This window comes from Bos mutus, chromosome 10 (assembly GCF_027580195.1).
Source record: "Bos mutus isolate GX-2022 chromosome 10, NWIPB_WYAK_1.1, whole genome shotgun sequence".
Classification (NCBI taxonomy): Eukaryota; Metazoa; Chordata; class Mammalia; order Artiodactyla; family Bovidae; genus Bos; species Bos mutus.
The window spans coordinates 72401011-72471133 of record NC_091626.1 but is presented as its reverse complement, the minus strand read 5'-3'; the positions used below and the strand labels follow the sequence as shown (position 1 = coordinate 72471133).

Sequence of the window (70123 nt, the reverse complement as noted above, 5' to 3'; positions counted from 1 at the left end):
GATGTGAGTGAGGTCCTAAGTGAGGTGATGGGAGCCCTCCTGAGTCTGTGAGAGGTGGTCAGGTCTGGTGGTAGCATCTGACAGAAGGCGTGGGGGCATCTGAGAGAGAGGTGACCAGAGGGAGATGGCCAAACATCCCCAGAAGTGTTCTAGAAGTCTGGGTCCCCAGAGTGAGAGGAGACCCTCCTGATCACCATGCCCTGGGCTGAATCCAACCACACACCTGGAGCTGCCATTTCCTTTATTCTTTGTCAGTCAGTCAACAAGTATTCACTGTGTGTCTTCTTGGGAGACTCAAGCCTCCAGAGACTTCTGCCCGACTGTGTCCCCAGGAGGTAGTCCTGGGTTTAGTGTCCTGGAAAGACAGCTGAGAGCACTGGACTGGGAGTCAGGGGACCTGGGTTTGTCGTTGGTCCCTTTCTTTGTGTGGGACCTTGAGCAAGGTACCTATCTATAGTTTCCTCTGTGTAGTACATACCTCAAAATGTTGTTTTCAGGTTTCAATGAGATAATCCACTTGAGAGCTCACAGTAAGTGTCCAACAGATGTATTTATTAATAATTTGTTTTGTCATCATTACGTTAAGGACTTAGACTAAATTGCTGAAGTCACTTTCATTGCCAAACGTACGAGCTAATGCTTCTCTCCCCCAGCCCCACCTGAGAGCCCTAGGGAAGTTTCCAGAGGCCATGAGTGCCTGTGGTTAGCATTGGCCTTCCCCCTTGCACGTGGCAAGGTAAGGGAAGTAGGCGCTGCCACCAGGGCCCCCCTCCAGGCAAGAGTGTCAGGGGCCGTAGTGGCCCTCCCTGGGCCCTGCCTGCAGTGCTCCTTGGGGCCGGTAGGGGACGCCCCAACCTCACTGGACAGGTGCGGCCACAGGCAACCCTAACCTTCCCAGATCTTGTCGCATGACCTTAGAACATAAGAAAATCCAAGAGCGTTCCCATTGTTTTTCAAAATAATGAAAACTCAGCCTTCTGCTGAGGCTAGGAGTTTCTCTGTAATGGATATCATTCATTCAATCATTGAATGTGAACTGAACAAGCATCCACTCAGGCCAGCACCATTCTAGGTGCTGGGGTCATGGGAAGTGGACCAAATTCTCCGTGAGAGGAGGAACTCCTTTTTTCTCACACCATACCTGGCTCGTATTTATTAAGAAATTATTAGTGCCAGGCTCATTGCTGGTTGCTTCAAATATTGCATATGTACTCAGTCACTCAGTGTGTCCAACTCCTTATGACCTCATGGACTGTAGCCCATGAAGCTCCTCTGTCCATGCAATTTTTCAGGCAAGAGTATTAGAGTGGGTTGCCATGCCCTCCTCCAGGGGATCTTCCCAACCCAGGGATCGAACCTGGGTCTCCTGCATCTCCTGCATTGCAGGCAGATTCTTTACCACTTTGTCCAACCCAATGTATTATCTCTTGAACTCTCATAGTAGCCTTGTGAGGTGAGTGTTGTTTGACATCCAGCTTCTGGAGGACACTGAGGCACTGGCAAGTAGAAAGATGTGACTTGGTCACACCGTTAGTAAGAGGTGGAGTGGAGGTTTGAACCTGGGCTCACTGACTTCAGAGCCAGCCACCTCGCTGCCCTGCCCCTGACAGGGTGAAGAACAGGTGAATGGTACAGCCTGAGGGCAGCCCAGACCAGAGACAGTGGTGGGAAAGGGGTAGGAGATGGTGAGAAGGGAGGGAAGTCAGCAAAGTGGCCAGCACTGGGCACAGTAGTAAAACCCAGGACTCTGCTCTCCATCTCTCGTCTCTCCCCACCGCCCTCCCATGCTCCATCCCCTTTCCCACCCTGCTCCCACCCCCAACACAGACAAAATCATGCCTCCTGGGTTCTCAATTTTTGGACTCGAGGCCCAACTCAGCACTTTCTGGCTGTGTTTCTGAAGAAAAGTCACTTCTTTCATCTATATGAGCCTCCGTTTCCTCAATTGTAAAATGGGAATATTCTGCTTACACTGCTTTGGTGGAGTAGGACATGAGAAAGCCCGCAGGAAGGCCAGGTTTCAGATATTCTCCCCTCCTGCTCAAGCAGTACCCCAGTACAAGCCCTCAGTCCTCTGAAACACCTTCCCCACCACTCACCAAAACCCCAGTCTCTGACTAACCTCAGCTAGTGGTGCACAGGCCACCCATCTGGCAGCTAAATCATGCTAACGTGTTCACGACAGATGGTTAGATACATCACACACACACACACACACACTCTCCATTTTTGGAGGCAGTTTGGGCAATGTTAGACAAAGAAAAGACTCTAATGGTAGGATTTCAGGTGCTGTGGCTTTGGGGAGATTCAAAGCGATTCCCAGTACCCCACAGATGACACCCCATGGGCATCTTGCCACATGCTCCTGGAAGGTCAGAAGTATGCAGAATTGGGTAATGTCACTCATGAAATACATGTGCGCTTTAACAGAGTTATCCCCTCTTGTTGATGCTTTCCTTCCTTGCTGAACCTTAGGAAGGGGAGGCCACCACACCCCAGGTTGTATGAGGGGAAACTGAGACCCAGAAAAGCGGGTGTGGTTATAGTTCAAATCATCCCAGGCAGGCTGGAGGTCTGGGGTATGGAGAACCCTGTGTTCTTCCTGCCTTCCTCCTCCCCTACTTTTAAGAGTTTAGTGAGTGGGACAAGGAGCCCCTTCATTCATGACGATTAGGGATCCTAAATTTTTAAATTTCCTGCCGGGAAGTGAAGGACAGGAAATTATGTAGCCAGAGTTTCTGCAAATTACCCAGGTGTCCTAACTCCCCAGAGTAGCAGATGCTCTTCATCTCTTGTCTTCCATCATCATTCATCCTTGATTGTCCAGGGAAGCCGACTCCAGCGCTCTGAGAGACCAGCAGATGCAGATTTATTGGCAAAACCTAGACAGGCACAACGAACTGACCCCTTGCCAGATCAGAGCCAGGTCCTGGTAATAACATCACTAAACCACCAACTTAGTGAGTCACAACATGAAGCTGTTAAGAGGCCTCCAAGATCGTTCTAGTCCAACGCTTACCCTTCTGGTTGCTCAAAGATAAGAAACCTGAGTGAGGCCCAGATAGGGAAAGTGACTTGCCCAAGATCATGAAGCTCATCATGGCAGAGGAGAGGCTGGAGACCCGGAGCCCCAGCCCCATGCACTTTCCACTGCCTTCCACACCCCTCTGAATGTCCCATATAGGTGGTAGGGAGGCATGGGCCCTCTTGCTTAGCCAAGGGCAGATCAGGCTGTCTCCTAGCAGGTGGGCTCAATGTCAAGCTCAGCCCTCCCTTGGGGACAGAAGAGCCTGGGGCCCACCCTTACATCCCAAGCGCCAGGCACTGGGTTAAAGGCTATAGGAGATGGCTTCCTGCTTGGCCCTCATCCAAGGCCATTTCACAATGTGGGGAAGAGCGCTGGGCTGAGAGTCTGGGCTTAGTGCTCCCTCCACCTCCACCCCAGCCCCTCTCAGAACCCCTGGGTACAATGAGCCAGGCCCTACCTGAGACTGGGGATGAAGTAGGATAAAGCAGAGAGCTCACCCTGGCAGTGTTCTGAGTGGTGCCCTGAGGTGAGCAGTGGCTGCCTTGCAGGCACCAACCATTCTCCCTTTTCCCTGGCTGTCCACCTGCCAGCGTTCACACTGGGAGAACCCTGTGTAGACCGGAGATGGTCCACTCGGTCAGCCCCGTAGTACTCTCATTATGAGTCAGAGGGGAATCTGGAAGCAAGCTTGGAGAGGGGCAAGGCCGTGGGCAGCTTCCTGTAATGAGGCATGGTGACGATCAAACAGAAAATTCCGGGCAGGGAAGCTGAAATCATGGTCCTCTCCCCTCACACACACACACACACACACACACCCCAGGCTGGGGTGACTGCAGTTCACATGGGAACCAGGGCAAAGACATTGGGACATTCAATGAGAATTCATCATGTCCCTCCAATTGGGTCAGCATGAGCTCAGCTCTGTGAGGGATCTTGTCTGAAGTAGGAGGCAGTGGTCAGGAACCCATATTCTCCTGTCTTTGAGTCTTAAAGAGGAGACAAAACAAACCCGGGGGAAAAAAACCACAAAACGAGGCAGTGTGAGGTTGGGGCCCACACACTCATAGTGCATACTGGACAGTCCAGTACGGCCAGTGAGGGGTGAGGGGGACAGGGGAGTCACTGTGGGCCAGGCCCAGGGGACCCCGCTGGGGAGAATTTGGCTCAGCAGGAATGATGAAAAAGGTCTTCTACTGGGGAAGGGGAGACAAGGCAGGAGGGAGCATGCGTATTCTCAGGACAGATTCTCTTTGCACAGAATGAGACTGGAAGTGTGCCTGGCCCCAGGCCTCTTCCTTCCTCTGAGCTCTCACTCCTTGAACTTGGTCTTCCTCTGAATCCATGGGATGTCAGTGGCCTAGGGAGGGAGGTAGCCACGTGGAGAGCTAGGCAGGGGCGAGGGGGTGCCAGGGAGTTCACCCCCTCAGCCGGGGAGCATCTGACAACAGGAAGCAGCTGCAGCAGCTCCAGGGCTGTGTGCTGGTGTCTGTCGCTCTCCCTCTCCCCCGGCAGCAGCCCCCACAGAACAAACTGTTCTTCGAGAAGCTCTGGGGACAGAGGGCCCACACCTGCTCCCCAGGTCGGTTTGGACAAGTCAGCAGAGGCGTGCCATGGCCCAGCAGCCCCCTCACCCCCTCTCTTGCATGATGCAATGTAACACAAAACAAGAGCTTTGGGGAGGGAAACGAGCACTGTCTCTTCACAAGGCCTCACCCTTGAATTTCTAAGGATGTCTCTAAAAATAGGACCTAAGCTCCAGGTCCCAAACTCCAAACTGAGTGGAGATGCTGAGTGGCGTGGCTTTTCAGAAAGAGCACAAAATCAAAATGCAGGATTCTTCTATCTTAATCCTGCCAGGGAAAAGCTGTGTGACCCTGGACAAGTCACTTCCCCTAGGCAGACTTCAGTCTCCTTCTTTGTAACACGAAGAGTTGGGATGGGTGAGGTCTGGGTGACTTCCAGTTTAAAATGTGAGAGACCCATGCTCAGAGGACACTTTGGGGCTGCTGTGAAAACTAGGGCTTGAGTAACAGAGAGAAATTAGGATGAGACTCTGATTGAGGGCTAGATAAAATAGAATGGAACTCGGGATTTCTCTGGAGGTCCAGTGGTTGAGATCAATGCAAAGAAGGTGGGTTTGATCCCTGGTCTGGGAACTAAGATCCCACATGCTAGACGGCATGGCCAAGAAAATTAATTTCAAAAAGAAAAGGAATGGGATTTAATTTAGGACCTGAGATGGTAGAGTTTTGTTTCCCCCAGATCCCCACGATAAAGAGAAGTGGATCTGTTGGACTGAGAACACCTCAAGAGAAGCTCATTTCATAGAAGGCTCCCAACACTTGGTGAAGAGCTAGACTCCTTCTGGATAGTTTAAGGTCGTCCATCAGTTACAGCTGCCCACCCCCAATTTACAATGAGCTGGGAGGAGGAACACACCTGAGAGCAGAGCAAGGGGTGCAGTAACACAAAGAAGGAAAAAGCCCAGCCTTCCTAATGCTCTTCTTCATGGAAGCTGCTCCTTAAAATTCCTTCAACTGGGGATCGAGCCTTTCAGACCACAGTCAAGCTAAAAATAAATGGCTAACATTCTGCCTTTCTAGGACCCAAGGTATCCTTGGAGAGACTTTCAGCAGAGTGGGGGCTGGAAAAGGGAGAGAACCGGGCAGTCCAGATATCACAGGAGACCTGCTTTTTCTGAAGCCAGACCAAAGTCTGGTAGCTCAGTCCTGTTCCCTGTGGGCAGTGATGAGGCAGAAGGCCTTGGGGTTCTGGGTCACTTTCTGAAACCCTCCCTGTTTGCTTCCCAGGCCTCAGCAACCCCTAAGAGAAGAGTCCAGTTTAGCTCTTATCCATCGACTACCTGTTCATTACCCAGGGTGGGGGCCAGGAGACTGAATGACACCGCTCTCCAGCCTCCCACCAGATCACCCACGTGGCTTCGACACTGTCTGAGCTGTTTTGGAGCCACAACCCTAGGCTCTTGGAGGCAGCTTCAGCCCAGGGTGGAGAGTGTAGGATAGGAGGAAGTCTAGAGGGTTGGGGGGAGGGGAGCATGCTGATGTCCACTGGCCTTTAGCCTGTGGGGCCATGCTCTGCCAAGACCAATGTTGGCAAAAAAGCCAAGGGGGAGAGGAACAGGGCCAGACCAAGCTGACATGTGGCGCTTCCCAGCTGTAGCCCAGAGCAGTGCAGACACGGGCTTGGCATGCTCCTCTGTGTGTCTATGTTTGTGTGTGTGTATGCACACACACCCTAGTGAACATGCACGAGAAGGTGTGTGTTTGTTGACCTGGGTGAGTGCTGCCCATCACTATAGCATGTGTGTGCTAAGTCACTTTAGCCATGTCCAACTCTGTGTGATCCTATGGACTGTAGCACACCAGGCTCCTCTGTCCATGGGATTCTCCAGTCAAGAATACAGGGGTGGGTAGCCATTCCCTTCTCCAGGGGATCTTCCCCAGCCAGGGATCGAACCTGCGTCTCTTACATCTCCTGCATCAGCAGGCAGTTTCTTTTCCACTAGCGCCACCATGGAGAAGGTGACAAAACTCTGTATTTACCATCAGGCCTAGTGGTGCTGGGGATGCAGAGCCAGAATTCCCAGCCCCTGCCTACCCCAAGACACTGCTTCTCCCAGAATCAGAGGAAGGTGGACAGGGCTGCATAGAGGCTGCATCTTCAAGGAGAGCTCAGCTAGGCCAGCACCGCACCTCACTCTGACTCAGCCCTCTCCTTCTATTTGACCAGGAGCATTTAAAGAGCAGCTTCTTGGGCTTCCCTTGTGACTCAGCTGGTAAAAAATCCACCTGCAATTCAAGAGACCTGGATATGATCCCTCCTGGGTTGGGAAGATCCCTTGCAGAAGGGAAAGGCTACCCACTCCAGTATTCTAGCTTGGAGAATTCCATAGACTGTATAGCCCATGGGATCGCAAAGAGCTGGACACGACTGAGCGACTTTCACTCACTCCTTGACCTGAAGTACTCCGCAGCACCAGATCCCTCTCCCTAGACCTGCCAGGAGGGTCAGACTTCTGCCTACAAGGAAGGCTTCAGGACAGCACCTCTACTGCCAAAAAGTTGTGAAGGAGATGGGCTTTGAAGGATGGGAACGATTTGGAAAAAAACTGAGGCTAGTGGACTAGTGAACATGGGGGCCAAGAGAGACATTTCAGAGAGGAGGATGGGTTAGGAATGCATGTGACTTAGAGGGAGGGCTATAAGCAGGCCTCTTCAGTTGTACATTCTGACACCAACCGGGAATCCTGCAATTGAATTCAGGATCAATTCTGACACTTACTACTCAGGCTTAGCTTCAGATCCCATAAGTTAAAGGGCAGAGGCCCCAAGAAGACTGCCCTTACTTCCTTTGACAGATGCAAATGGGGTACCCAGGCCACCCACACTTCTGTCTGATTTGGCTATAAGAGTTCCTACTACCTCCCTTCAGCTTCAACAATTTGCTAGAATCACTCATAGAACTTACTAAGTGTACTAAACTTACAGTTTTATTATAAAGTACAATTAAGTCTAGAAGAGCCAGACTGAAGCAACATACAGGGAAGGTCTGGGGGCAAAGTCTCTGTGTCCTGTCTTCACGGGTCAGGTGCCACCTCACCTGGTGAACATCCATGTGTTCACTAAGCAGGAAGGTCCTCCAAATTTCAGTCTCCAGGGTTTTTAGGTGGGGTTTCATGTCACAGGCATGGTTAATTAAACCATTGACCACATGACTGAACTCCATCTCCAGTTGCCCTCTTCTCTCCAGAGGTTGGGAGTGGGGTGGGGATGAAATTTCCCACCTTCTTTCTGGCAGGGCCAGTCCCCCCAACTTCAGACTATCTAAGGACCCACCACCAATCACCTCATTAGCAAAAACTCAGTTGTGACCAAAAGGACAGGTTGTCAACTCCAAAAATAATTCCCATTACTGAGGAAATAGCATGCTTTTATTTAAAGTTCTGTTCCAGGTAAGATCAAGACCAAATACATTTTTGTATTATATTGCAATTGTAACGGATGTTCCCTGTCAGGCAAAGAGGAGGAAGCTGAGGTTAGAAAGGTAGGATGGGGCAAATTGATAAAGTCAGAAATTGATGGCAATCACCCCCTCCCTCCCAAGGAGGTGACGGTAGAGGATAAGTAGTGGAGACAACATTTTGTATAACAGTTGTGAGCTCTCTGCAGACATCTGTTGTCACCATCAGCCTCTCCTCTGATCCTCCTCTGACCTTGAAGAATGGGGTGCCTTCCCTTGAAGAATCTTCTCTCTCTGAATAGAGTGTGAACATCTATCCTGCCAGACTGTGAGCTCTTGCAAAGCAAAGACGTATCTCTATACTCCAAGATTTAGCACAGCCTGCCAAGCAGTGGGCGTTCAGACAGGTGTGTAGAATGAACTTGGTTCCTTCTAGAAAATGTCACCTTTCTCACATTTAGGAATGATCAAGAGAGTAGGGGGATGAGTGATGACTTAACACTGGGGAGAATGAGAAGGGGAGTGGCGCTTAAACAAGAGCAAGACTGTCTTTTCCCACAGGGTCCTGCACCTCCTGGGCCCCCTGCAGGAAGACTGCCCTTGATGGGTGCTCCAAGACAGGCAGTTGGACGGGCAGGATGAGAAGTCAGACTGACGTGGGCAGGCAGGCAGACAGATGGGCAGCTTTAAGCACCATATGAAGCTCTGGGGGCAGATCCAGCAGAAAGGAGCCCTTCTGGGGACTGTGTGAAAGCTTTCCCCTTGACTGGCTTCCAGCCCCTGGAAACCCCAACCAGCGTCCAAGCCACAGTTTACTCAATAGTAAGAGTTGCCACCCCAAGACCTGGGCTGGGTGTGAGCAGACCTGCTTGGCCATCCATCCCTCCTCTGAGACTAGGCCCTTTGCCCCCTTAGGTAGCCCCCTGAGGGGTCCTCAGTGGGCAGGCTGGTGTGGGGGGGGGGGGGCGGACAGTGAGTGCCATCCCTGAGGAGGAAGCTCCAGTCCAGCCCCCCAGGCAGTGTCCCATGACATGGAATTGCTCCAAGGAAACAGACAGGAAAAGGGACATGACACCAAGGCTTCTCAGTGGCCCCCAAAGCTAGCTGAGAGTCAGTGACAGTCCCCTGGCCTTGCTCTGCAGGGTTCTGGATGTCTCGGGTGGGGGCTTGTCTCTTGCATCCCTGCATCAGAGGTCTTTTGATTTTTCTTTGGCCGTGGACCCACCTTACACCACCGAGCATGGTACCTGGCATCTTAGGGAAGCCACAGTTTGGGAATGGAAGGAATGGAGAAGGCCTGCTTCCAAGAAATAGTTAATGAATCCTCTCCCCTTCCCCCAGGCCCCTTGCACCTGCAGGCTGCGGTGTGTGGTTTCCCACAGCTGCAGCTGGCTCTGCGGCAGCCCCCTCCCTCCCTCTGAGGGAACCTGAGAGGCCCCAGGCCTGAGGCCCCTGGGAGGGGTGCCTCAGCCTTGGTCCAGCTGCTGGGGGTGGCAGAGCGGAGTCTGGCAGCCCTTTGACCTGGACCCGCCACAGGGAGCACTCTGGCTGAGTGACCAAACCTGGGAGGGGTCTGCCGGGCTTCCCTAAAGCCAAAGGCAGAGACTCCCGTTTCAGAGACAACCGCAGACCCTCTCCACAGGGCCTCTCAACTCTTCCCTGGCTCCAGACCACTGACTTCTGGAAGAAGCTGGTGGCCTCTTTAGTGCTGGCTTGGCATCCTCTGGGTGGGGAGGGGAGGAGGGGAGGGATGGGGGCTCCTGAAGCTGAGGGTGAGTTGAGTGTGAGAGGTGAGTGGGATGGACAGGAAGGAAGAGGAGGAAGTGAGATTTGGCAGGGCCAGGCCTCTGCTGGTCAAGGCAGCCTTGAACCCACAATGCTAGACTCTGGCAGGCACTGCTCTCTGTCTCGCCTAGAAAAGGGCAGGTTGCCCCAGTTGCCTTCTGGGGCAGACCAGTGTGCTCAAGGGACCTCAGAGCACTACTCACTCTGAGGCAATGAAGCAAAAAATGTGGAAGCTTCCCTGCAGAGACACTCCTGCCCCCCACTTTCCCGGGATGAGTGAATGAGGTCCAGAGGCTCAGCCCATGCTAATAGCCTGCCCGCTGCCCTGCCCTCGGCTGCTGGGCACACACCCACATCCCAGGGGGACATGCGGCTGGTGCCACATGAGGTGCTCCGCCCAGGTCCCAGTGGAGCAACGTTCGCTTGGGTCCAGAGGCTTGGGAGATAGAGCGATGGGGAGGCTGGGGTCTGACAGGCACAGGTGGTGACAAGGCCCAGGGCTCTGGCTTATCTCAAGTCCAGCTCCAGGAAAATTGCTTCAGCTCAACACTTTGCCTCTGAGGCCTTATGGCCTTGGGCTCAGGGCTATGGTGGCCTCCAGTCTGCAGAAAAAGCCCAGCTCCCCCTCAGAAACAGCTCCCTCACCCAGGATAATAAGCAGCGGGGCAGGCGATTTGGCAAAGAAGGCCTGAGAGAAAGCAGATCTACCCATCTGCAGAAACTCCTGAGTCATAAGTGGGGAGGAGGAAGACAGAGGGCCCAGCACCAGCCGCAAGTTCGGTCCTCACTCCTTTGCCTCAGGAAGGGGCCAGCTGCAGGGAGGCGGCCAGGCCGGAGGAGGTAAGGGTGTGTGCTGGGCAGGTACTGGGCAAGCTTCAGTTTTGGCTCTTGTGTAAACTGACACCCCTAAGTGGGTAGGGCTGATGCCAACCACCCAGGCCAGTGCCAAGAGTCCACTGTGAGCTCCAGACTTGTGCTTGGCTGGTTTGCAGCAGTGCCACGTGGCCACAAGCACGGAGCTCTGGCTGGGAGTCACCACTGAGCCGGGTTTGCCCTCAGGGGTATGGAGGCAAAGCCCCGTGAAAAGCACTTTGAGCTCCTGAGATGAGGGACCTTGATGAGGAGGCCCTCGAGGAGGTGGTCCTGCCTCACTGGGCCACTGATTTATGTGTTTTTGCTTTATTGCTCTTATTACACTAGCATGGGCATTTACTCACTGTGGTTGTCCAGACCCCATATGTCAAGAAAATTCCAGTAAATCCGTGGCTGGGAGAGCTGCAACCCATGTCTGAATGCCACCTTCTGATTTCTGACTTAAATAGCATTGCCCTTTTCCTTCTTGCTCAGATTCACCCATTTTGACAATTTTTTATCAGTATGGACAGTTTACCAAGACTGAAATTCTCCATTATTGAGTTAAGAATCTTTCTATTCATGCTTTTATCTGTATTTCAGTCAATAAATATTTAGTGAGAGCCTGCTCTGTATGATTCCCTGTGCTGGTGTTGGGAACATGTGATGAATAAAACAAGGCCTTTCCTTGATGAGCTGACAGGCTGCACCCCAGATGTCACAGCCAGCATCACAGGGGAGTTCTCTCTGTACCCAGCCATGACTGCTGAACACTTTCAATTTCTCGAAAGAAAAATCTTAGAGTCCTTAGAAGACAAGAACACCCCAAATAAGATTGTGATCTTTCAATATATTTTGTCACTTTATCTTTAAACATGTAATTACAGTCACATGGTTCAAATACAAAAACAACATTAAAAATCTCAGTAGGAAGTCTTCCTTCTAATTTTTTCTAACAGTTCTCATCCCCTGATATAAAAAAAATGCTTCTCCTTCTGGTATTTCTTTATGTAAATATATTTCCTTGGTTTTCCTCATTATTATTCAAGAGGTAGTTTATTACAATCACAGTTTTTCTTGACACTACATGTTAGGGATTGTTCCATATCCACACATGGAAGGTTCTCCGTTTTCTCTCACACTTAGCAAAGTGTTCTTTGTTCTAAGCCAGTCCTCCATTATGGAGAAGGCAATGGCACCCCACTCCAGTACTCTTGCCTGGAAAATCCCATGGACGGAAGAGCCTGGTAGGCTGCAGTCCGTGGGGTCGCTAAGAGTCGGACACGACTGAGCGACTTCACTTTCAGTTTTCACTTTCATGCATTGGAGAAGGAGATGGCAGCCCACTCCAGGGTTCTTGCCTGGAGAATCCCAGGGACGGGGGAGCTTGGTGGGCTGCCATCTATGGGGTCGCACAGAGTCGGACACGACTGAAGCGACTTAGCAGCAGCAGCAGCAGCAGTCCTCCATTGACAGCACTAGATAGTCAGTCTCTAATCTCTTTCTGTCAGATAGTGCAGTATCTGTCCTTTCCCATATGCACAGGTACACAGGGTCCAAGGGTTGGGACATTTGTAATTTAGAGAGACTTGCAAACTGTCCTCTAAAGATTGTGCCACATTCATTCCCACCAGCAATAAGTGAAAAGGCCTATTTTCCCACCAGGCTGAGATTTTGAAAGAGAAAAGAAGGAGGCAATGTCTAGGCTCTGAAGAAGCAAGGGAAGAAGAAGGCCAAGTCCGGAGCACAAGCCCAGAGCACTCAGCTTGGCAGATGAGGTGCACAGATAGCAGAGGACTGTGTGGTCCAGGCCATGGTGTTTCATTTGTGCTTAAGCCTCAGGACTGATAATTGGAGTGCTGTTCCCTAGGAGAGCAAGGGACTCCAGGAAGAGAATCTGTGAAGGGAGCCCAAGGGAAGAGAGCTCAGCTGGTATATGGAGTGCATGGTACATGAACAAGGATCACGAGACCCAGCAGAAAAAGAAAACGAATGACAACTCTATTATTGTGGGTTTTCATTTTCTAGTAGTCATATATGGATGTGAGAGTTGGACTATAAAGAAAGCTGAGCACCGAAGAATTGATGCTTTTAAACTGTGGTGTTGGAGAAGACTCTTGAGAGTCCCTTGGACTGCAAGGAGATCCAACTAGTCTATCCTAAAGGAAATCAGTCCTGAATATGCATTGGAAGGACTGATGCTGAGCTGAAACTCCAAAACTTTGGCCACCTGATGCGAAGAACCGATTCATTGGAAAAGACCGTGATGCTGGGAAAGATTGAAGGCAGGAGGAGAAGGGGATGACAGAGGATGAGAAGGTTGGATGGAATCACCAACGCAATGGACATGAGTTTAAGTAAGCTCCAGGAGTTGGTGATGGACAGGGAGGCCTGAAGTGCTGCAGTCCATGGGGTCGAAAAGAGTAGGACACGACTGAGCGACTGAACTGAACTGAGGGAAGAACTTGTAACTTTGAAGGTGTCTCATCCTGTTTAAGGAGGTGGAAGGAATTGTGGAAATTCCTCAGTGGGATTTCCCAGAAGCACCACCCAATCATTCGTGCAGCAAATGTCAAGCCCTAACTTGGCACCCAGAACCACCCTGTGTGCTGAAGATACAAATGTTAATCAGACAAAAATCTCCGCTCTAGGGGACTACCCAGGTGGTCCAGTGGTTAAGATCCCATGCTTCCACTGCAGGGGTGCGGGTTTGACCCTAATCAGGGAAGTAAGATCCCACATGCTGCACAGCGTGTCCAAAAAAAACTCAGAGTTGGACAATTCAATAAAGGATGAAATTAAAAACAAAAAACAGCTCTGTGCTACAGAGGTCTACAGGGACTAAAGAGGTAAACAAATAAATACTTCAGATTGTAAGGGGAAGGGCTAGAGATTGCAGATGAGATGGAAAAGAGGGAAATCCACTCTGAGGAAGTGACATTAGGACAGACAAGTCCAGAGAAGTGGCCCATTCACAGGTCAGAGAAAGCAAGTCCAGGACGGGTGAAGGGGAGAGCAAGGTGGGGGTCCTGAGCGTGAAGGCGTGAGACTGCTCACAGCACCGAGGCATCGAGTGAGGCTGGAGGAGGCAGCCAACGAGACAGGCGGCAAGCTGGGGAGCCTCCGGTGGGTGCTGGACCATGGCAAGAAGTTCGGGTCTTATTTTAAGAATAACAGGAAACAGAAACTGGTCACAAAGACATATAGACATGGCTCTCTTTATGGGAAATATCTAAAATAGGCAAATCCATAGACAGAAAAAGTAGATTAGTCTCTAAAGTAGATTCACCCAGGGCTGGGAGAGTTGGGAGGAAATGGGTCAGTGACTACTAATGGATACAATGCAGGGGGTGGGGGCAGTTGATGAAAATGTTCTAATACTGATTACAGCTGTGGTCATTCACACGATCCTGTGAATATACTAAAAAAAACCCCACTAAATTGTATACTTTAAATGGGTGAATTACATAGTATACGGATTATATCTCAATAAAGCTGTTATACAATAAAGCTGTTATAAAAAATGATAATGGGAAGTTATTGGAGGCCTGCATTAATCAGGGAATAACATCATGCAGTGAGCTGCGGGAGGATAAACTGTAAGGGAGCACAAGCAGAAGTGGAGATAGCTGGGAGGCTACTGCCCTGGTGGAGAAGGTAATGTACTCTTGCCTGGAAAATCCCATGGATAGAGGAGCCTGGTAGGCTGCAGTCCATGGGGTTGCGAAGAGTCAGGCACAACTGAGCGACTTTCCTTTCACTTTTCACTTTCATGCATTGGAGAAGGACATGGCAACCCACTCCAGTGTTCTTGCCTGGAGAATCCCAGGGATGGAGGAGCCTGGTTGGTTGCTGTCTATGGGGTCGCACAGAGTCAGACACAACTGAAGCGACTTAGCAGCAGCAGCAGCAGCAGCAGCTACTGCCCTGGGCCAGGCTCAGGGGTGAGGGATACGTGGGGGAATGGTGACTTGGCCTGGGCTGGTTGCTTTGTGATAGAAATTAATGAAGAAGTCAGACTAGGGTATTTAGAAACTAGAATTTGATAATGGATTGGATGCAAAGGGAGGGGAAGAGAGATGAATCCAGGCTCTTAAACTACAATGGGGAAGACTGGAGGAAGAGTTGGGTTGGGGGAGGGACAGGCCTCAGAGCTCAGTTTTGAACATGACAGGCCTCTGAGATGTCCACTAGGTAAGGGAGATGTCAGAATCAGAGTCACCACCATGCCAACTGTCACAAGCTGAGGGTTAGCAGTCCAATGAGGACAGCTCTACAATTACCCCATCTGTACTGGACACAAGGGCTTCCTAGGTGGCTCAGTGGTAAAGAATCCACCTGTCAATGCAGGAGACACTGGAGATGTCGGTTTGATCCCTGGGTCAGGAAGATTCCCTGGAGGAGGAAATGGCAACCCATTCCAATATTCTTGCTGGGATAATCCCAAGGACAGAAGAGTCTGGTGGGCTGCAGTCCAGGGGTTGCAAAGAGCTGGACATGACTAAGCAACTGAGCACACACTGAGCACGTGCCAGCACACTGTGTGCACTGCTTCAGATTCCCTCGGCCTCCCTGCGGAAGAGTTGATCCCACTGTGGTAATCAGCTTTGCACAGGCCTTGACCAGCATCAAGGCACAAAAGCACCAACAGCATCCTTCTGCTTTCGTCTTAAAGCCTCCTGACACCCATGGAGGAGGGGGACACCCATGGAATCCATTTGGTGTTGACCCATGAGCCACCCAGCAGGGCAGGTAGTTAATATCCCTAGGGTAACTTCATAGGAGCCGATGTACAAGTGATACCCCCCCACCCCGCCTTTCTTCTGGGAGGTTCTGAAGTACATTTCATAAAGCTTCTCAGAAGATCCTGCAGGATGGAGCAGCAATCACACATAGAGACAGCCAACTACTTTCATGTCTAGACCAGCAACTCTCTATATGTGTTTCTCGCTTCCTCTCCCTCACTCCTGTTCCCTGGGTCATGTTCCCAAATACACTGAAGCCTCTGTCTCAGACTCTGTTTGGGGGAGATCCCATTTAAGATACCATCTACCGAGACACAGAAGATTAAGGTCACACAGTTCATCGGGGTGGAACAGGACTCATATCTAGACAGGGGGTCCTGAGCTGGAGCTGCTGTTTCATCCTCTACTCTGTTCCTCATTGCTTCTTCTTCTTCTTTTTTTTTTTTTTTTAAGTATTATTGATTTATTTCTTTGGCTGCGCCTGGTCTTAGTTGCAGCACATGGGATTTTCGATCTTTGTTGTAGCATGTAAGATGGAGTTTCCCAACCAGGGCCCCCCGCACTGGGAGAACAGAGTCTTAGCCACTGGACCACCAGGCAAGTCCTTCCCCTTGTCATTGCTTCTTAAAGACTCCAACTTCTAGATGGCATTGAAAGTCACAAGCCAAGATGGGATCTAAGCAGGAGAGACTATAAGTAGGAGAGAAGTCCCCACACCATGCTAACAATTAAAGGTCAAGAAGAGTAAGAGCCAGTGAAGACGCTCAGGAAAGAGCTGCTATGCAGGTAGGAGGAAAACAGAGCCATTTGTCTACTAAGCAAATGCAGTTGAGAGGTGGGATAAAATGACAGGAAACTGATCTTTGGCTATGCCAAAAAGGAAATCATTGGTGACTTGAACAAGTGCAGCTTCAGTGGAGTGGTAGAAATAAATCTTGGCTGGAGTGGGCCAAGAGGGCATAGGGGTGAGAATGCGGGGTGGGAGGAGACAGGGCAGAGCTGGAGAGAACATAGGGTCAAGCGGGGGTTTGCTTTTAGGATGAGAGTGATGACAGCACATTTATCTGCTGAAGAGAAGATCTGGTGGAGAAAGTGCAGAGAAGAGAAGGATGATGTGGGGCGAAGTCCTGGAGGGAGCGAAGGGATTGGAATCTGGTGAACAAGAAGAGGGGCTGGCTGGGAATTAGAGAGGAGGCCATTCATTGGAAGAAAAGAAGGCAGTGACTAGAATATAGTTGCAGGCACCTTGGGAGAGCTGATGGTGAGAAGAGAAATACTTTTCATATGACTGCATCTATTTTCTTAGCAAAATAAGGAGCAAGGCTGTTAGCTAACAAGGCTGTTGTTTGTTAGGAACAAACAGGAGGTGTTGAGGACTGGAGAAGAAAGGAGATGTGAAACACTCATCTGGAAAGTGGGGCAGTGAATCTAAAAGAGAAACACAATAGGATTACTGGGCAAGCTGAGTGCCCACTTGAGGTTTGTGGTCAGAGACGTAGAGTGTAGCTAGTTGGCATGGCTGTGAATTCTTCCCCACGATGTTCAGCTACTCAGCACAGGTGCAGAGTAGGTAGGGTGTTGGGGTTAAGTAGGGTCAAGGTGTGTCAGGAGATTCCAACTGAAGGGAGAGGGCCAAGAGAGTGGAGGGCTTATGCAAAAAGGTGATTACTGTCAGACCACAGACTCAAGCTGGAGAAGGAGGCTAATGGGAGATCAAGGGACTAACGGACAGCAAAAGAGGGTGAGTTCAGTGGAATGGTGGTCCCAAAGGGGACAAAGAATAGAACAGAGGTGATGGAGTAGATGAGCTAAAAACACAGGAAGTGGTGATCAGGGAGTGGGGCCTTCAGAAGTGTAGAGTTCAGGCTATGGGCATGGGAGTGTGTGGCAGAGGTGGGAAGAAGACGTCAACGACCATCAAGGCTAGGTGTTGGGTCGGTTATCTATGTAGAAGTCCTCCCCTGCCCATTGCGTCTAAGACAACTCCTCATCACCTGCATTAACCCTCTACCTGCCTTTTCCCCCTTCATCGTACCTCTGCCTAACATTATTTTGCGTGCTCAGCCGCTCAGTCACATCCAGCTCTTTGCAACCCCATGGACTGCAGCCCACCAGGCTCCTCTGTCAATGGGACTTTCCTGATAAGAATATTGGAGTGGGTTGCCATTTTCTCCTCCAAGAGATCTTCCCAACCCAGGGAGTGACGGCTCCTGCGGCTCCTGCATTGCAGATAGTTTCTTTGCCACTGAGCCACCAGGGACATTATTTTATGTAGTACTTACTTGTTAATTATCCTTACTCCCATGGGAATGTAAAAACCTTGAAAGCTGGGACATTTTCTCTCTAGTTTACTTCTATATCCTCAATTCTAAGAATGCTTCCTGGGCACATAGTAAATGCTCAAAAATATTTGTTGAATGAAAGGATGATTGTTAAGGTCTCAAAAAATAATGAAGGAGTGGTGGTGGAGGGGAAGATCATGAGCCAGGCACTAAAATATTCCAGGATTGAGTGGAATGGCCTAGAGTGTGGTAAACTTCCTCAAAGCAAAGGGGAGGTGGCTGATTTGATCTGATGGCACTATCTTGCCCTCCTGAAATTCACGTGGAGGAGACAGCGTTTCTGATGCGTTTCTCCTTTCCCTGACCGCCTGTCTTCTCAGACTCCCCACCATTTAGCCCAGGCTTTATTTTCCTTGGGGCCCTTGCTTTATGTTAACCGCATTCCCACTGTCAGGAGAGCTCTCTTTCTCCTCCCTGGCTCTAAAATGCCCTTTGCACTATCCCATGCTACTCTGATCCTGAGCAACCAAGAAGGTAGGCATGCCTTCCCTTGGGCACTGGAGGGAACTTCAGGCATGAGTGAGGAGCCAGAACTTCCCAAAGGCCGCAGGGAAGATGAGCAGGGACAAGTGACAAAGCCACAGACTGACATGGAAACTCCCCAGACCCTCTGGAAGGGAGCGGAGCCAGTAGCCCTGGCTCAGGGATGGGCTGCTCACTATCCAGCAACTCTGAGCACCTGGGGCCCAGCCCAGGGAAATAGCCACAACAAGGCTTCAGCAAGGGGGCTTGATTTGAAGCTGGGATGTGAGGGAGCCATATTCTCATCCAGGCTTCCCCAAAAGCAAGTGTGATCCTCCCTGACCCACTGGGCAGAGAGAGTTATATCCACCTTGCTTACCTCGCTTGTAGGAAAAGTCAAACACTAAAGGCCAACATGCATGAAGCACTCTCTGTGCATCAGGCATCAAGGACTCCTCATAGGGCCCTGTCTGATTCCCCCTTTAGGGATGGAGTCAAAGGGACTCAGAATATCTATGTTACTCATCTGAAGTCCAACAGCCAATAAGTGGCAGAGTGAGAATTTCAACCTCTAAAACACACATAGTTTAGTTCCCTAGGAAGCAGGTATCATTGTCCATTTTACAAATCTGGAAATGGACGTGGAGGGGTTGAGTTATTTGCCCAGGGCTACTGGGCTTGCTGATGGCAGAAGCAGGACTTGAACCCAGGCCTGACTCCACAGCTCATCCTCTTCTCACTGGTCTATACAGCATCCCCAGCATTAGCATGGGGGGCTGCCCTGCCCAAGGCGTCATCTGTGTAAACAAAGAAATTATACTTTCACTCAGGCAGGTTCTGCAGGGTAGAGGAAGTAGCTAGCCAGATGCTGGCAGGAAGCGTTTTGCTAGGATACATCTCCATCTTTCAGAGAAGGAAATGGCAACCCACTCCACTATTCTTGCCTGGGAAGTCCCATAAACAGAGGAGCCTGGTGGGCTACAGTCCATGGGGTTGCAAAGAGTTGGACACAACTTAGTGACTAAACAATAACAACAAAATCTCCATCACTTCAGAACTCAGGCAGCAATACCGATCCCTTTTTTTTGGGTGGGGGGCGGTGCTGCACTGGGTCTCATTCGTTGCTGCAAGGGTTTCTCTAGTTGTGGAGCATAGGCTCTCAAGTGTGCAGGCTCAGTAGTCATAGCTTGTGGGCTTAGTTGCTCCACGGCATGTGGGATCACAGTTCCCTGACCAGGGATTGAACCCACATCCCCTGCACTGAAAGGCTGAGTCTTAGCTACTGGACCACCAGGGAAGTCCAATGCCTATTCCTCTTGAAACTCACCAGGAGGAGGTAGATTTTCTGATGCATAGGAAGAGTCAGACTGGCCCCCATCTCGGTCTTCTCTGAGGATTTCTTTGAGAATCTCTGGAGACTTTGGAGTCATGGTCAGCTGGTAAAGATTCACCTCACCATCTCTCAGGTTGGATAAAGGCATGAAAGGGCAGACTCCTTCACCGAGTCCTTTTCTGGTGTATTTTATGTGTAACCTGAGGCAGGAAGTGGAGACAGGATGTGTCGGTATGCTCTTCAGAATCCACAGGTTAGGGGGGGGACGAGGGATTATTGAGCTGTACGCTACAGGCCTGCAAGCCTTTGACTAGTTGCCCAGCTTTGAGACCAAAGAAGGGGTCTAGAGACAGTGACAGAAGTATTAATGGATTATTGGATAGGGGGAGCCTACACAAAGGTTCCTGGAGCAACACCCCTCCATGTGTGGCAGATAGCAGGACATGGCAGTAGACTTCATTGCTGGAGAGAAGGAGGCTACCATTTCTAGAGGGAATTGACATCAGATGAACTCATCAGTTACCAGGACAAATTAAGCGCTACAATTAAGAAGATTGGATAGCCACATGAGGAAAACAGGCACTGGCCAGGCAGGGGATGTACACAGAGCAAGAGAACAGCCATCTTGAGTGGCCTAACCATACAGGGGGATCTACAGCATCTGTTGCTGAGGAACATGTGCTGATGATGGTGAAGACACCATTGCCAGCCACATGGTTCAGAGACCTTAAACCACTCACACTGAAAATCTGAGGGCTCCTGTTTCATCTTGTGGCCACAGGACCACATTCCACCTTCCATGCCCACCTATCACACACACAGTATGTGCTCAATAAATATTAATCAGCTTCATACAGGGCTCAAGAAAGGCTGTGGGGAGAAAGGAGGTGGTGTTTCACCTCGGCCTTGAAGAGTGCAGAGGACCAAGGCTGACAAAACAGCACAGCAAGGTCACGTGATACACTGAGGGACGAGTGCAGTGTGAGTGGAGATGAGGCCATAGCTCAGAGCTCCCGAGTGGGAACCTGGCTACCGCACGGTGATTTACATTTCTTGTTCTGGAGATGTGGACTTGGGCCCAAAACCATATTATCACCCAGCATAGAGCTGCACCTCCTTACACAGAAAATCTTACAAATTGCCCCTGAGTCACTGGATCAGCTGATAAGGATCCTACTTGATAATCTGGCTCATCTCATTCATTGCAGTGACCGTACTTCATGCTTTAGAGTCGTCTACAATGATGGGAAAGTTCTCTCTCTGCACTTCCAATATGATAGTACCAGTCACCTGTGGCTATCAAGCCCTTGAAATGTAGCTAGTGACACTGAAGTCTGCATTTTACATGTATTTAATTTTAATTAATTTAAACAGCCATATGTGACTAGTAGTTACTGTATTGGGCTATGCAGGTATATGTTGCTGCCTGGTCATGGACCGTGAGCTCCATAAGACACAAAGGTGCCCCGTTTTACTTACAGGCTTCTCCCCAGCACCTACTCAGGGCCTGGAATGTGACTGGCATTCGTTAATGAAGGGTTGCCACATAAACTAAGGAGCAAATTCTGTTCCCCCTCACTACTCTATAATCTCTATAAGAGTAGATACCACCTTTTTTGTGTACAGAAAAACCCATATAACATAACATTTTCCATCTTCATCATTTTTAAGTGTACAGTGCAGTACTGTTACTATACTCACACTGTTGTACAACAAAAGGGGGTATCACTTTGTGTTCTCAGACACCAGCACAGCACCTGGCAGGTGCTCTTAGGAAACACTGGCTGAAGGACTGAAAAACACCAGGTTTTTGAGAAGCCAGAGCAGAATTCCAGTGCCACCTCCTACCCCAGCCCCACACGCTCCCTGGGGCTTCGAGGATACCCCAGTGTGAAAGCTCTAGAGCACTGGGTTACAAAGAAGGGTGGGGACGAAAACAAATTTCATGTTTTTAATTTCTAAAATAAAATGTAATCCACATAATGTAGGGACTGACAGCCGTATACGTACATAACTTGTACATCTAGGAATGCTGCCTCTCAGTTTTTGCCGATTGTTTGGAAACAGCTTCTCTAGGACCCTGAGATAGACTGATGCTTCTAATTGATGAACCAGGTCTCTCTCAGCCTCCAGCCACTTTATTCCCTCAGTTCAGGGGACCCTTGATAAATAATGCCGATACACAGCAGGTTTCAGGTGGAAGCCTGAGGAAGGCTGGACTAGAGGGAGATGAGCGCTCAAACTCCAGTACTTTGGCCACCTCATGCGAAGAGTTGACTCATTGGACAAGACTCTGATGCTGGGAGGGATTGGGGGCAGGAGGAGAAGGGGACGACAGAGGATGAGATGGCTGGATGGCATCACTGACTCGATGGACGTGGGTCTGAGTGAACTCCGGGGGTTGGTGGTGGACAGGGAGGCCTGGGGTGCTACAATTCATGGGGTCTCAAAGAGTCGGACACAACTGAGCGACTGAACTGAACTGAACTGAAGGGCAGTCTGAGGGCTGTGAATATAACAGGGAAGAATCTTTGTATTCTATTTAGGAGTCAGTTACTAAGGGTATGTTGCCCATCAGTTTAAATTGTACAGACTGGCCCATTTCTGGGAACCCTGTCTCCCACGTAATGAGTGTTAAGCTAAAATACCATTGTTTAACTCACAGGAAACGTCTTAACCAGACCCACCTGTGAATGGCTGTAGGAAGGAAGAAATTAACACATCCCCTACCAAATATGGGGAACCTGGACTTTAACCCCTCCCCTTTTAGTATAAAAGAAGCCTAAATTCTAACTTCAGAGAAGATGCTTTTTCAGGACTTAAGTCTGCCTGCTTCTCAGTCTGCTATTCCTTGCCCCAATACCTCATCTCTCAATGAGTGGCCTATAGTGAGGTGAGCAGTAGGAGCTTGGACTCGGTAACATGAATTACAGCTTTGGCCACAAGTATCTGTGTGTTTAAATCATGTCTGGGGCTTACTCCTAGCAGAAGAGTCAGATATTAAGCATATAACTTGGAAGAAGTTCAAAGAATTGAATGTCATTCCTGTAACAAAACTCATTGGTTTCCATTTATTTACTTACTTATGTGAACAATGTTTAAATCCATAAAAATAAAACATGGAATGAAATAGACGCTGAACTTTCAGTTTAGCAGTAAATTATAGTCATTTACATATAGATGCACTAATTGGGAAGAAAACTTGCCCCTGCCACCTCATTAAGAGTTCTATTTCCTCCAAAATTTTACTTTTTACGTTTAATAGTTTATCAAATTGTATAATTACTTACATGGCTATGATCAATCAATTAGTAAATCACTGTGACAACTAAAAACATAACAAAAATTGTTAGCTAAGGAAGTTGTAACTTAAAACCTTTTATTGATATTATTACTCAAAAGAAGATTTTCAATCATAAAAAATATATTAGGATAAAATGTATAACAGGAGTAGAATGGAAATAAAAGCTCATGGAGAGAAAGAACAATGTAAATTTCCAACTGTTGAAAAATTTGTCTATTTCTCTATTTCTTAATGGATAATGGAGGATATCAAATTGCTATGATATTTAGATCCCATTGAACATTTAAAAGAGATTTTAAATTTTTTATTTTGAAGTGTCAACATTCATTTTTCTTTGACTTTTCATGACTATAATATATAATCAAATAAAGGCACATGTTAAGTGAAAAAAAATCAATGCTCATAGGATGCGAGAAAGGATATCCTTTGGAATTATTTAAACTTGCGATGAAAAATTTTAAATGTGAACTTAAAAAATACAAGCCGGTACGTAATGTTAAAAAGTCTTTTAGAGGATTTGGAGGCCACTGTCTGGGAGTGAAGAATTCGGTGTCTACAGCGCCTGCTCCCACCCTACGGTACCGATCAACCTCTGGAAATGCATCTGTACTGCTCCGCCTTTACAGGGAATCTTTGATGTGGCCAAAAAAAAAAAAGACTAAAAAATAAACCAAACCCTCCCCCGCGTGCCCTGCCCTGGGGCTCTGGACGCCGGGCCAACAGGGCTCAGCCAGCCGTCCGCCCCTCCCCGCCAGCAGCCACCGAGCCCCACTCTCCCCCTGCCCTGCCCGGCCGCCAGCCCGGGCCACCTCCTCCCCGCCCCCGCCGTCCAGCCCCGGAGTAAATAAACCGCCGGGCAGGGACCCAGACAATGGGCTTTGGCGAGGAGTTAATGGGCTGGGCCTCTGGCGTTAGCCGAGTGTGACCGGAGCTGGCAGGGGGCCTGGCCTGGCGCCAGCATCGATTACGACTAGACGGAGCCAGGGCAGACTTGGCACGGGCGGGCCCCACAGCTGGCAGATTCAGTCACCCTGGCCACGAGGGCATGAGGCCTGCCCCGGGGGCTGCTGCCACCCGCTGGCCGGGCCCCAGCCAGCTGCAGGCGTCACTGTCAGTGGGGAAGGGCCGCCTGTTGAGGCTCCAGACCCCCGGCTCTGACCTTTGGTCCTCCCCAGGGGACTGCCCTGATAGAGCCTCTTCCTGTCCCTGGCTGCCTCCGAGGCTGCTCTGCGGCCCCGCTGATGGGGGTGGAGGTGGGGGTGGGGTGGGGAGTCGGGGATGGGACAGTGAGAGCAGGAGGACCACAGGAGGTTTCTAAGCTTGGCTGGTGTCTGTCAGCAGGAAGAGCAGGTGAAGCAGCCCTCCCTTCTGCTCTCCAGATTGAGGCTTGCTTTTCCTGTCCCTCGAAAACCTTGCAGGGCTACTTGGCTCAGCTCCACCTCAGCTCCCCTATCCTGAAGAGGGAGTGGGAGGGGTGGCAGGGAAGCCAACCTGAGGGCTCTCTCTCAAGCCTGGTTGCTATGAAGCTGTTCGCATTGCAGTTTATGAGTGGGGCTTGGCTGAGTGGAAGGGAAATTCTTTGCTTTCTTAAGTTTACTTCTAGCTGCCAGACTTCCCTGGAGGCTCTCCCCTGGGCAGTGAAGTATAGTATCACCCTTCACCACCACACATGTCTCCATTTCAAGTTGACTCTTTAGTCTGTTCAGAGGAGATCTGTGGTCTCACAGTCTTGCTGATTGGGTCTGACATCAGGGAGATCATCCTGCCGGGCAGAGTCTCTAAATTTTAGGGAGTGGTCAGTCCATCTCTCCCCTGAGGTGTTCAGAAAAATAAACCAGGGAGAGAGAAAACGCCTGGCTATGTGCCCAGAGTGACAGTCCCTGCTCCCTGAGGCCTGGGGTGGAAAGCAGGGAGGTCAGGTCCTGCAACAGTGTGATGGTCCCACATCCTCAGAGATGCACAAGTGCATCCCAGCCCAGGAGGCAGTGATAGGAACCCTAACCCCACTGTGACCCAGAGAGGGAGGTTGAAACAGGGAGTGAGAGAGGCATTTGAAACAGCCCTCTGAGAGCAGAGGAAGGACAGCGAGCTCTCACGCCATCTTGAGTTCTCTTTCTAACCCTCAGTTTCCCTCGCTTCGCTCTTCAAGCTCTGGGACCGGATCCTCTACTTTTCTGTGACCTGTTCTCAGAGGGATCTGATGGTGGAATGACTGACTAGCTGAGGGTGGGTGGGTTGGGATGGGGTGGGAATGGGGGGTGGGGGATCGGGAGGGGATGTGCTATTCACCCAGTGACACAAGCTCTCACAACACTGGGGACTTGCAGCCTCTGGACTGTGAAAAACAGATGCGGTGACAAGTAAGAGACACACTGGTCTGCACTCAGGATAAGTGTCCAGGCATTTTGGACAAAGGGAGGAGTAGTGAGTGGGAGAGATGACTTTCCTTTAAAACAAGTTTGGACATTTGATGGAGAAATAGAAATACATACAATTCATCCCCCCCTCAACCACTGCTCTTACTATTTTAGTGTCCTATGAGGACCTACAAAAATCACTTAGGTCATTTAGGAACATAAAATGTGCTGTGTATAACTTGGCTCATAAAATTGTCACCTTTGTTATATGGTTTTAGAGATGAGAAGGCCTGTTAAAAAGTTAAAAACGTGTTGTTAATGGAGAGTCTTTATTTTTCCCCAGTATTTTTTAAAAACCAAAAGACTCCTCAGGGAGTCTGATTTTTTTTTTGTTCCACTCTGCCCTTCACTTCTACAGTCTGGACTCATCCTTTTGGCCCAGGGGCTTACAGGCCTTTCACACGGCATAACCTCCACATCCAGGGCCGGTTTCACAGATCTGTGACCTGAACAGCCACACAGGGCCCCATGTGTGCTTAGAAGGGCCTGCACTGGGTTTAATAGTCTGCTGTCGCCATCTTAAAATTTTTCATCACATTTTAACAATGGGCCTGCATTTTCATTTTGCACTGGCTCCCACAAATCACAGAGTAAGTTCTGCTCACATCCTGCCCGTCCTCCAGCCTGAGGCCAGTGCTGACCATCCCAATCCTTCACGGCTGGGCCTCATCAGCACAGTATCTCCCCAGGGGCCTGGATGACCTTGCCCTTGCTTAACTCTCCTTCTTCTGTGCCGGCCCCAGCATTCCTCGCCAGATCCTCTGCTGTCCCTGGCCAACTCTTTGGCATCTACATCTTACACCCCCCTTTCCTCTGGCTCTGGTGATGCCAGGAACCCGACAGCCCCATGAGCCTGTTTCCAGCCTGGGGTCAGTCTGAGCAGCCAGGCTTGCTTACCGCACCAGCTGGGATTCCCCTCCAGAAGCATGCTTCGCGCAGAGCGGGCAACCTTCAAAGGAGCCACGTCTTCCTGGTTGCTGCCTCTGCATCCTGATCCAGTCTGATGGTGTTTTTGCAGTTTTCCTGTCAGCTTGGAGGGGAGAAGTTCAAAGAGACTCTGTCTTCCTTTCTGGCTTCCTTTGCAGACAGAGCAGCTTTCTCTCTGCAGCTCCCCTGCCCCACCTCTCTCAAGGAAATTGATGTCTTTCCCACTCCTTCCCTCCCCTACAAAAGGTTCATTCCTAAGGGTTATACTGAAAACAGGTATGTTGGCAGGGGGTCTGAAGCACAAGGCAGCTCAGAGTTCAATCCATACCCTGGCTTGGGGGTCTCTTTGCCAATACTCTCCTATAGAGTTAGACACTCAGAGGCCTGGAGAGAAAGAAGGAGGGAAAGAGAGAGCTCCTGGGGCTAGGAGAGCATTAGCTCCTCTCACTAGAGCTCTTGCATCGCCAGTTCTGAAAGCAGGTAATGGATTGTTTATAACTTGCTTCTCCTGTTCACACTTCGTAGGGACCAGTGACAAACAGGAGTTTGCCCCACCTGCCTCCTTCCTGTGGGAGAAGCTTTGCAAAGAAGTTATTCACTGGGAAGAACCTTGGATCCCAGAGGTCTTGGAAGGGGCTTCTGGGCCCAGAATGTGTGGCAGGCACTCCCAGCCCAGATTGGGAGTTCCCTGGTTCTCTCAAGGCATATGTGCTGCTCGGCACTGAACTTGGCCAGTCTAACTCAGAAGACCTAGCACAGTGCTCAGGACCTGCACAAGCGCAGTTAACCCCGTGCCTCTTTCCCTGCTCTCCCTCCCTCCTCCTCTATCTATTAAGATGGTCAGCAGGACCCCGGGGGTAGAAGTGCCTTGCCTGCTGTTCCCATGCCAGCCATAACCACTCATCAAAGGAGAGCCTGCCAGGCCCAGGGACGAGCCCAGGGCTTCAAGTCTACCCTTCCAGATCAGCACTGAAGCCAGCCAGGCACAAACTGTGTGCTGTCCCTGGAGACAGGAACAGGACCAAATAAGTAGGACTGCAAGCAGGCCAGGAGATGAGGTGAACAGTAGGCCCACATCAGCAGGAACACTCTCTGAAAATCAAAATCCTAAGAGTTGAGGAAACTGGTTTCCAGAGAGCTTCCAAAGGAGAAGCCTCGTGGAGGAGACTCAAACGGTAGAGGAATATCTGCTGGGGCTCCAGGGAAAGAGGGACAGCACCAAGGGTAAGAGAAGGACAGAGGAGCAAACCAGGGCATTCAGCAAGTTACTTGCCTGAAAGGGAAGAAGAGTAAGGTGGGAACTTCCCTCTAAGCCAGACTGTCAAGCTGCCGGGTAAAAGAGGAAGAGGAAGGAGGTCCAGAGGAAAGGAAAATCACACCATGGAATCAAAGAGATTCACTTTGAGCCCAATGAGGAGAGGAGGGGAATAGCGTATTGGGGAAGGGGCGGGGGAGAATTTTAGCCACTTTAGTCAATCATGTGACCCAGCAGTGCTGGGGACTTTCCTCACTGAATTAATGCAGATTGACTTGGAATACCCTTTGTGGCCAGAAATGGTTAGCTGTGCACAAATTATGTCCCCTTCCATATCATGCAGGCTAAGACCGTAAAGAATCTGCCTGCATCACCGGAGACCTGGGTTCGATCCCTGGGTCAGGAAGATCCTCTGCAGAAGGGAATGGCTACCCACTCCAGTATTCTTGCCTGGAGAATTCCATGGACAGCAGAGCCTGGCGGGCTACAGTCCATAGGGTCACATAGAGTGGGACACAACGGAGCAACTAACCCTTTCACTTTCACTTTGCGTAGCATGCAGGTGATGCTGGGAGGTGCCCACCCAGCCCGGAGCTCTATCCCTCAGTTTTCCTGGCATAAGTACAGTACCATGTGACTAGAGCTCACTAATGGAAAATGAACGGAGCTGGTGTGTAGCATTGCCAAGCTGATGCGGTGAAGAAGCAGACGTGCCTTCTTCACCCTCTCTTTACCCATCAGTAGGGGATTTTAAAGGTACATGCTGAAGCTAGATGAGTAACAAGCTAGAAGGAGTCTGGATCCCTGAAGCACCCATCGAGTACCCACATTAGACAGCTGTATATGAGAAATAAACTTTTGTGTGTTAAGCCCTTGAGATTTGGCCAAGGGGTTGCTATATAATATAGCAGTTAGCATTCCTAATATCTCTGACCTAGATATTACACTTACAGAAATCATCAGAGATGCAAAGATTTAGAGAGCCAAAGAAGAATGAGCAGAACCTTAAATGGTTATGATCTCAGTGAACACTGCATTGGACTTGGAGATATGGGAATGGGAAGTGGGCAGCTGAGAGAAAAAAATCAGATTGGGCAATTGCACTGTAGTACAAATCCTAATAGCTCTGGTGGGAAGAAGGAAGAATAGTAGCTGAGAAGAAAATAAGAAAACTGATCAACAAGGCTGGTGGTTATTAATAACAAGTGCATAAACTGAACCATCTGTGGAAACATTTTGGAAGAGGTTGGTGAACAGATCTTGGCATGGGAATACTTTGTTAATTGTGATTGGCGATAATCAGCATTTTTTCGTAAGAAATCCTTTGGCATATAATTAAATTACCTTTTATATCCTTTACCTTTTATATCTAGAGTTTTCCAGCCCAAGTACCCCAACATTAGTGTTTTCAGGAATCTGAAATCTTTTCTTCTCCTTCCACAAGTGATCCTTCTCACCATCCTCTCTGGCCCCAGGCAGTGATGGTAGTATTGGTAGAGTAAGCACTAGTCCTGGAAGTTATGTCTAAAATATACTTTATTTGTATATTGCTTATATTAGGTTGGCCAAAAAAAGTTCATTTGGGTTTCTGTGTCACATCTTATGGGGAAAACCCTGATGAACTTCTGGCCAACCCAGTACTTTCAAATTACTTTCAAATGCATTTTCACTATTTTGTAGAATTGTAATCCCTACTGCAGACAGTATCTTCCAGATTGGTGACACTCATATACACCAGAGTTGATATTCAAAGTTCTATCATTTCATCTTTTTGAAATAGTAACTTCAAATATGGGCAGACAATGAAAAAATAATAATAAAAAATTGTTCCCCCTTGTTAACTCTGTTAGTCAGGATACGCTAGGGTATGCTGCAGCAATAAAGTAACTCTGAATACAGTGGACACAACAAGTCTTCTTTCTTATGTGTTCATTCCAGGGCGGCCAGGGGCTTTGCTCCACATAGTTCTCAGGCACCCAGGATAACAAAGGTTATACCATGTGGTAGTGGAACTTCTGAATAAGAGTCCTCCTCAGTCACTGGAACAAGGCAAGAGAGTTAAAAAATGGCTCACAGATATTTTCTGCTCCAACCTGGGGGTGACGCGCAGCATTTCTGCTCCTATTTCACTGCTTAGACCTTGTGACATGGCCTGCCTACAATGCAGGACTAAATACAGTGTTAGTGAGCACCAGTGTCTTTGCCATAATTACTATGTCTTCTCCCATCTCGTCTGCCGTTTCCTCTCTGGGACTGCCTGTTTTCTACTCATCTTTCTGTGCGTACAGTACTCTTAACTTTCTGAGATTGCACTAGGACAGAGACAGCAAACATGGCTGTCATTTCCTCCTCGCTGCTTAATCGAGGCACTCTTTTCTGCTACGTCTAGATACACCATCAGAATCCGTCCCAACACAGGTGGCTGCCAGTTTGTCAGTATTATCACTTGAGATGAGACTTATTTGCCATTCCCTATCTATGGAATTTCACTGACTCCTTGAACACAGAACTGGTTTTCTTGGCTCCGCCCCCACTACTTTCTTTGAAGATGGACATGAGACCAACAGACACTCATTTCTGATTTCTATACTGTTTACAGATATCTAATCTGGGGCCTCCTATGTTACCAGTGATCTCAGGCTCTGGTATTTTTCTCTTCAACTTCTACCACTTTGATCAGAGTAAAAAACAATCAAAGGAAATTTGACTTCCTTCACAGCTAACATGGGCTAACACAAAGACAGAAAGAAAAGAAATCTTTAGGGAAAAAACAGAAACTCAGGTCCTTCTGACCCAGAACTTTGAAATGGATCGGTCCAGACCTTCTCTCCAACAGCCTCTGAAGTTTCACAAATCACTCCCTTAGACCAAGAAAGGGAATTTTCTTTCCTATTTTCAGCAGCATGGAGTGAAGAGAACATCTTTTGTTTAAAAAAAATTATAAATTTAAAAATAAAGATAATATTCCTTTCCTTAAGAGTTAAAAAAAAAAAAAAGCAGGATCACAATAAGAAAATTCAGAATGTCCTTCCCCTCAACCATTAAAACTCGGCTCACCATTTTCTATTTCTTGCAAGCTTTGTCCTGAGCCCCTGGGGTCTCTGGTAAGAGACACTTCAGAAAATAGAGAAGTTGGGGCAGGCTGCCGGCTTGCTTGTGTTTTGTTTTTGTTTTTTTTTTTTTTCCCTCTAAGCTGTTTCCCAAAACTTCTTGAAGTCCTCACACTGTACAAAGTGAAGATTTGCTCTCTTACACCAAGTAGTCGAGAAGTCTCTCCCGACCGAAGTTTCACTACCGTTGCTGTTTGGAATTGGCTCAGCAGACGTAAACAGGGTCATCCGGGGCCAAAGAGGGTGGGTGTTTAGTTTTAAAGCTCTGGGGTTAAGAGTGAAAGCATGTGACTCCAGCCTGGCCAGAAACAGAGAAGCCTTTGTGTGCAAGGAGCGAGCAATAGGCAGTCCTGAGGCTAAACACAGGGGAACGGGAAAGAGAGCGCTGACACAGGTTTCAGGGGTCTGACAGGATGCCACTGGAGGGAGATTAACTCTTTGTGTCAGGCTCCAAGGCTTCTGTGGGGGAGAGCTTCTATTTGTGGCTCATGGTAGAGCAGAGGACCTCCAAAATAAATAAATAAATAGAGCTTCCTTGGCTTGCAAAGGGACACAAGTACTCCTATAGCCAGTATGGGGAAGAGGCAGGCTGAAGCAACTGAAAGCTAGAGCAATGTCCAGGGGGAGAGTTTTTGATAAATTAGGCACCAGGACTTCCTTGGAATCCTAACATCTAAACACTGCAGGCTGTTCCTGGGCCAGTGCTTCCCCCAACTCCTCCCCATCCTTGTTGTGGATGGCTGGGACGAACCAGAGAAGACGATGGGGCAGCCTGGACCACATCTCCCCCTCAATGCCCCCCTCCAGGGGAGGAGAGTTGGCACTGCCAGAGGAAGGCTGGCAGGTTGCTGATTCAGCCCACCCTGGTTGTACCCTCTGGCACTTGCAGCCCATGGCAGCATCATTCACCATGGGCTTGGGTAAGCTTCGGTTCTGCTCACAGCCAGTACTGAGCCTGACCCACCATCCTATACTGCTCGTAGCCCATCTGCCCCAGTGCCAGCATGCCCTTTCCCTGACCCCACCTCTGCCCAGAAATCACTGCATCCAATCTCACTAAAGTGAGCAAGTCAAGTTTCCTGAAAGTCTGCAAAAATTTGACTTCTAGACTTCGGCAGGGGAGGAAAAGGAAACAAGATTCATTTTGCCACTTAACGCCTGGACCCACGGGATTCAGGAGGAGTTCAGAAATAAATATGGCGGAGAATGGCCTATCTCACTGAATATCACGCTGGTACTCATTACATTCCTCCCATTCTTATTCATCACTCCTTCCTTCCACAAAGGTTTCTGAGCATCGTGCAAGTGTCAGGTTCTTTGCTGGATAGTGGGGATAGAGTAGTGAATGAGACAGACCAGTTCCTGCCATCAGGAGTCTATCTACACAGGCACACAGTCATTCACATGCTAATCAAGGAAATGCTGGTTCTCATTCTGGGTAAATGGTGGCTGCCAGTGGCAAGAGGCGGTCCTGATGGTATGACAGCCATTCTTACAGGTGAATTTCAGTTTCCTCAGTAGATGAAATATCACCAGTTCTTCTCTACATTTCAGAAGGGAATCACTGTTAGGTGTACAGCAACAGCAGCAGCACATTGAGCAGTATCCAGCCTCAGTGCTCCAGCAAAAGGCTCACTGATTGCAGGTTTGATCTACCAGACTCAGGGCTGATCGATCAGACTGTTGTCACTGTTTAAACCAGTACTCAGCCCACTTGAGTGTGTGTGTGTGTGTGTGTGTGTACATGTACAGTCCCTGTAAAGTTTGTACCTGGCGTTCAAGGGCACTCTGGGCAAATGTAATGATGTGTTAGAAATGAGGTTGCTGCCAGGCACTGAACCCTCTCCACTTCAAAGGCAGAATCACCAGGCAGAACCCTGGACTCACTCACGTGTAAAGCAAGAACCTTTTATCAAGGGTGCCCAGAGTTCCCAGGCCTTTCACCTTGGCAGCTCCTGGGTCTCCCATGGCCATGGGCCATGCTCTCCTTCATCGTCAGTGTCCAGTTGCTTCCTGCCAGCTCCTTCAGCACAATCCTCCAAGACACCTTCATCAGAAGCCCCTTTACTCCCTGAGTTTATAGGAAGGTGCCCAGATCTCACTGCCCCGCTTCAAGATGGATGAGATCAAAGAGCTACAACACTGTCACAGCTTCAGGCCCCTGTTCACTGATGGAGAAGTGGGTGTCTCTGAAATCAAGAATGCAGTAAACACAGTCCCTCCAGAGATAACGCCACTCTCCCTCACAGTGGACACGAGGGTGAAGTGTCTGGGAGAGAAGATCACTTCCTGTGGAATAAGCAAAGGCAGGGGAAGAATGAGGAAAGAGCTTGCTTTGGTTTCTGAGTTTTTGCATTACTCGTCCTTTTGCTTTTGTCCTTAGAGTCCTTAAATCTGGAAACCAAGCGACCAAATAACCTGCCTGGGATCTGATACAAAAATCCTTGAGTCTGTGCCTTCTCCTGAGGAAAGGATTGGTATACAGTTCCAGCAGAATCTCTTTTAAAAGAGCTTAAGATCCAACAAAGAAACTGCAGAAGAAAACGCTGGGCAGGTCACAGATAGGCAGTGCGGTTCCACCCTAATGTCCAGATGAGGACACCAAGGACCAGAGAGGTGAAGTCACTTCCCTGCCCGAAGTCATTCAGCTAGTTAGTGACGGAGTCAGCTTAAAAGCCCGTCTCCCTAATCCCAGCCAAGTGAACTTCTCATTGCTTCTGAGTAACTGGTTTTCTTTGGGACTTAATGTTGAGGACAGGGATCACGCGTTTCTTTGAAATCTACGCATGAACTTTCAGGGGCATCATGATGAAGGACTCCTGGCAAAGGGCTCAGCCAGGGCCATCAACTTGTTCAGTGAACCTTGTTGTCTCACAGGCAGCGCTCGGCATTAGTTCAAATGCTAGTGAGAGATCTGCCTGCAGGGTAGCATGGAGCCAGGGCACCTCTGAATGGTAGCAAAGCCACAGCCAGACTGGATACCACTTACATCACGTACTCTCTACCCTCCCTTCAAGGCAGTTCCAATTCTAACTCCATTCAGACCCTTCCCACTTAGGGCAAAAACTTCTCCAGGAAAGCAGGGGATTAAGGGCCGAATGACTGGTTTCAGGGTCCAATGGAGTCTCAATTCCCACAGGGACTGCTTCTAAGGCTTCCTGTAAGACCAAAATCACAGGAAGTGAAAATTGCCCTTGAAAATCCTGTCAGACACCCATGAAGAACAACAGGATCACTGCTCAGGAAACCCCAGACAGCCAGCTTTCCTTCAAGTTGGAAGAGAGTCCTCTTGCCTTGGTTGAGCAGCTGAGGAAACCACTGACGTTTAGGGCCAGACTGGACCAGAAAAAAAGCATCTTTGAGGGATAAGATGCTGGTGCGATAAGAGGTCATTGCATGTTCCTATGTTACATACTATGTTCCTATGTTACACTCACTCCAGGTACCACATGTTCCCTGAGTGCAGGGCCAGAGACCCATCTGCTGTACTACCTTGGTGAATGTATTTCTCTCTCCCCATTCCCCCTGTCTCACTCAACTTGTATAGTATAAACTGAATGGGTGCTCCAGGAATCTCCATCTTCATACTAGCCTCTCAACATACTGCCTCCTTGGGATGCCACTTCTGACCCATAGAAACTGTGAGGTGATAATAAATAACTGTGAGATGACTGGTGGTTTTAAGAGGTTTATGTGCGTGGTGCTCAGTCACTCAGTTGTGTCTGACTCTCTGTGACCCCATGGACTGTAGCCCACCAGGCTCCTCTGTCCGTGGGATTTCCCAGGCAAGAACACTGGAGTAGGGTGCCCTTTCCTCTTCCAGGGGATCTTCCCGACCTAGGGATTAAACCCACGTCTCCTGCATTGGCAGCTGGACTCTTTACCACCTGAGCCACCTGGGAAACCCTTTAATCAATTACATTTAGGGGTAATTTATCATGCATAATACACATATAAGAATACACATACAGTGGAGAAGGAAATGGCAATTCATTCTATTCTGATCCATAGAAACACAAGTTTCTATGGGTCAGAATACTCATACAAGGGGGACTGGAGAGGCAGGCTAAGAAATGAATGTGGACCGGATAGAGTAGAACAAGTTTTCCAGTGGAGAGGGGTGGAATGGAGTCGGTCTTTGAGAAAGGTCCCCTGGCAGCGGAGAAGGCACTGGGGGTGTGGCAAGGCAGGGAAAGAGACCAGGTAGGGGCTTGCAGTTGTCCAGGGGAAAAACTGACCCTGAAACAGTGTAGCAGAGAGAGAAGACAGGTGCAGGGGCTATTTCCAGATAACAATGGTCAGAGCTTATTGGTCATCTGCCTACAAACCATAATAATAAAAGCAATAATATTAACAGCTAATATATATTTTAAAATGAACATGTAATAAGCACTATTCTAAGTCCCTTACACATAGTCACACATTTAATGCTCACAACAAACTTATGAGATTATTGTCATCTCATTTTACAGATGAGGAAACCGAGGCACAGAGAGACTATGTGCCCTGCCCAGTGTGGCTCCGCTGACAAACAGCAGGGCCTGGGTCAAGCTTGGGCAGCTGAGCCTTTAACTTCTCACTGGACTTCTGGAGGGATCAGAGAGAGAATGGACAACCTGGCTGGGACAAGTGAGCCATCAGGTTTCTAGCTGGGCACCTGAGTGCAGCCTCACCTGAAGCAGGCATAGACGACTTACAAGAAAGTCATTTCTGTCACAATCACCTAATACCCCACGAACCTCAGAGGAGCTGCTTTAAGGGCTCAACTGCCACCCCGCATGTGAAATGTAGAATAACATCCGGATATGGCACCAGGCCCCACTTCTACCACACTCCAGTAAAAATAAACCTTGCTGTCCAAATATAGAGTGGTTAGAAGTGCCATGTTTTACAGGAGAAGAGGCAGTTATTTGGCATTAAAAATAGATGAGTTTTGGCTTCCCTGCAGATCTGGGCAAGAGTACTGCAATTTCCAAATGGAAACCAAGATGGATGGGGTGAGCCCCACTCCGACTGACTCAGCTGTTTAAAAAGTCCCAAGAGAAAACTGCATCCCTTTTCTGGGCCTCAGTTTTCTCCCCCTTAAAATGAAGAGGTTAGATAAGACAACTGACGTCACTTCAAGCGCCCACTTTCTACCAGGCTAGGAGCCCAAGTCCAAGGCTGATCCTCAGGGAGCCAACAGCTTCCCAGGTCATGGGGACCCAGCACAGGCCGAGTGAGTTGGCCCTTCGTTTCATAGCTTACTGCTGTGGGTGGTTTTCCCCAAGGATTTTTAGAACTCTGTCAAGCGCTTTAAACTACCCTTTTGAGTCAAACACATTGTTAATCCTCAAAGACAAGCCAGGAAGTCCTCCTACAGCTAGCCTACCTTGTGAGATGCTACCTTGATAAAAGGAAAGCCAGGCCTAGGATGACAGGGGTGAGCGGTTGTGCGGAGGGTGCTTCTGATCACTAAGGCTGCCATTGCCAAGGGCTGGCCCCAGGACAGGTCCTTGGTCCACACTCCCTTTAATCCTGCAGGGCAGGCACACCAGTAATTTACACACAGAAAAACTGAAGGCTCAGAGAGGTTATTCAACTTGCCTATGATCATTCAGCTGGTGGAGGCTGGAACTGAATCCAAATCCAGGTCTGGATCCACACTTTGTGTTTTTCCACTTCACGGGGCCTCTGCTGTGCTTCTCCTGTGATCAGAATGTCTCTTCACTACCCCCAAGAGGGAAAAGAAGTCCTGACAAAAGCTGGGGTCCCGGGCGGGGGTGGGGTGGTGGGGGTGGGGTGTCACTCATGAGGGCAGCGAGAAGCAAGTTAGGAATCTCTAATCCGTTAACAGACCCCCTTGCATTTTTATTACACCTTGGAAAAGACCAGCTTTGCTTTAAATGGTTTTATTAAAAACTGTACCAATTGATGGAGGCAAAGATATATACACATATATGCACGGGAAGAACACACAGCCGAATATTCTGTACAGGTTTAGAAACAATGAGTTCCCATCCCCTCCCTCTCTTCTCTTGTCTCTCTCCCAGAGGCAGAGCACAGTGAACCCAGGTCAGCTAACCTGGGAGGGACAAAATGCTACATTCTCACTAGGTCTCCCCCCACAGCCCTTGTGGACCCAGGGATGGAGCAACCTGCTGGGCGATGCTCACAAAGCAGGGAGAGGTGCTGGTCTGCTGTGCAGAGAGAAGGGCAGCACGGACTAGGAGCCTGCAGAGCTCCAAGCACCTTCAGCCCAAGAGGCTGACGCATCTACGAAGCATATGGCTTGCTCTGCTGTTCCCTCAAGGCTCAAAGTGCCCACCAGCCTTGGACACCCACTGCTCAGTGTTCCCAGGAGGCTTCACAGGCTAATGAGTTAAGGAGTCAGCCTGAGTAGTCTACCACTAAGGTGTCCCCACCCACACACAGAGGGACCCTGCAGCACCAATGTGCAGAAGCCCCCACAGAGCCGATGTGCCTGCTTCTGCTATCCCTCACTTGCCCCACTCCACTTCATCAGAACTCTCTGCGTGCTAACCAGGACACTCACAGTGGCTCCCCAGCCCCCAAGTGGAGGAGGCCCTGGCTGGACCATGTCCCTCCTTGCCATGTCCAGCCCATCCTTGGCTGAGGCTGGGCCACTGGAGACAGACAGACAAGTCAGCTGGGCCCCTCTGAGCCTTCAGGACATGCCTATCACATAAGCCCCTTGCTCTGGGGGCTTGAGGGAGGTGATCCTTGGACTGAGCAAGAAAAGGCCCCAGGGGCAGCCTCTTCAAAACCAGTCCAGGCTTTGAAGCAGGCAAAGATAGAGGAGGCCCAGCTGAGTCCTGCAACTGTCTGAGTGAGTGAGACAGCTGGCCTGAGGGGGTTCCCTCCCTAGTTCTACCACCTTCCAGAAGCCCCTACTCTGGGGTTCTTAATGAGAAGAGTTGTTTTGACCCTGAACATCAGGCTTCCCTTCCCTCCAGGGCAATTCCTACCAGGGAAGAGTTTCCAGTCCCTCTCCCGAACCCTACCCTCAGCTAACCACAAAAGCTCCACAAGTCTTCTGTTGGTTACAGGTCAGGAGCCAGGTCAGACTCTCCCTCCCTCTAACTGATTCTCCACCCCCTAACTGGAGACAGCCAAGCTCCTGGGGGTCATGGCTGGGGAGAGGGAGCCCAGGGGAGGGACGGGTCTCCTGAGGTTGAACTTGAGGAATGTTCAGACCAAGTCACCAGGCAGAGGGGGAAGAGGCCAGTCTAGATCACTACGCCAATTAAAAACAGCCAGCCAGGAGGAACCTCTTCCTCCTGGGACTATTCTACCTGCTGGGTTCTGGCGGGAGGGGAAGGAGGGGAGTTTCACATTTGGTCCTGGCTTGCTTAGGATAGTGAATTAGTTCCTGGCTTCATAGAATATGGAGACAGTGCAGTCAGACCGACCCTCTACCCAGCCCCAGGTGCAATGTTCAACTGAGCTTCTCAGACTGCAGGCTCAGTTCTCAGGAAAGGCCACTAGACATCCTGCTCAGCCCAGCAAGGTCTCTGAGGCTGATGACTTTGCCTAGGCACCAAGGCCTGGACCATTTATTTGCACTCTCACTCAGCTCACACGGAAAGTCTGCTAAGAGGGGGTAAAAGTGGCTGGTAAAAATAATCCTGTTTTCTTATGCATGCCACTTGAGGTATACCAGCACCCTGCCAGTCACAGCCTTGGTCCAGGAGAGGGAAAAATAACACATGTCCCATGCAATTCAAAAAAATGGTGCGAAGACCCACAGGGAAGGCTGGACTTCACAATGGTCAGCCTATCCCAGCACCAGTCTCCATGCCTGTTCCCAAGAAGGAACCTATCTTCTTAGCAGACAAACCATGGTACACACCCTGAGAATACAATTCTGACCAAGAATAGGTAGGTAATACCTCTAGAATATCCAAGCAGAACAAAACCAAGGCTGATGCACAGTTTGAAGTCCTTCTTCAAGCTATTGAGAGCTCATAGGGTACCTCTGTGCAAATTAGGAAAGGCATCCTTCCTGTAAGTGGACACAGCCCAACACTAGGGCATACGACTTAGTGAGCAGAGCGTGGGCTGGAGTCTAGCTTCCATCACCTTCCTGGGCCGGTGCCCTTGTGCAGTGAACAACCTGCCTGACCGTACATCCAGATCAGTGTGTCCTTCAATGGGAATGAAGACTTGCTCTCTGCACAATCAGAGGAGCTGGGACTTGTTCAGATATGAGAGTCTGCTCTGGACTCCTCCAGTTTCCTTGGGTAGCCCTGGGGCCTTCTCAGCCCAGGGAAGCCATCTTTTCTTCGGGCCTTGCTTCACCGTTAGCACCAATGTTAACCTCTCACATATGCAAAAATGATAATTTAATTTCTAGGTGTCTGGTTAACAGATTCCCTGCATCTTTTTCAGATTCCCCGTGTCTGGTCTCAGAGCTGCCAGGCAGGCTGCTTTAAATTCTCTCCATTAGTGCCACAGCAGGGAGAGAAAAGAAAGAGTTCAGAGGCAGCAGTGATCCTGCTGAGTTCCAGAGCTTGCCTTTCTGGCCTGGCTGGAAGCTGAAGGAAGACGGGAAATGTGCACCCAGCTTTGACAGTTCCTCACTCTAATCACTGTCTGTTACTTTAAAAGACACATTTCAGCTGACAAAGCCACTGTGCTGGCTTCTTCCTGGATCCCACTAGGTGTGAGAAAGGAATGGGGATAAAAAGGAGGAGGTAACTGGTTTCCAAGGAAACCAAGGGGTCTGGGTTCCTCTAGGGCTTACTCTTATGGGTGGGATGGCCGCCTGGTTTCCCGGCACCTCCACAGTCCGGTCCTGTCTCTTCCGGCCCTAGAGTGCTGCTGTTGGGGGTGGGACGCAGTCTGTTGGCTGGCTCTTTCAAAAGAAAACCTGACAAAGGCACAAGCTGCTGGCTACACCACGTTGACTGGCTATTTGGCTCCTCCATGGTTGACACCCAGCCAGTCCCGGGCAGCCAGAGTGGGCAGTGGTTCTGCACCTCAGGACCAATCCTGGGCTTCCAAGTGGGACAAAGGCAGATGTGAGGCCTACCCAGAAGTTTGGTTCATTTTTGCGGCACTTTTTGAGGGTCCATGGAGAAACCCAACCCTCCCTGAGGTCTGCTGGAGATGACAGGGGCTGGGCAAGAATCCCTGAGCCCATGGGGTGGGCGATGGCTGGGCCCAGTGAGAGCCCAGACATGGAGCTGGTTGACCGACCTAGTGAAGTTGCCATGCACAGCTGGAAAGCCCCTGGCTGAGGCCCTGGGCAGGGGTTAAAGCAGTGTGACTCGTCGGATAGGGGCTCCATTCACGGTGGAAGGCTGATAGCTTTGGTGGAACCACAAGTCTAATCCAGCCTCCTATTTCTTAAGTTCCTGTGGGAAAACTACAGTCCTCTCATGGGAGATCACTACCTGGTCGTCTTCAACAACCGATGACAGAGGATCTACTCGTCCGAGCCCTTAGGAGGTTCCACGTCACAGACACACCAGCCTCTACTTCAACAGTGTTTGACAAAGGCCCCCACTCCTGGTCGAGGCCCTGAACGGGGAAAGAGGTCCTGCTTGGGTATGTCTTATGTACACAGAGAAATTTTTAAAATAAAAACACAAAACAACAACTTCACAAGACGCAGTGTCAGTCCTCGCCGGTGTCCTTCCATGGTACCCGTGCGAAGGGGGCAGCCCAGCCTCACCTGGGGCCTGCCCCGTTCCTGTTCTCATCTCCATTCAAAGCCACGTTGTGTAGGAAGAGGAGGATCTGCCACCACATGCGATTTCGGTTCTGCTGGTACTAAAAGAAAAAAAAAAAAAAGACAATGTAACTCTTAAATGCAACCTTAGACAACAGCTTATCATTTCCAATGCAAAAGTTCAGATCCACATGTCCCAGGGCAGCACCTTAATCCCATCAGGACAGCAAACTCGGGGGCATGGGGGATTTGGGGGAGTGATGAGAGAAGTGGCGACGAGGGGGAGAGAGCAGCGTTCTCCATATACAATTGCAGTGTGAACATTAAAAAGAAAAGACCAGGCTCTTTATGCACTGTGCACAAGAGGATTAAACTTTTTCCCCTGCTTGCAGGATTTTCCAGAGTTTAGCCAAGTGCTGCTTTTAATCAGATTGGCTCCTGAGCCCCTCAAACCTCAGCAGCACCAACAACAAACTTTCTTCAGAAAGAAAGAGAAGAAGTGCCCCCCTCTCTCCCCCAACTCCAAAGTAACACAGAGAACAAGGGGGAAAGGGGTGGGGGAGCCTCCATCTGCAAGTGATTTGACACTGTGAAGGTCAAAGGGTTAATCTTCCATTTAAACCACACTGCTGAGGCAGCAAAAATCTGATTTCATCCAGTGCAAACACACACACACAGACACACACACACACACACACACACACACACACACTTGGGCGCCTGCCCTCTCTCCCTTCCCAGCATCTTCAGCTCCGCGCTGCCCTTTTTATAGCCGCTCTTGACAGTAAGCCATAAATAATCCCTCTTGGAGCGCTTTCCTACTGACTGGAGCCAATTAAACGTTAAGCAAGAACATACTTGAAAACAAAACAAAAACAAAGAATGCACACTACTCTCTGGAGGTTATCCCAGGTCCTACTGTCAGGCAGGGAAGCTTGGGGCAAAGGTCAGGGGTCAGTGACTCACGGGACTGTGGCTGGTGCCCCACCCACACAGGTATTGGCAGAGGCCCGGAGGGGACTAAGGGGTGCTGGGAGAGGCGGTCTTTGTTCTCTCTTTATCTGCCAGGGCAGGAGGACGAGGCTGGGGCCCTCTCCACGGGGTTCTCAGTGGACAGGGGAATAAAAACCTAGTGTGCAAAAAAAAGAGCCAACACAGAGGCTGGACTTGGACTGCTGCAGCGGCCTGGGCAGCAATCACATTTATGTGAGGTGTGCGAGTGTAGGGGGAGCTGGAGCCCCTGCAGTCTTTAACCACAGCCCCGGCCCCCACCAGGCAACTCCCAGTCAGCTGAGCAGAGGCTAGAGTAAGTCAGTGGCAGAGTTGGAAAGTGAGCCCCCAGAGCTCCTGGATTCCCAGAGCTTCCCAGGAAGGTCAGGCCCTGACCCCCTGACCTGTCCCCAGGCAACTGGGCAGGTTGCTGGGTTCCCTGTCATCCTGCCTGAGGCCACAGAGAGAGAGGAGAGGTGAGATGTCAACTGAGGCTGACTTCAGGGCCCTGTCCTGTATCTGTGTCCCCACATCTGTAGCAATAGCATTGCTCTTTTCCCTGCAGAAGGGGAGACTGGAAAACCCAGAAAGCTGGAGGCACGGCTCCTGCTAGGAAGGGGAGGGAAGTCAGGGTGTGCCACACAGGAGGCCTGGCAGACTGCGACTGGAGAGACTGATGGCTTCCTTGTGTTTTGTAAACAAAGACGAGTAAAAAGAGGAAACACACCAGGCTTAACAAAATCTGGTTAGAGTAAAGCAGCGTGAAAACGGACTCAGCTGCAAACCTGAAGACTCAGGCCTGCCTGCAGCAGCTGGACAGAGCACCCCCTCCTCCTGTCTCCCCTCTCCAGCTGCTACCCAGGACAGGTGCAAAGGTCATGGGTGGAATAGGAGGAAAATCCAGGAAAAGACTGGTCTCTAGGGAGGCCAGTCTGCTGGAATTTAGAGGCTCCTCAGGTGCCTCTTTGAAAAGGCCAAGTAACAATAACAACCACGATCCAAACAGTCATGGTAAACTGAGTGTGTCAGGTTCTGGTTTATGTCCTTGGTTCTCAAAGTGTGGTCCACAGACGAGCAGCTTCAGCATCAGCTGGGAGCTTATAAGAAACGTAGACACACTGAATCACAATGCTTTTTTTTTTAAGATTTTTTTTTTTATATGGGCTATTTTTAAAGTCTATTGAATTTGTTACAAGATCTCCAGGTGACTTTAAGACATATTAGAGTATAAGAAGAACTGCTCTACACACATTAAGCTCCTTTGATCCTCTCAACAACCCTATGACACATGTATATATTATCATGCCCATTTTACAGATGAGATCATTCAAAGAGTTAGGAAACTTGGCCACAGAGCTAGTAAGTAGCAGGGATGGCCACATAGCTAGTAAGGAGCAGGGTCTGGGTAAAATCCAGACCACCTGGCCCTAGAGCAATGTCCTTACTCATTACCACTGTGCTCCAAGTGCCACCACATACCCTTCTTTATACCAGAGCAGGCCCTCCATCTTCCTTTTCTCTAAATCATCTCAAAACAGCTCAAGGGCCAAGGAAGGAGATCACAGCTCTACAATTTGGGGCCTGAACCAATCCCATCTCTGTAGGCCTCAATCTCTCCCCACATTCCCCTAATGGGGGCCACTTGCCACTCTGGGTAACTCTCTGGGCCCGCAATCTTTGTGGATAAGGCAAGAAAGAATCCTCACTCTAATCATGGCGGGTTCTGCTGCTGCTAAGTCACTTCAGTCATGTCCGACTCTGTGTAACCCCATAGATGGCAGCCCACCAGGCTCCCCCGTCCCTGGGATTCTCCAGGCAAGAAAACTGGAGTGGGTTGCCATGTCCTTCTCCAATGCATGAAAGTGAAAAGTGAAAGTAAAGTCGCTCAGTCGTGTCCGACCCTCAGCGACCCCACGGACTGAAGCCTTCCAAGCTCCTCTGTCCATGGGATTTTCCAGGCAGGAGTACTGGAGTGGGGTGCCATTGCCTTCTCTGACGGCAGGTTCTAGGACCCAAAAGACAGTGGTATTAGACTGGAAGGTGGAGACGTTGCTGGGAGACACAGACTGGCCTAGGTCCACAAGGGACCAGCCTTAGGAAGGACCTAGGTTCTGTGCCTCTGCCTGGGACAGGCCTCGGGGCTCCTGAATCAGGAAGGAGGCGCTCTAGGCAGTGGGTAGCATCCCGGGGCCAGGAATCAGAGGACCTGGGAGGCTGGGGTCTCTCACCAGCCAGCCTGAGTCTTCCCTCTCCTCATAGGTGAAGTGGAGGTATGGTATTAGTGGTTCCCATACCTGCTGTGTCACAGAATCCACTGAGGTGCTATTGTAAATACAGAGTCCTCAAGTCCCACCCAGAACAACTGGGGCAGAATCTTCAGGGAAGGGCCCAAGAATTTGTATATTGAAATGCTCCCCTGAGTGACATTTTTTGAAATCAGAAGTAACATCTATTGTCTATTTTAGTTATAAAAATAATACATCTTAAAAAATAATAATAATAATACATCTTAACTGTAGAAAAACTGGAATACAAGAAATTAGAAAGGAAAAAATAAAATCACTCATGATCCTATAGCCTAGAAGAAAACATTTCATGATTTGGTATTTTCTTTAGTCTCTTTCAATCTCCTCCCACCAAAGTAATGACTTGGCGAAGCTGGAGGTTAATCCTGCCCAGGTGCTTCTAAGGCAGCCAGGCCACACAGGCATTTAGAAACCACTGAGGTGATTTCCAACTGTAAAGCTTGGTGATTCGGAGTTTGTCACCCACAATCACCTTCAGGATTATAACTCAGAGCTCCAACAACTAAATCCAGCCTGGTGGAGGGTCTAGGTAGGCTTGGAGAACAAGCTGCCTAGTATAGGGTCAAGCTGGCTGCCTCGGCAGCCATAAGACACAGCAAGACCAGGGCCTGGGAAACCATCTACTGCCCCAGCAACCCTTTCTGTGAGCATGAACAATGCCACACATACCCCACCCAGCCTTCTCCTGCCACAGGGTAAGTTCCAGAAGGCCCTTTTCTGAAAGGACATCAAATTGCCACACAGTAAGAGAACCAGAATGCCTTGATTATGAAGAACAACGATAAACAAAATGTTTTTTTTTAATTTTTTAAAAAGGACATTACTAGAAAGGAAAGAAAAAGGACTTGAAGGGAGGCCAGGGAGAGAAAGAGTAAGAAAAAAGGCAATCAACATTCACTGAACCGGATGAGGTACACAAGACACTGAACATCAGAGCACATGGATGCTTCCAGGAGAGGGTGTCCAGGAGAAAGGGAGAAGGAAAGGGGAACCAGGAAAAAGTGCGCTTGGCCCCTGACTCATCACCTGAGATCAGAGAGTGCTGACCCCTGGCACAAGGCTCAGCTCTCCCAAGCTGCTTGGGACCCCTCAAGTTTGGGAATCTACAAAGAATGGGGGTTCCCAGAATGCACAGCCAGGGTATCCTCAGGGGTAGAAGACGGGCTCAGAAGATGAGAAGCTAATGGGAATTTAACTGTACACCAGAGCTCTCAAATTTGGTCCAGAAGGTAGGACCAAGGCGCGGAAGGCAAGAATCGAGGTGAATGCCCCAAAGGAAGGGGTCCTCACATGGTGGATAAAAATGCTCTCTTCAGTTAAGAAAGCACAACCAGGATGACAGACCCGGGGTTCTCTTTTCAGCCCCACTTTCCTTCTGTGGTCGGGGGATGAAGGCAGTCAGCTGACAAGTGTTGGAGTCATTCCCACTGTGTGCAAGGCACTGTGACTGAATACCCAGTCATTCCTCCTGGATGATGGGGAACACGTAGGGCACACAGTAGGTATTCAACAAGCACACTGCCCTGACTACAGAAAAGCCAGCGTTCCAAGATAACCTGCTTGTCTGAAGCCAGGAACAACTGATGTCTGGCCAGGTCTGAAGATGTACCTGAAGTGATAGGATCAGCCTCTTGCCTAGAGAGAGGCCCAACTATTAAAGGCTTTTTTATTTTTTTTAAGAGCTGGCTGCAGTGTCTGACAAGGTTGTATTACACATATCGAACTCGGTTTCATCCCACATCGCCTCTGCTCTAAGCACAAAGAGTGTTCCCTGCTCTCCCCTGATAAGAATCTCCCTCTGTCTCTCCCGTATCCAGTTCACACCCTCTGGGGACTCCGTGTGTCACCGGTATACCAGATGCTCCAGCAAGAGCTAGTTCACCCTCAGAGAATTTGGGTAAAGAGCAAAGCTACATTGTAGCCCTGATTTCGAAGAACCAAACACACAAAATGCAAATTGACCAAACAGATCAGTTTATAACAATCTCATACCTAGAATGCTTTCTTATCGTCTCTTTTGCGCCTCACAAAAATCTGGGCCATAGGAAGGGCAGATATTATTTTCAATCCCATTTTACAGATGGGAAAGCAAAGGCTTAGAAAAGTTATCCCTAAAGTTAGTTGGGAGGGGGTGATTCAGATCCCTGACTCCAGAGCTGTGTTCTTTCAGTAAAATATTACAGTGTATTTATTCACATTATGAAAATGATATTAACTGTTCAAAGAGAATCACCACCTAACTGCCCCCCGCCCCAGTATGTTTAAAGAAATTGTTTCCAGATCATTAACTATTCAGTAAGGATGCTGTGGACTAGAAAGACGATAAACCTTTCAGAGGCAGAGCTAACTGAAGATCAAACAGAAATAAAGCTAAAACTGGTCTGAAATGTTAACTTCAGATGTTTCTCTGAAACCAAGCTCAGTTTCTTTTAAAATATAGGGCAATACACTCTCTATAAAATGTCGTTTTCCTACTGCACCTCTTTCCTTTCCCCATCAACTCTAAACCGACCATGGTGAGGCTGAACCACAAAGCCTTGCTGTTGACAATGGAAATACAGAGCTAAGGAAGACTTCAGAAAAATTCCACATACAAGAAGTCGGGAAGATGTTTCTGTTTGATTCAGCAAACTTTTATCAGGTACCCAGCTGAGCTAAGAGTTACGAAGGACACAAAGATAAGCAAGCTGTAAGCCTTGTCTTCAATTATTTTACAGTCTGAAGGGGAGAAAAGCAAGAACTCAGTTTCACAGGAGGCAAAGCTGAGCCAGGGTGGAGAGTGGGACCTCCATCAGATTCTCACCTTCTGGGCTGCACCTGCTGAGGAGCAGGGATGGGTGATGGGAAGACCATGGTTTTAGGATCAACAGTGTCACATGGGCATGTTACCCCACTTCTCGGAGCCCTGGCTTCCAATAAAATGGGGGTAATGAGGTGTTGAAGTACAAGGTTGCTGTGATGCTTAAATGAGAAAAATATCTGTAAAGCATTGGGCCAGTGGCTACCTGGAGCAGCTCCCCAATCTCTGGTGAGGACAAGGGAAACCTGGTCCAGACTCGACTTTGTGGAGCAATTCCCTCGACACCCTCAGCTCAGAGCACCTGCCCCAGGAGCACTATCTTCTAGGCAGGCTCATGAAGTCCTGGGGGAATCCCTGACTTCTCACTCTGAGATGGGCCATGGCAGCCGGAGGCAGCTGGGTTCAGAATTCCAGGCTGCCAAGCTGGGCAAGGAATTCTGAGACCCCCGGGGCAGCCCAATGGGCCCTGTGGGCCTACTGTCCCAAATTGCTTTTGACCCAGATACCAAGGAACAAGCAACGTGGCAAAACGGAAAAGGAAAAATATTCTCGCCAAGAGCTTCCTCAGCCGAGCCAGCAGCACTAACGGATGTTGGAGCTATCAGTCACCACCATGGCAACATCAGTTGCTTCTCCCAGAAGGGCAGCCTGGGCCCAGCTCAGTCCAAGATAGGAGGGCTTCCTCTAACATAAGTGGAGGCCACCGGCTTCAGTCCCTGGGGGTGGGGGATCGGGCTGTGCTTGCCACCCATGCCCCAGAGCCTTGGGTTGCCCCTCTGTGGCCTGGAGACAGGAAGTACTGAGGCCCTGACCCAGCTGCCCCTAGGGATGGCTCTGTCTCCCCCAGTCTGAGAACAGCTCCTTCAAACTACTGAGCAGCTTCTTAGGAACTCAGAGAGGAAGAGGGGTATGTGTGCTCTGGTCACAAGAGAGGGAGACACATATGGCTGATTCACATTGTTATACAGCAGAACTAACACCACGTTGTAAAGCAACTATACTCCAGTTAAAAAATAAATAATTATTTTTAAAAAGTGAGGGAGAGAGGGGAGTGAGGAGGGAGCAGGTCCGTTGTGGATCTACAAGGAGGGGGAGAAGGAACCCCCAAGGCTCTACCTCCCGACCTGAGGCCTTTGCAGCTGACTGTTCTCATCCCGCCCGGGGCCACTCCCTGGACAGGACGGTCAAGCCAAGCACCGAAGGCCAGACTTTTCTCCTCACCCCACACACTGGCTGTTTCTGTACTGGTCATAGAACATGCCCTCTTGGTTGCTAGACACAGATCAAAAGGCAAACCAGACTTTTTTCTTTGTCCTTCTTTTCTAATGCCTCCTCCAAATCCCTCCCTCTCATCACCCTCCCTGCCCCAGGGCGGGAAGAAAAAAAAAACCCAAAGCCAACCCCATCCCCATGGCTTGCCTTGGTGGGGAGGGAATGGACTGTCCGGAACTACAAGGCCCTTCTCCTGGAAGAGAGAGTAGTCAGGTGCAGAGTTGTGTGGGGAACTCGGCTCTAGTCAGCCACGCTGATGACTCAGAAGCTAAATATAGCGAGCGATATAAACAGAGCCAGCCACAGAGCAAACACAGGGCCCCCAAGCCCCAGCACTGGCTCTCACGCACAGCACTCTCCACAGCTCCTCCCCCAGGCTCACTCTTCCCCAGGCACTGTCCGAGGGGCACCTCCCACTCTGGGGCTGGCTCCTAGGGACCCTTCTTACCCTAGAGAGAATCTCTGGGGCTCCTGCCCCGGGCTTCCCCATCTAGAGCCTGAACAACTTTATTAGGCATAGTCTGAACTCCAGAAAACTACTCACCAACAAGGACAGCATCCTAAAGGGTCAGGAAGCAGTGAGGGGCTCCCTGAACAAAAGATCCAGGCTGCTGGCAGAGAAGCCACTAGTTAATAAACCAAGAAAACACCAGCTCAGGTACAACTTCCAAAAGAGCTCCCCAAGAACTCCAAAACCAGGTCAAAACAAAATCCTAAAACCCATTTTCAAAAGTGTTAAATTGTCTAGGCATTAATAGTTATTGTGTGTTAGTCGCTCAGTCGTGGCTGACTCTTTGCGACCCCCTGGACTGTAGCTCACCAAGCTCCTCTGTCCATGGGATTCTCCAGGCAAGAATACTGGAGTGGGTTGCCATTCCCTTCTCCAGAGGACCTTCCCGACCCAGGGATCGAACCCGGGTCTTCTGCATTGTGGAAAGATTCTTTACTACTGAGCCACCAGGGAATTAATAGTTAAACATATTACAATTTCCAAAGGGCTTTCACATCAACTCTGCAAGGTGTGTATGAGAAACTGAGGCTCAGATAAGTCAGTTACATGATTTGCCTATGAACACAGGACTCATAAGGGACAGAGCTGGGATTTGAACCAGACTTTGCGTCTAATTCCAGGATCCTTTCTCTGACCTTACAACTAAAGATGGTTTCCACTGAGTGGCTGAAATTTTTCTCAGATCTCATTTTCCATAAAGTCTAATTACTATTCAGGGAATTTCCAAATCTGACTCTTCTGAATGGAGCCACTCCTGATCCAAGTGAAAAAGCCATTTCCAACAAGAATTTCAATTCTCCTGTAGCTTTACTCACTCAATGGTCTCCAGAAGCCACTTTTTTTTTTTTTTTTTTTTTAATGATTCTTGGCTTCTTAACACTGCCCAGAAATATACTACAAAGTTCAAGATGGTGCCATTGGGACAGGAGACTTTCCTAAGGGGAGAGGACACCAGGTTTTTTCCATTCTTTGACTCATGTTGGAGGAGACCACGGCAAGGGGAATGGAAAGAAGCTGGGACTCACCTCTGGGCCAGAGCAGCCCCTGAGCACAGGGAGGAAGCAAACCTGTACTGCCATGTTCCCTGAAGAAGCTGGACAGACAAGAAACACCAAGGCACCATTACAGAGCCAAGGTCAAGGTAGGCTAAGGTCACCAGACCACCACAGAGCACGTGTTGCAGCTAAGCTAAGCTCACAAAGGAGCAAAGAGGGGAATCTTGCACTCCTGACCCAGCCAGAGGAAGTTAAGGGTGTGTGACCAGGTTTGGAAAGGCTTTTTATCTCCACTCACTCTGCCACCAACTCTCTTGCTGCTTTGGAGACCCAAAGCATTGACAGCAAGCACAGCTTCTGTCTCCAATCCTTGCCCATTGGTCCAGAGAAGCCATCCGGAAGAGATCACCTGGGTAGCCAAGCTAGACCTCCATCCAGCAAGCTCCTCGAGAAACATGCTGGGAGGGTTTACAGCCCGCAATAACCAGCACCAGGGGGAATTTGGAGCATGTTGCCTTTAGGGTCATGCTGACACACTCACTTTGCCATAATGCCATCCTATAAGGCACTACCATCATCACACCCTTCCCTGTGCTCCACATCTCCTAGGGCTTCCCCTCAAATAGAAAAAGTATAACTGGAAATGACTGACAGTCCAGTGATTAAGACTCCATGCTTTCACTGCTGAGGGCATGGGTTCAATCCATGGTTAGGGAACTAAGATCCCACAAGCCTGATGTAGCCAAAAAAAAGAATAACTGAGGTCCCTAACCAGGGACAAAAGGCAGAAGCTTCACCTTCCCTACAGGATTCGGGGACCAAGGGCCATTGTCTGGCCCTGGACACCATCCCAGACCTGAGAAGAAAGGAGATGGCCGGGCTCCTTCAACCTTCTTACTGTGTCTTGAGTTGTCTTTCCTGGTTATCTAAACTCAACCCATAATGATGGAGACTGATCATCATTCCCCCAGGAGAAATGTACAAGGACAAGGCCCATAAGTGAATAGCTTAGAAGCCAATTTCTCTGAACAGGGCGGGTGGAAGGGAGCCCACAGGAGGCAGCTCTGCTTAGGGACTAGCTGGACAGGTGGGCTAGAAGATGCACTGTGAACTGACAAGAACAAATGTGGGGGATGATCGGGATTATAGAGACAAAGGAAACAAGCATTAAAGAATACCTGCTGTGTGCCTGGAGCTCAGATAGGTATTTTCTCACTGAATCTTCATGATCAAATTCTGTGATATTAGGTCTAATTTACAGAAGAGGAAATAGGCTCTGCCAGATCAAGGGTCTTCCCAGTAGCTGGTAGCTGGCATTCAAACCTGGGCCTTCAGACTTTGTATCTGAAGCCTCAAGACTTAACCTAAATTACTTCCACCCCTGTGCCTCAGTGTCCTGCTTGCAGAGATGAGGGGAAGGAATAGGGAAAGAAGGTGAATTATAAGAATGTAAGAGTGACAACAGTTTTGTGTGGATATGAAATATCTAGACGTTAGTTTATATTGTAATCAAGTTCAGAAAATGACTCACTTCTTAAAACTAACTGCTAAAAGGTCCTACACATGCCAGCACTCCATCTGCCCATGGCCATGATCCCAGTCCTTCCCACAGGATGGGCTCCCAGGGAAGTGAGCAGGGTGAGTGGGGAGGAGGGGGATAAAAGTAAGAAGACTCCCACGGACAAAAAGCCTAGCTCTTTGCGATGGAAAATTTGGGAAAACCAGCTCTCGGCCTCATTGGCCGGCCTCCTGCCACTGCACAGTAGGAGAAGGTAGCTGGCAGGATGGTGAGGGGCACAAGGAAGTCAGGAACCAGCAGTGGAGGAGGTGCAGAGCTGAGGAGACTCTCCTCTAGTTCTCCTCCTACTCTGTGGCTCTGCCCCTCCTCCTCCCAAGCTGAACCAGGCCCTCCAAGAGACAGCTCTGCACTGGGGTCAGTGATGCCAAACAGCAAAGGGCAGGGTCAGACCTTGGCATCAGGGCCAGCTTCTCCTGTGAGGGACTGAGTTGGGAAGAAATGGTCCTGGGCTGAGTTCTAGTCCTGTGCCAGGGCTCGACTGGGCAAAAGAGGCCTCCCAGCCTGCTCCCAAGCCTAGAAGGGCTTACCAGTGGATGGTGGAACATTCTGGGAAACAGCTGTTGAGAGAGATCAGGTCTAATGGGAATCCAGAACACTGCCTTCCAGGTAGGCCCCCAGGTGAGTCCAGGAGACCCAGAGCCACTGTGTCCTCTATCAGTTGCAGCACTGGGGCTAGGAGCTGCGAGCTCAGGCCAACCACAGGCCTACACAGCCAGCGTAAAGTGAATGGGTAGGAAGAAGGCCAAGAGGTAGAAATCAAGAACCAGAGTGGACTGAAGGGAAAACCCTAAGCCAAGTTTCCACAGAACAATCAAAGGAGGGAATAGGGGCTGGAGCTTGGAGCCAGAGGAGGCAGCCAGGCTGCCTTATTATCTAAGCACAGGGCCACCCTCTCTTCCTGAGGGACTGGGGAACCCACAAGGACCAGGTCTAACCCCACGTTTCCCTCAGAACCCCTTGGCAGAGACGCTCACCTTGGCAGAGACTAACCCCTTATGGCTGGATCTCAGGAAACCTAAACTCAATTTCTGTCTCCCCACCCCACCTCCTACCAGGTGCTGGCCATGTTTTGGTCCTCAAGTCAAACCTATTATCAATAGCTCTCCTCTGGTCACCTGAATTTCCCCGTCTAACCTCAGGGTCTGCCCAATCATGGTGGATTAATTATTTTCTTGATTTCCTGATATACAATCAGATATAGACACGCATACACACACACATACACACACACACACACACATACACATACACAGCCGACTAGGCAAGGACACTGTCCCAGAGGCAGGGAATGTGTTCATTTCCAGGTGGCATGACTTTGCTTCAATGGTGGTTGTACTAGCAGGGATCCAGCCTCAGGCTCCTCTCCCCGCCTTGGCAGCCATCCAGAAAGTCAGCCCAGGAAGGAAGAGTTAAGTGCCCAGGGGCCGGGCCAGACTGCCGCTGCAGAGCCAGGCAGCCTCCAGCCCAAGGCACAGAGGGCTCCTCCACACGAGCCCGCCAGCCGCCGCCTTTGTTGATGGGCTCTGCCACAAGCTCCACTGACACGCGATGCTCCGCCCTGGCGGGCTGGTGCCAGGCTGCCCGCCGAGCACCCGGTCACTGGTCTGGAGAGACTCTGAGGTACACAGTCTCCAGAGTCCCAACCCTGGTTTCCAGACAGAGACAATGAGGAGCGGCCTCCCCAGCTGGAAAGTGTCGGGTTACAACCGGTTCCACCACTTTTCCCAACTCAGACCCTCCAGGCCTTGGTTACCCATTTCCCACTGCACCGCAGCCAGGTACCTCCGACTGTCCAGTTTTCCTCAGCACCATGAAAATCTTCCCCTTAGGTCTGCAAGGGACCATCTCCCACTGATGAACTCAATAAGATATAGTGTGTCAGTCAAGGCTGCAAGAAGCTATGCCATTCTCCGCAAGAGATTGGAGCATTTCCCAGGGGCCTGAGCTGAAAGTAGGCAGATGAACAACTTGGATCTCAGAGGTGAGAGCAAGAGCACTCATCCAGCCAGGCCCATTCTCGATTTCCAGTTCAAGAGAATCACGGTAACATGGGGCCTTAAACGTGGGGCCTGGCAGAGAGAGTTGCTGAGGCAGGCCCCAGCCCCACAGCCCCAGCAGATGCACACCACCTCCCCCCACCAAGCCCCGGTGCCTACTTGCTGCATATGAAGCCGATGGAACTGGTCTGCAATGCACTGGAGTTTTCGGGCAATCTGTATCTCTGCTCGATGTTGCCACTGCCCTTCAGGGGGTTGCTCACCAAGGGGCAAGCCTGCAGGGAAACTGGCAGGAAGGGGGAGCCGGTAGCCAGCATTGCCTGCAAAGACAGAGGGCCCACATCTCAGCAAGCTCCACCACTGCCCCATCTTCCCCATGCCTGCCACCCCTGGTCAAGACCCAGGGTCAAGGGTAGACTCTAGTATAGGAAGGGAGAGGAACTGAGCCTGCCTTTCTCAGGGCACTCTGCCAAATGTGGACAGCCTGACTTGCCTGCTGCCCAAGAGTATGAAAACTGATGCCAGGCTTTCCTTCAGCCCTCCCTTCACTGGCAGTGCCACGGCAAAGGTAATAAGTGTGGCTGAACTTGCCAACCTTCTGTCCTTATTTACCCAGCTACGCTTGACCACAGTTCATTATTCATTATTCATATAGTAGTAGCAGGCTGAAGCTCTTCTCTAGAAAAACATTGGAGGCAGCTCTCCAGAGATCCTGAGTTGAGCAGAGCAAGGGACAGAGAAAGAAAATCAGAAAGTAACCTCACTTTTTTAGTGTAGCAGAGAAAGGCTGGTTTCAGGCCCTGAAGCTCTGGGCAGTGGCACAAAAACATAGGGAGAGAAGACGCCTCTGAGCCACAGATTAGCCAAGTTCCTCTCTGGAGCCAGCCCCAGGCCAGACACCTAGACCTGCTCTCCTCACTGACCAAGTGCTGGTCACCGAGCTGCCACTAGGGGCGCCCGCTTGCTCCCGTCTTTCCCTCCTCCCTGCCTGCCTGCCTTATCCATCTTCTCAGACTCTTGCCAGAACTACTTTGCCTGAATTGTCCTACAGTGCAGCTCCTTCTGGGAATAACTGCAGCGTCTCCTCAATCCGCTCTATCAGACCCAGCAAGATAGCCTCTGAACCACCCTTCCCTCCATAAGCTTTGTGCTAAATGAAGAACACTGGCTATCTAACCCTGCCCTTTTGCCAAGGAGGGCAAACTGCTAAAACCAACCACTGAAGCCCACAAATGAAAGGGTCTTATCTGACTGAGCCTTGGAAACAGCCCCTTTGCTGGCAATGAGCCTAGGCAGGCCCAACCTCTTTCTCCAGTTCCCCTTCCAAACACAGAAAGTCCCAAGTGACAACTGGGCTGGGGGACCTTCTGCCTCCAGGAAACTTCTCTCCCAGAACAAGCTGGGTTTTCCCCTTCAGTGTCAACAGCGAGTCACAGATCCCCCAGCCTTCTCCAGGGCAACACTAGCCACTTTACGGAAGGTACATCACTATTACGACACAAAAGGCTGGGCCACTCAACAGGCCATAATATGTAAAAGCCAAGACCCAGGTACCCTTCTTCCAACCCAAGGAGACACCATGGACCCAAGGATCCCTCCAGAAAGGGACAAATGAGCAGAAAAGAATGGCAAGGCCAAAATCTGTCCTGCTTGTGGCCTGAGGAGCACAGGCAAGCAGCAGTATATGAGCAGATAGACAGCAGGTGAAGAGTTGAGAGATCAATAGCCCCTGCTGCTCAATTTGGGGAAGGAAATAGCAAAGAGCAGGTTTGGGGAGGGAAAGTCCCCTCTTTTCCCCCATCTCTAAGGGAGGAGTCCTGAGGCTAAGAGCACTCACCATAAAAGAGTCGCTGGGGCTCCTCAGTCACCCCACAAGGCAGCATGACACCCTGGCTCGGGGAAGCTGGGCTGAGAGTCTGGGTAGCCTTGTCTTCCTGGCTGGTGGGTCGAAGCCCAGGGCCACAGCAGTGCGTGAGAGGGAAGAGCTGCAGACGGCTGAGGGGGCAGTCCAGCTGGCTCTGGGCAAACAGGTCAGCAGAGAGCAAGCTCCTGGGCTGGGTCCCCGGCTCCCCATCCTCGGGCTGGAATACGTCATCCTCCAGCTCCTCCACACACTGGGGTGGCTCCATCTCCCCTGTGAGGGTGCAAGGCAGGCATCCGGGAGGCTGCCCCCACCCAGGCTCTACCTAGAAGGACTTCCCTCCCTTTCCTTCTTTCCTGCTCCCCCTTCTTATGTGGAGAAGTGGGCTCAGGCACTGATGACAGTCAACCCTACAGATAAAGCATTGACAAGGGTGACAACCCATCCCCAAATGTGGGCTGCCTTGCAGTTTCGGGATTCTCCATGTTTCTTCCCTGTGCCCACTTGGAGCCACCTTCCCCTCAGCCTCCTCTTCTGACCCAGGCTGGTCACAGTCACACAGTTGGACTGCTACTGACTCTCAGCCATAGCAGGAGTATGGTCAGCTGCTACGAGCACGGAGGGTACCTGGAGAAATGTCAACAAGACTAGACTCTGCGAGTGGCTGTGGGAGGGCAGAGGGCGCTGTGACTGGCTGTACCCACAGTGCTCACCACACACACACCCCTTTGCTGGCCTGAGGAGTAACCATCAAGTTCTCATCTCAGTCTGAGCAGAGCTCCAGGCTGGGCAGCAAAAACAAAAGCCAGCGATCCTAGCCCGGCCAGGTTCCCTCCAAACCTGCTAAGCCCCGCCCAAGACTCTAGTCTCCACCCGCTGCTTGCTCAACACAACAAACAGGCTCAACGATGTGGTAAGAGTGTGTCCTGGGAGAGAGAGGGGGAGAAAAACCCAAGTTAGTCATTGCAGCTGCCCTCTCAGCAGAGTAGAGCTATCTGCCTACCACAGCTTAGCCGAGAGGAGAGGTCCAGCAACCAGCAAAGTGCCCAGAGTCCCCCAGCTCAGTGTGGAGTCACTAATCTCCACAACTTCAAATCCTTCCCCACAGCCTACCATTCCTGCCAGCACCGAACCTGAGATGGGTACAACCTGCCTCATAGAAGGAAGTGAAATTCAGCCCTCTCTCTATGACCTCACTTGCTGCCTGAACTCAGGTTGTTGATATGAGTTTCTTGGTGATAAAGAAGTTCCACTTGCTCCATTTGATGGCTCTTGGAAGTATGAGCTTGCAGTCACCCAGCTTCTTGTGCTCAAAGTCAGTCCCCTATACATACACCAGGAACCCCCCAGGGTCCCTGGGGCAGTCAGAAAAGCAACCACCTGAGTGGTTAAGGATACAGAGAGATGGTGTTTGTCACTGCCAGAGTCAATTAGAGGTCCCCTGGGAATTCTGTCTTCCAGTCTCTTGCCCTTGAAGAACAAGCCAAATGGTCTGTGGGTTGGTAAAGTACTTAGAGGAAACTCAGTTAATTCAAGAATCTTGGCTTTCTCAAATGCAAGCTTTCTTTAAGGCGCCTGCTTTAACTCTCCCTCCATCCCATCCTGTCCTTGAGCTATCTATGGTCCCTATCCTGCCTGCCCTCTTCCCTGCCCACTTGGATGGCAAAAAAAGGCACGTGGTGCTCTTGGGACAGTGTTTTCCTAAAAGGTGTGAGAGAACTAGTTTATCAGTGCCAGGAAACAAGGCATCCTGCAGAAAGGACCAAGCGCTGTCCTACCAGTCACCTGGCAGGAGCTCCCCTCCTGCCCTTCCACCTCCTCTATGCAAGCTGGCAATCCCAACCTAAGATGGGGCCCTCCAAAGCCAATAGCAAGCAGCAGTCATTGTCTTGGCTTTTCCTTTGAAGCTTATCACCTCTCCCACCCCCTCCCAGCAAAGCCCCAAAGTTCAGCCCTTGCCTGCACTGGAGGTGCAGCCAGAGGTGTGGGTCTGCCAGCCTAGGGGGACCCTTCCCACTCTCCACAGGAACTACAGATGGCTCTTCTGCAAGTGGGAGCCTTCAGAGGGGTGCTGGGCAAGATCAAGCGCAAACTGGGATACAGTAAAGAGACTTCTCCCCTTCCCCTGAACTGAAGAGGTGGTGTCCAAACAGGCAACAGGAGGGCACTTCCTAAATGCACTACCAGAGAAGCAGTCCTATCAAGGAGACCTAAAACCTGCTGGAGCCATCCCAGCCCTTAAGGACTCTAACAGGGATGCTGAACTCAGACTCCTCCTCCTCCTCCTAGGAGAAGGCAGTAGCCAGACATTCTGAACCTCTTCGAGGGCTAAAATCTGGGAACGCACACATACATACACACACACACACACACACACACACACACACACTCACGCACTCACACAACACACAGCAGACCTGGGTGGCTCCAGGGGAGAATCTCGGCCTCCGAGTCGTGATGCCAGGGTTCCGTGCCAGGGTCCAGCGTGACGAGCACTCGGGGGCTTGGCGCCCAAACTCAATTGGGAAGGAGGGGGAAAAGCCCAGCTGTTAAGGAGAGGAGCCTTCAGACTCCGCAGGGATGTAGGACGTCCCACAACTCCCTGCCCTACCCCAATGTCAGATCCAGAGCGCCCAGATCTGCTCAGCGGGGAAGCGCAGGTTCCCCTGCCCACCTGGACCCAAGTCATTAGAGACTCAAATGCTACTAGTCCCGCATTCCTTTGTGGAGCAGCGCACCTACATGTGGGTTCGGTACCCCGTTCCCACACCCCAGTGCCCCAGTCCATGGTCACTCCAGACGCCCGCAGCCCAACCCTTCCCGGGCCCCCACGCGCAGCGCGATCCTCTCCCCACTTCCCCAAGGAGGTGAGATCCAACTCCGCCCGGCCCTTGGCCGCCCAGGCGCTCACCCGGCAGCTGCGGGCGGCGGGAGGCGCGGGCAGGGGCGGCGGCGGCAGGAGGCGGGCAGGCTCGGGTGGAGGCCACTCTGCACCTCGCGGTATTGTTTCCAAAATACGCCCGCTCGGGGCATCCCGCAAACAGCTGATGAGGCCCCGCCTCCGGAGCGTCACACGGATGGCTGGCCAATGGAGAGTGGAGCCCGAAGTCCCGGGCTGGGCGGCTGCCAGGGACTGTCACGATTGTACTAACCTTCCCTTGGAAACATTGCAAGGGACCGAGCCAAATTCCGACCTCCGCCAGAAACGCAATTGGAGCGCCGTCGCCCAAGCAAACTCTGTTCCTAACACGGACTTTGGAAGCACTCGAGAGCCTTTTAGTCCTCCCTGTTAGGCGGGAGATAGGGGGCGCCAAAGTGATTTTTGTCTTCTCTTTCATGCGTATGGTCTGAATAATTTCGGCGCGTCCAGAAGGGGAGAGGAAGAGAAGGAAGCGGGGAGATTTTAGATGATGAGGCTGGCAGCATCCAGAGGGCCCAAGATACGGGTGCCGGTGGATCCCGGCCACCTGGTGGCAAAGCATCTTCCCGGCTGCTGGACAGGTCAGAAGCAAACTCCAGCCCTCAAAGCTGTAGGAAGCTTGAAAACATGTGTGACTGACACTGTTATCTCGAGTGACATTCAGATCAAACATATCCAAAGGGACCCACAGGCTCTCTTCTTGACTGGGAATGGACAGTCAAACAAAATTAACATCTGGCTGAGGAGAGGAGAGATCAGGAATGCAAGGGCTGCTCGGGCAGTTGATACGCATCCTGCTTATGGCAGCACTGAGAGATGGTGCTAGGGCTGCAAGGAAAGCAACGTGTCCTGCAGACCACCTACTATCGGCAGGGGGATCTATGGGCTAGTTCACAAACATTTCTTAAACACCCTCATTGTGCCGGGTACTGGGCTAGGTACCAAAAACCTGGTGCCTGCCCTCAGGGAGTTTACAACCTACTTAGAGAAGTAGACCAGAAGATAATGGAAAGCAACATGAAATATGGTAATGCCAGGGATAATGACTGCTGGGAATGCAGAAACATTCAGAATGCTAAGGCTGGGGAAGGCTTTAGGGAGGTGGCTTTTGAATTGGACCTTGAAGGATGGGGCAATTTTTCAATCAGGAATACCAGATAAAATAGCCAAGACCTAGCTTTAACACAATCAAGCGCTGAACTGGAGAATTTGTCAAGGGACCAAGGGCAGGGGGACGTATAGGATCATTGGGTGCACATCTGGACTGAGGAAGGGTGAGCATGGGTAGGAAGGTTCAGATCAAATTACAGAGGTGTCCCTGGAATGGCAGCTGAGGAATCTGCACTTTATTCCAGAGGCATAGGTCAGCCAGCAAAGATTTCACAGAAGATGACTGACTTGACCAAGCCTGGATTTTAGGGAAGATAAATGAAGAGGCCAGAAATCAGTGAAAGAGAGCCAGTCCCTGCAACAGGTTAGGTGAGGGATGATGGGGCTTGACCCTGGGGACAGTGGGGACTGGCAGTGGGGACCACTAAGCTGCTCTCTCTGAGTCTGTAAACTCAAATGTAAGCTAAATGGGGCTGGGACTCTTAGCACAGTGGAGCCTAAAGTCTCCTTGTCTCTTTTTCCTGCTCATTCTGTCCCTAACTCCTTCAAAGGGTACCTAAGAAAGTGGACCAGGCATAATGAGGGCTGTGGTTGCTAGAGTAGGAAAATGCTATCCCCAAAAGATGGAGAAGAGGGAAAAGGGAAAGGGGCAAGAGTCAAGCTTGGCCATCAGCCTGGTCCCCATATAAGTTGACAGATGTCCAGAAAGAGGTGCTGGAGCCAAATGGAGGTATATTATTTTACCAGGAGGCTTGGCCAAGAGGAGTGTCAGAGCTGGTCAGGGTGACCTAGCAATCCTGCCATATGTGAGCAGATGAGAAGGCCAAGACCAGCCTCCATGCGGGGCACTGAGGAGCCCTCACCACGTTGCTTAGGTCTACACACACCTTCTTAGGTCCATCCTTCTCTTCTGACTGGCTCTCCTCCTGGGGCCGTATCTCAGGTGGGCCAGCTGGGCCTAAGGGCATGATTTAGGGTCAAGAGTAGAACTGAAGGGCAAACCAGGTCTGAGTGTGTCCTCTGGGGCAACACAGGCCCCAGGGTACATTGGTCATCCTGACCCACTTGAGCTGCTAAAGCTCTGTCTGCCTTACCACAGCTCTGCAAGGTAGAATTGGGTCCACAAGGCAAGGAATCTGGTAGAGAAAGCTTATAACCTAGGGTCCATGTATTCACCAGGCTCACCAGGGGCTCCTCAGCATTAGGAGAGAAACTTGCTAGATTGTATTTGTGGGTTCACACAAGCATTTTTGTGTGGGGGTGGTGGTTCTGTAGCTTAGAACAGTTTCCCAAAGGGGTCTGTGACCCTGTAAAAGCTTTAAATTCGCCATTGTACGGGAGTGGAGCTAAGGAGCAGAGGGGATCATTTTAGTGGATCTGAGCAGGTTGGAAGATAGAAGGGTCATACCCTGTAGTAACATTTCTTCACAGGCCTCTCTACCAGGCCTTTCCAGCTTGCCCCCTTGGGCTCCCTGTGAAGGACACCCATAACTTGGCCTCCTTTGCTCTCAGCCTCTAAGGTCAAGCAGCAGGGGCCCAGCCTTATGAGCTAGAGGAACCAAAAAAAGACTGTCAGGGATAAAGGGGTCAGGGAGATCAGAAGCCTCACTCCCCACTTCTCATCACTGTCAAAGCAGACCCTTCCCCATGCCCTTTCTCCCTTCCAGCACAGGATAGACTCTGCAGCCCAAAGCGTCAGGACTTGCTGGGCTGGAGGTCTTGGCTCCAAGTCTCCTACCAACAGCAGCACCCTGGGAACAGAAGAATCCTGGACTTGTGGTTCGGAGCACATGCATCTTGCATCCGCAGCAGAATCTCTTTTCCCTCTTTCTCTGTTGAAACCATTCTTTGCCCCAGTTTTTTGTTTCTTATTTTTTCCTCTGCTAACTGATGCTAGCTCTGGGAAGCAAAATTTTGCCCCAAAAAAGGCCAAGTTACTCCGAAAGGCATCAGCTGGGCGCCTGAGAGGGAGGCACAGAAGACTGGGGAGGGAATGCAAAGAGTTAAGGGGAGGCTGCTTTCAGCAGAAGAGAAAACCCAGCTCCCCGTAGAAAGCTGCCGAGCTCTCTCCATTGTTTCACCTGGCTATAGGGTTTCTCTCTGAGACAAGGAATGGGCTCTAAAACTCTAGTAACTGGATCACTGGGAAGGGAGGTTTTTAAAAAACACCAGCTGACAGCTGAATAATAGGAATTACCAGGCAGGCCGCCCTGGGGTTACTGAGGTTTGTAACTCAACCCCTAGGGAGGGGTTAGATTGGAAACTGATTTATGTGTAAGGTGGGGGTCTTGGTGGAGAAGCCCATACTGCTTGACTCTCTTGCCTCTTAACTCCCTCTGGGAGGGATCGTGTGTGCAAGAAAGGCCAGGAACCTGGAAGGCGTGGTGTCCTTCCTTGGTGGACTTGCTCTAACAGAGTGAATTTATCTCTCTGAGTTGCAGAGAGGTGTTTGTGTGTGTGTGTGTGTATGCGTGTGTATGTGTGCACGTGGCACAGAGGAGGGGCAAGGGGTTGGGGAGGGAGGAGAACCTACCAGAGCTGACAGAGTGGCTTCTTCTAATTGAGTAAGCAAGAGGAGAGACTTGATTCCCTAGTCACTGAACTCTCTCCTTACCAATCACTGGAGAGTGGGGTTCAAATCAAAAAAGCGTTGCTAAAGAGAAAATATTTAGGAATTCCAAGACCTGGATGTAAAGGGAAATGCAGAGACTGAGGCTACCATGGGAAAGCCAAATGGAACCTAAAAGATTAGGTGAAGTTTGGGATCACATGCGTTATGACAGTCAGTACACAGTTTTGTTTTGGGGAATACTCAAAAAATATTTGCTGAATGAGTGAATGAATGTGCCTCTCCACATTTAGAAAATAGAAATAGTCCTGTGTTTGAAGAGTGGGGAAAAAAGCTGCAGTGGAAGACCTTCCATGAATGCCCTATCTATATTGTCTTGGCTTACGTGTTTCTTCTCACCAGCAGAGCCGCCCCCTAAGAGGCACAGCTGATGCCATCAACATCTTGATACCCTCAGACTACCCTCTTCCAGGTCTGGCACGTGACAGAATTTACTAAGCTTATGGAGACAAATTTACAGAAAAACTATAAGCATGACCCTCAGGAAGTGTTCTCGCCTCTTGCCCAGTCCAGCACTCAGCCTGCTCAGCCCATGGAAAAGAAGTTGGCTTTATCCTGCCAAGGAATGAAGAAATCCAATCAAAATACTCTGGCTTTTACTCTACTCCTCCCACCATGCATCCTCTTTCCTGGGCAAAGTTACATCAGTACATTAGTCTCCTTGGGACTGGCACGAACATCTCAGAAACTTCCAGCTGAGGCCAGAGTACAATCAGTTGCTATCAAGGAAACCTGCCACCAGAAGCGCTGGGGACCTGTGCTTTCCAAGCTCAGAGCCTCTCAGTTTTTGAATCTGGTGTTCAAGAGGCGCTGGGCCAAGAAATGAGTTGGATCAGCTGTTTCCCAGCCAAACGCTCAACCCCCCGCTGTCCTGGAGTGGGAGAGGGCCACTATCTGAAAACGAGCCAGGTGTTCACTTACCCACGTGTGAGTTCACCAGACATTTGCTGAGCACTTGCCACGTGCTAGGCTCCACGCCAAGAGCTGGAGGTGCAGATAAATCCCTGCGGGGATCACTGAATATATCCGCACCCTTTCATCCCAAACATGAACTCTCATCTGCACACCTACACACAAGCTCAAACAGAAACTGAGGGTAGGAGGAGGGTATGGCAGGAAGAACTGCAAAAGCACGAGGTAAGGGAAACCGGCCTTTCCAGGAAGGCTGAGCATCCCCAGAAGTGGTCTTGCCTTTCCTTGCACAGAGCGTCTGGGAAATGCCTGAGGCCCCGCTATCATCAGGCCAAGTAGAAAGAATTCAGTTCCCAGCTCTGCCATCAACAAGTGACCTTCCAGCACTCACATTTACATCTTTGCTCCTACAGATTCAGAGGTGGCATAATTTAGGTAAACAGGCAGGCTGGGTAGGGGTTAGGACTTTGGGGCAGCACCAGCCTCTTATCCCAATCCTGCCTGAGGTCCCTGGGCTATAATCAAAACAATTCTCACCTGTTGAGCACCTACTGAATGCCAGGCACAGTTCATTTAATCCTAAACAATCCTAAACAAGAGGGATCTATCAACATCAGTGCCATTTTACATTCAAGGAAGCTAAGGTCACTTCTCCAAAGACAGGCAACAGAACCCTGATTTAAGGTCACATCTGTCTGGCATGAAAGCCAGTGCTTACATCCCCTACATCTACTGCCCAAAAGACACGCCCAGCCCCTCCCGACAGGCAGGATTCATCCCTCTTCCCCCTCAATAACACACTGTCCCCAGTGCCCCCAAAACTGGAAGGCCAAGCCAGAGGCAGCCTAGCGAGGTAAATTCCAGCCTCTCTCAGTTGCAGACACTCCCACCACCGCCGCCACCTGCGGCAGAAGCGATTGCATCACCCGCAGGAAGCGGTCCAGCAGCCCAGCCTCAGCTCTGGGGCACATTTTCAGTTCCTGCTTCTATCCTTGCTTACATTGAGCACACTACCTTATCTTTTACTACCTTATCTTTTACCCCTGTGCTGTCCCTGTGGGTTCAGGCTAATGTGCATGTCTGGACAAGGGACTGTGGCTTGTTATTCGAATGGGTTTGTAGGGACCTACTGGGGCCATTCACCCTTTTCTGAATGCTGCTGGATGGGGGAGAGTAAGTCAGGCTGAAGGGGCTTTCCCAGCCAAGAAACAATCAGAGATCCTGTAAGCTCAAAGAAAAAGTCCTCTTGGATGCAGGAGACTAGTCCCAGGAGCCACCATTACCATTACTTTCTGTCTGGTCCGCGTGGGCTTCTCAGGTGGGCCAGAGAGGAAGGGGCTGTAGAGCCTGCCAACACAGCTAGGATGTCTCAGGCCCATTAAACAGGCAGACACATGGCTCTGGGCTTTGCTGCGCTCTCTAAATGGTTATGGAATTTTCTGGAACTAAGGATAGCTCTTTGCCCCCAGAGTTCCTCTTCTGCCCATCCTGGACTTCTTTCCCTCTCTGCCAACTTCCTTTTCTCTCTCTGCCATGCAGATTCTGTCTCCTTCATCTCGCTTCCTACCCTGCTTTCCTTTTGCATTTGTCACCTCTCTTGGCCCCACCTTGGGCCACAGCCACAGCAGTCAGCCTTCATGAGCTCATAAAATGCTCAGCATTTTAGTGCAGTCATCCTGTGTGGAGGTTGTGTACTGCTTTTTTTTAATGTATTTTTACTTTATGTTGTTTTACTTTTAATCGTATATTATTTAATTATGTTCATAACCAGTCATTAAAGACAAAAAAGCAGAAAATACAGCAATGTTGAAATAAAAATTAATGAAAATTAATCTGTTGTTTCACTTTAAGATACTCTTTACCATATGTATAAGCTGCATTCTTCCAAAGTCCTCATGTAGACCAATGAGTTGTCTCCAGTTCTAAGATGCTGGTCTGTCTCAGAGAAGGAATGGAAAAGGCTGCTTCTTTTAATGTTATCATCCCCATTTGAAAATGATTGGCCTCCGTCTGGGTGACATTGTAAACAGCTCTACAAGTGGGGTTATTACTGTCTCTTTACCCAGAGAGGTAGCTATGCTAAACCAGTGACCACTATATGGATCTCTCCCAGCTTTCAGATGTTCTCTGTACACAAACCTGACTTACTCCTTGGCAGGTGTTAGGACACAGAAATCAGTGATTTGAGTAAATAGCAGGTTGTTATTTTAAGACCAGCCCAGCCTTAAATTACTAACACTGGCTAACTTTGTTCAAAGAAACGTCAAACTGCGACATTAGGTAACGATAGGGCCATTTCAGTCTCTTTCCTAAGGATTCAGGGTCATTGAACCTGTTCTAGATGTGATGACCTCTAAGGGATAAAGGGGGAGGCCAAAGACCCTCAACTCTTTCCCCAGATCAGACCAGATTATGGAGCCTGTTCCAGGTTTGACGAACTTCTAAGCATTATTATCTGAGACTATGTAAACTTGTGATGAAGAAACTTAAGTATTGGGGTCAATCCTGGTTTTCACAACTGGAGAAAAATATCAAAAATTCCCAGATGCTTCAGAGTAGAATTATTTTTTCCATCCTGATCGCTCTCACAATGAGGATATATAATATACAAAACTGACCTCTATGTAAAGCCCCAGGCATAAATTCTTACTGACTTTAGAAACTACTTCGCAGCCTAATTCAGCTCCAAGACAGGATCACGGGGTATGACCTTTACTGTGCCTTTGGACTAGGTAAGCTCCCAGAAGAGGAGAATAAAACAATGTTGGGTTTAGAATATAGTTCCTCTAAAAGGATCCCTGGAGCTTACCAGTTTCCTTGTCTGCAGGAAGGAAGTTTTTGCTTGAATGTTTGTTGTTCAAATATTCCCTGTAGGCAGAGGCTTCTATATTCCATTTCTTTGTACTTGAAATAAAGTTTGTGTCATTATCTTTGAAATATCATTTTAAAAAATTAGTCTTATGTTTTGGAGCTCTTGTTTTATTTGATCTCTTTTGATACTTTGTTAATGAAAGGAGGTTTCTTCCTATTTCTACACATCCCCAACAGGTTTAATGGAAATCATTATTCTCTGCAAAGAAATTATCTGCTTTACATTGAATATTTATTGAACACAGGCTGTGTGCCTCTAACTATATGAGTGTTAAAAAGGCTATGAGGAATAAGACACATTTCCTGCCTGCCTTCTCATTGCCTGTGCTAAATAGTCTTTATTGAGATATAATTGAGTTATAATCACCTACTCAAAATTCATCCACGTAAAGCAGCAGTTCCCAACCTTTTTGGCACCAGGGACTGGTTTCACGGAAGAAAATTTTTCCACGAACAAGGCGGTGGGGCAGATGGTTTCGAGATGATTCAAACACATTACATTTTCTGTGTACTTTATTTCTATTATTATTACATCAGCTCCACCTCAGATCATCAGGCGTTAGATCCCAGAAGTTGGGGATCCCTGATTTAAAGTATACAATCTAATGTTTTTTTTTAAATACTCACAATTTTAGAACATTTTCATTACCCTCAAAATAAACCCTGTACCCTGATACCCTCTATCAGTCACTCCCCAGCCCAAGTAACCAAGTAACCACTGATCTACTTTCTGTCCCTATAAATTGGCCTATTCCTGACATTTTGACAATGGAATCATATACTGTGTTGTCTTTTGTAACTGGCCTATTTCACTTACAGTCGTCTCAAGATTTATCCATGCTGTAGCATGTATCAGTACTTCATTATTTTTGATGGCTAAATACTATTCCATTGCATGAATTTATCACATTTTGTTTATCTGTTCATTAGTTGATGTACATTTGAGTTGTATCCACCATTTGATATTATTAACATTCATGTAGAAGTTTTTGTTTAAATACCTGTTTTCCATCCTTTTGAGTGTATACCTGAAGTGTGCAATTGCTGAGTCAAGTGGTAAATTTATGTTTAATCTTTTGAAGAATCACTGGGGGTTTAATTTGCATTTAAGTAATAACTAAAGCTGACCGCCGAAGAATTGATGCTTTTGAACTGTGGTGTTGGACAAGACTCTTGAGAGTCCTTTGGACTACATGGAGATCCAACCAGTCCATCCTAAAGGAGATCAGTCCTGGGTGTTCATTGGAAGGACTGATGCTAAAGCTGAAACTCCAGTACTTTGGCTGCCTCATGTGAAGAGTTGACTCATTGGAAAAGACCCTGATGCTGGGAGGGATTGGGGGCAGGAGGAGAAGGGGACGACAGAGGATGAGATGGCTGGATGGCATCACCAACTCGATGGACATGAGTCTGAGTGAACTCTGGGAGTTGGTGATGGACAGGGAAGCCTGGTGTGCTGTGATACATGGGGTCGCAAAGAGTTGAACACGACTGAGCAACTGAACTGAACTGAACTGAATGCTTCATTGGAAGGTCTGATGCTGAAGCTGAAACTCCAATATTTTGATCACCTGATGTGAAGAACTGAATCACTGGAAAAGACCCTGATGCTGGGAAAGATTGAAGGGAGGAGGAGAAGGGGATGAGGATGAGATGGTTGGATGGCATCACGGACCTGATGGCCTTGAATTTAAGCAAGCTCCGGGAGTTGGTGATGGACAGGGAAGCCTGCCATGCTGCAGTTCATGGGGTCACAAAGAGTCAGACACGACTGAATGACTGAACTGAACTGAAGTGAATGCTGTTAAATATGTTTTCATGGGCTTTGGGCTTATTGGCCATTTGCATATCTTCCTTAAAGAAATGTCTGTTCAAATCTTTTGCCCATTTTGAAACTGGGTTATGTGTCTTTTTATTGGCTGGCTTCCCTGGTAGCTCAGACAGTAAAGAATTCGCCTGTAACGTAGGAGCCCAGGTTTGATCTCTGGATCGGGAAGATCCTCTTGAGAAGGAAATGACAACCCACTCTGGTATTCTTGCTTGGAAAATCCCATGGACTGAGCAGCCTGGTGGGCTACAGTGCATGGGGTCGCAAACAGTCTTGCACGACTGAGCAACTAACTCTAACTTTCTGTAAGAATTCTTTATATATTTTGGATACAACTCCCTTATCAGATATATGATTTGCATATGTTTTCTCCTGTTCTGTTATCTTTTTACTTCTTGTTTTGATGATGTCATTTACAGCACAAACATTTTTAATTTTGATGTAGTTCAATTTGTCTATTCTTTCTATATTGCTTATGCTTTTGGTGTCATATCTAAGAAACCATTACCTAACCCAAGGCCACAATGATTTACTCATATGTTTTCTTCCAAGAGTTTTATAAGTTTTAGCTCTTACATTTAGGCCTATTTTCCATTTTTACTAACTTTGTATACAGTGTTAAAAAGGGGATTTAAGTTCATTTTTTTATGCATGGATATCCAGTGGTCCCAGCATTATTTGTTGAAAAGAGTATTCTTTCTCCCATTGAATGGTGTTGGTCACTAAGTTGTATTTCTCTTCCTTTCATGTATGTGTCTATCCTTTATTCCCTTACCAAACTATCTGAATTACTGTTGCTGTATAGTAACTTTTAAAATTGGGAGGTGTGAATCTTCCAACTTTTCTCCTATTTTTCAAGATCATTTGGATATTCTTAGTCCCTTGTATTTCCATGTGAATTTCAGGATACACTTGTCAATTTCTGCAAAAGAGCCCTCTGGGATTTTGATTGGAGATTGCATTGATCTGTAAAGCAGTTAGGAAGTATGGCCGTTTTAACAATATTAAGTCTTCTGATCAATTCATGACAATGGGTATCTTTCCTTTCATCTAGATCTTTTAAATTTCTTTCAACAATGTCTAATAGCTTTCAGTGTACACTTTTGCATATTAAATTACTCCTGAGTATTTTACTTTTTTGCTGCTGCTATAAATACAATTGTTTTCTTAATTTTATTTTTATATTGCTCATTTCTAATGTATTGAAATACAATTAATATTTCTATATTGATCTTGTATTCTACAATCTTGCTGAATTCACTTATTTAGTCCAATAGCTTTATTTTTTTTAATTTTTTGAGGAATCAGGCTTTTCTATGTACAATATCAGGTCATCTGTAAGTAAAGATAGTCTTACTTTTTCAAGGTCTGTATGTCTTTTATTTCTTTTTCTTGCCTAACTTCCCTGGCTAGAACTTCCAGTAAAATGTTGCACAGAAGTGACAAGAGTGAACATCTTTGTCACGTCCCTGATCTTAGGGCAAAAGCTCTCAGTCTTTCACTAGTATATGTGATGTTAGCTGTGGGGTTTTTGTAGGTGCCCTTTATCAGGTTGAGGGAGTTCCCTTTCATCCCTAGTTTATTGAGTGTCTTTATCATGAAAATTTTTTAGATTTTACCAAATGCTTTTTTGTGTCTACTGAGATGTTCATGTGATTTTGTTCTTTATTTTATTGATATTGAGTTAGTTATTGATTGATTTTATGTATTAAACCAACTTTGCAACCTTACAAATTCCACTTCATGTATAATCATTTCTATATGTCACTAATATTAGTTTGCCTGTCTTTTGCTCTATTTTAGGCTTTTGAGGAGATAAAATTTATATAGAAGAAGAAATAGAGGACATTAACACCAATAGTATGTAACCAAGTACTATAAGGTAGAGAGCATCAGTGCTATTCTAGTGAGTATTTATTGTGTACCAACTATGTGGCAGGTACTGTGATTTGGGGAGATAAAAGCTACAGGGGCCAAGGGGCCTTGGTGAGTGTGCCTCCCTGCCATTCTAGCCAGCATCTTCGAAGTCATCAAGACCCTCACTCCCACCCCTTCTCCACTCCAGTCATTCCCACGGTCCATTGAAAAGAGGACCAGGACTCCTTGGGAATTTAATTAGGTGGCCAGAGATAATGCTGTGACTCAGTTAAGAAGCCAAAATAACAGGGTAAGAACAAAGCTTTGGAGTCAGACAAATGGGAATTCAAATTCCAGCAAAGGCACCTACTGGTGATTTGAAATGAGTATATTAATCTCTCTGAACTTAGTTCCACCATCTGTCAGATGGAGATAATTATACCTCATCCTCAGGTAGTTGTTGGGAAGTAGAAATTGTAATAAATTACATGAAACACCTAGCAGAGAGCTTTTGGTACATGTTAGATGCTCAACAAATCATAGCTATTACTATGCATTCGGTACTGTGTGACAACCATAGACCAGGAAAAAAAAGTCCAGAAGAAAAATGAAAAAGTCATCAACTCTATTTTCAGAAGGTGCATGTTCCAGTTAGGGAGTCCAACCTAGCACATATAAAATAACTGTAGCATTATAATAACAGCATATAAGTTACCTAAAAAATGATTGTATAGAATATGACTACTGTAGGAATAAATGAGGCGATAATATGTAAAATGCTTAATACTAAAGTGTTAAGTGACATATAATAAGTACTCAATACATGGTAGTAACTATTATTATACAGTTGCCTTTACCTAATCTCTCTAGAACAGTGATTTTTCAAAGTGTGGTCTCTGGTTCAGCAGCACCAGCATCACCTGGAACTTGTTAGAAATGCTACTAATTCTTTTTAAAAAAATATTATTTATTTACTTTTTGATCGTGCTGGGTCTTCGGTGCTGCACAGGCTTTTCTCCAGTTGTGGCAAGTGGGGACCACTCTATAGTTGCGGCGCATGGACTTCTCATTGCAGTGGCTTCACTTGTTATGGGTCACAGGCTGTAGGGCACATGGGCTTCAATAGTTGCAGCTTCTGGGCTCTAGACACAGGCTCAATAATTGTGATGCATGGGCTCAGCTGCTCTGAGGCATGTGGGATCTTTCCAGATCAGGGATCGAATCTGTGTCTCCTGCATTGGCAGGTGGATTCTTTACCACTGAGCCACCTGAGAAGCCCAGCTAATAATCCTTGATCTTCTCAGATTCACTGACTCAGAAACTCAGAGTGTGGGCCCAGCAGTCTGTGGTTTAATAAAGCCTCCAAGTGATTTGGATGCAGTGGTTTTAAATGTTAGGATTACCTGGGGAGCTTGAAAAAATCCCTATGCCTCTGCTCACCTGGGCATCCCAGATAGGGCATCCCAGAT

At 49.1% G+C, this 70123-nt stretch overlaps 1 protein-coding gene across 4 annotated transcripts; it reads right to left on the bottom strand.

Moving 5' to 3' along the window:
• Nucleotides 1-36410: 36410 nt before the first annotated feature.
• BMF (Bcl2 modifying factor) lies at nt 36411-57576 on the bottom strand. Of its 4 annotated transcripts, XM_070378245.1 has the most exons (6): nt 57439-57576; nt 56945-57073; nt 55368-55453; nt 54504-54800; nt 52826-52986; nt 36411-40317 (listed from the first exon to the last, which is right to left on the bottom strand). In XM_070378245.1, exons 4-6 carry the CDS (start codon nt 54793-54795, stop codon nt 40216-40218), a joined length of 555 nt encoding a protein of 184 aa, XP_070234346.1. In that variant the 5' UTR covers nt 54796-54800; nt 55368-55453; nt 56945-57073; nt 57439-57576; the 3' UTR covers nt 36411-40215. The 4 variants fall into 4 exon arrangements, with proteins under 4 accessions (XP_070234346.1, XP_070234345.1, XP_070234344.1 ...); XM_070378244.1 differs by having other exon boundaries at nt 54504-55453; XM_070378243.1 differs by lacking the exon at nt 55368-55453.
• Nucleotides 57577-70123: the final 12547 nt, after the last annotated feature.

Bases quoted from the DNA above. Each gene is read 5' to 3' on its own strand.
- BMF (XM_070378244.1), bottom strand. From the start codon at position 54,795: ATGGAGCCACCCCAGTGTGTGGAGGAGCTGGAGGATGACGTATTCCAG. The intron at 52,987-54,503 runs GTGAGTGCTCTT...CTGTCTTTGCAG, and splicing joins GCCCCAGCGACTCTTTTATG to GCAATGCTGGCTACCGGCTC. The intron at 40,318-52,825 runs GTAGGCACCGGG...TTTTTCTTTTAG, and splicing joins ATCGGCTTCATATGCAGCAA to TACCAGCAGAACCGAAATCG.